The sequence below is a fragment of the Haliotis rubra genome, unplaced genomic scaffold, assembly GCF_003918875.1.
Source record: "Haliotis rubra isolate DU_JTF1 unplaced genomic scaffold, ASM391887v1 Scf313, whole genome shotgun sequence".
In the NCBI taxonomy this organism is placed as follows: Eukaryota; Metazoa; Mollusca; class Gastropoda; order Lepetellida; family Haliotidae; genus Haliotis; species Haliotis rubra.
In genome coordinates, this window is record NW_025766984.1 from 577188 (window position 1) to 649276 (window position 72089).

The 72089-nt window shown below is 40.9% G+C and overlaps 3 protein-coding genes across 3 annotated transcripts in view; 1 reads left to right on the forward strand and 2 right to left on the reverse strand.

The window, feature by feature from the left end:
* The first annotated feature begins 202 nt into the window (after nucleotides 1-202).
* Nucleotides 203-31070, forward strand: LOC124283321 (alkaline ceramidase 3-like). Its single transcript, XM_046719356.1, has 11 exons — nucleotides 203-357; nucleotides 8787-8897; nucleotides 10906-10958; nucleotides 13357-13409; nucleotides 13964-14045; nucleotides 24210-24245; nucleotides 25774-25829; nucleotides 26174-26275; nucleotides 27755-27859; nucleotides 28810-28855; nucleotides 29932-31070. The coding sequence occupies exons 1-11, from the start codon at nucleotides 264-266 to the stop codon at nucleotides 29980-29982; spliced, it is 789 nt and encodes a 262-aa protein (XP_046575312.1). The 5' UTR covers nucleotides 203-263; the 3' UTR covers nucleotides 29983-31070.
* A 10532-nt stretch (nucleotides 31071-41602) lies between these two features.
* On the reverse strand, nucleotides 41603-53009 carry LOC124283322 (uncharacterized protein C17orf98-like). The gene is made up of 3 exons (XM_046719357.1): nucleotides 52251-53009; nucleotides 43040-43139; nucleotides 41603-42612 (listed from the first exon to the last, which is right to left on the reverse strand). Exons 1-3 carry the CDS (start codon nucleotides 52521-52523, stop codon nucleotides 42455-42457), a joined length of 531 nt encoding a protein of 176 aa, XP_046575313.1. The 5' UTR covers nucleotides 52524-53009; the 3' UTR covers nucleotides 41603-42454.
* Nucleotides 53010-61779: 8770 nt separating this feature from the next.
* The window catches only part of LOC124283323, a 16972-nt gene continuing 6662 nt past the window's right edge, over nucleotides 61780-72089 (reverse strand). Inside the window, exon 3 of the mRNA XM_046719358.1 lies at nucleotides 61780-64512. Coding sequence (XP_046575314.1) covers nucleotides 64240-64512 — 273 coding nt within the window. The 3' untranslated portion in view covers nucleotides 61780-64239. The remainder of the gene's footprint in view (nucleotides 64513-72089) is intronic.

Here is a 72089-nt window from a genome sequence, read left to right on the forward strand (position 1 = left end):
CCGACAGTACGTTACAGTGGAAACAATAATTTTAATCATAAATGTGATGACATCATATATGAATGGATCAAATGTCATATCTGCAGTCCCGGAGGTAAATTTATTTATACCTCAAGCAGGTATTCGGTTATGCGCCATTCGGTGTGTAAGCGAATACAACCGCACGCAGTCCCACTGACCGTGTTCCGAGTCGAATCGTGCTAGTACGGGAAGGGTCCACTCGCAAGCTACTATCGATCGCGTTGCCATTTCCACAATCAAACATGGCCCCAACGGATGGGTATTGGGGACCTGTCACTTCGACACTGGACTGGTGTGAAGAAAATTATGTCGTGCTTCCCTTCATCGCTGAATTTTGTGAGTATCATACACATTATAATATTCCAATTTTGCCCGAGTCAGTGGTTTTCTTACAGCTGATATTTTGATTTATCCAATCCGGTAAGATTTAGTAGTTTGCAAAACGGACAAGACTAGCGGCACTATTGTTGTTTCCTAAATCAATATATGTCTGTCAACAAGTATTTGTTTGGAATATTTTCTCCATGAATACAGGTCATCATGTGTGCTTAGTCGACATGAATAATGCAGTAATAATCTAGTAATTAATAGTGATTTCATAGATTAGTATTATTGCTGCAGTATATAAGGTACATCATTGTACAACAACTACTAGGTTTGAATAGTTCCATAGATCCTGTGCCTATATCTCACTGCCCTACAGACCATATCTGACATCACTCTAGATGGGAACTGAGTGATAACACATGATAACAGGCAGCAGTTTGTGAAAATGAACCTTTCCTTTTTCATTTTCTTTATTACTTCTGTGTTTTATAGTGTTGTCAAAGGATGTAGGGATACAAAGGATGTCAGAGTGAGTGAGTTAGTTGGGTTTTGTGCTGCATAGTTTAGTACTGTGAATATGGAAGATCTATGTATCTACACTATTGTTTTCACCTCATTTCACTGAGATACGATGTAGATTTTGACTTCGCAAAATGCTCTCAATGTTTTATGCTTAGCATTGTACAATAGAGGGTTAACTTTGCTTCTATAGAATGTGGGTAAGGGGGACAATTGTTGAGATTCAGATATCCGGAAGTCCATTTATCCAGATAAGATGTGAGGAAAAACAAGTGTCCGGTTAATTGAGGTTCAGCTGTGTAGAATTACACATGACTGGGATGTTATTTTGTATGGTCTGATTTTTGCATATTCTGACAAAGGAATGTGTCGGTTTGATAGCCTTGTATTTTGGACAGATTTAAATAAATATATTCCCCTTTAGAGATGTCTTGTGTCAGTTAAATACTAAGGCCTAAATTAGATGTAATGTGGGCAGTGGGGTAGCCTAGTGGTTAAAGTGTTTGCTCGTGATGCCGACGACTCGGGTTCGATTCCCTACATGGGTTCATTGTGTGATCCCATTTCTGGTTGTCCCCGCCATGATATTGCTGGAATATTGCTAAATTGCTGCATGGAACCAAACTCACTCACTCACTCACTAGATGTACATGATCCCAACATTTGAGAAGCAGTATTTTCAAAGACTCTTAGTATTGAAAACCTAGCCTGTTTATAGTTTAAACTCCACAATGAACAGGAATGTCTTGTATTATTAAGATGCCCTGAATATGCCTGTGTAAGAAATGGAGAAATGTCTCAATTCTTTGTCAGTGAATCATTTCATGAAACATGTAATGCCCTACTGACAGTTGATGAGGTGGATATGCTGTTTAAGCTCTCTGTACTGTCGTAGCATATATTTTATATGAGAAGTGGATGTAAAACTATCCTGAAATACATAATTACAAGCCTGTTCTCATGGAGTAAATTTTCATTGTGAAAGTTGTGATGCTGCTATTGTATGCATGTTGAGCGCTGGCCTTTTGCCACATATAATAGCTAGCTGTCTGTCTAAATACCGCTGCACATGATGTTAATGTCACTAAGCATACTTACTATTCATATACATAATAACATACTTCCTACTCATTGACAGCAGTACTAGTGAGGATTTATGTTTTTGTGGTGGGTGTGGAATCTGGGATAGACCTAGTCTCCAGCAACCTATGCTAGTTGTCAGAGGTGACCAAATAGAAATCAGCTTGTTTTAAAGCATGCCATTGTAATCTGATGACTCTGCTAATTGCTCACTTTACTGATCACTGGATCGTCTGTTCCAGATTTGATTATTTGCATGCTGACAATAGTGACATCTGTATTAATGCTGAGTGCTGTGTTGAAGAACAAACACACAGAGACACTTACGAATGTATACACACAAAGACAGACAGATACACACACAGGGATATCTTTGTGTCCACACAGATCAAGCTTCAGTGTGCATAGTGATTAGAAGTTCCATGATGATGCCATGGCTCAGTATGACCTAATTTGTTTCCTAAGACTTTGAAGGGTAATTCATTTGCTTCTGAATGCCATCAACTCCTGAATAAACCTATTTAGGTTTTTAAAAACCCTGAATTTGTTAATATCAACCACAAATTTGTTAATATCAACTACTTGAATCAAAGTTGGTTATATATTACACCATATGTAAACACCATGGTAGACTTGTTCCCTGCTCTCTTTGCCTAGCCTAACAACTAGTCTCTGAAATGAACATATTTTACAGATAAAACTGTTCATAATAAAAAAATATAAAATATTATGAAAAGGAGCCCTGAGACTTTCTTCATTTTTTGTGGAAATCTAGACTTGCCACATATTCTAGACTTGCATGGACTTTCTGGATATATTTGTTTCAGGGTCTGTACGGCAGACTAATCTTTGCCCTGCAACCTGTTTTTCAAATGGAAAAGCTATTTTTAGCTGTTACCTGTACTGGGAGTACAATGCAGTAAATGGTACAGTATAATACATATGTAATTATTTTCTGTATCAAATAGAAACCTTGCAACTTATTCAACTTGAAAATGACCTTTTTAAGTCTATTTGTAAGCACTTTACATAAACAATTATTTTGTTAGAGGGGCGATGTCATGATTCAATATGCAAAAGAAAGCGGCAGGAGGACTGTAGAACCTTGAACCTCTGCACTGCAACCCACAACCTTCTACACAAATACAGAATGTTTCAACACATATCTGAATTTTCAAGAACACACATTGCTCTAAATTCTGAAGATTAAGATACAAATGCAGTGATGCTTTGTGAAACACAACATGAACTTAGAAATATTTGATGTACATGAGCCTGTGTGATTACTATGCTTCACACCACTGTGTGACATCGTACCTGACAGTGAGATTGTGCATACAATGCAGATCACATACAATATATATTCAGATGCTGCTCACTAGTTTACCTGGTTTATGTTTTTTCATTCATACTTGTATGAGTTATGTACTTGAGCATGATTGAAACCAATGGTTAAGGGCAATATATAATTTGGTATATATTTGGTATATGTATGTACATATTTGTATGTGTGTGATAGTAAGTCAATAATATGTTAATATTTTGCACATTGGATAAGGCCATAATAAAAAATACTTACATTTTCCAAAAGCTGATATTATAAGTATTGTCAGATTTTCATCCTGCCCACTTCTTTTCCAAAAACCCTCACATTATTATGTTGTTCCTCAACTTCCATCAGACCAGAATAAATGCTTTTTGTGTTGTCATTATATTTCCTGTTGAAATTAACTGTATTCATAGTGTTTTAACATACCTGCTTCATGTAGGGGCACATCTGTGCAGAACTCTGTTCCAGGGGCACGCTAGATTCTTATGATCCTGGTTTTGATCCTGGTTCTCCACGATCATGGTTTCATCAGCACCAACCTGGCCCTCATAGGTTTCACCAGCCTGGCCCAGATAGGTTTCACCAACCTGGCTCCCATAGGCTTCACTGAACTGTCCCCCATAGGTTTCACCAAGCTGGCCCCCATTGGTTTCACCAAACTGGCTGCAATTGGTTTCACCAAACTGGCCCCCATAGGTTTCACCAAACTGGCCCCCATAGGTTTCACCATAGGTTTCACCAAACTGGCCCCCATAGGTTTCTCCAACCTGGCCCCCATAGGTTTCACCAAACTGGCCCCCATAGGTTTCACCAATCTGGCCCCCATAGGTTTCACCAAACTGGCCCCATAGGTTTCACCAAACTGGCTCCCATAGGTTTCACCAAACTGGCCCCCATAGGTTTCTCCAACCTGGCCCCCATAGGTTTCACCAAACTGTCCCCCATAGGTTTCACCTAACTGGCCCCCATAGGTTTCACCAAACTGGCTCCCATAGGTTTCACCAACCTGGACCCCATAGGTTTCTTCCAACCTGGCCCGCATAGGTTTCACCAAGCTTGCCCCCATAGGTTTCCCTTAACTGGCCCCCATAGGTTTCCCTAAACTGGCCCCCAAAGGTTTCCCCAAACTGGCTCCCATAGGTTTCACCAACCTGGCCCCCATAGGTTTCTCCAACCTGGCCCCACAGGTTTCACCAAACTGGCCCCATAGGTTTCAAACTGGCCCCATAGGTTTCACCAAGCTGGCCCCCATAGGTTTCACCAAACTGGCCCCCATAGGTTTCACCAAGCTTGCCCCCATAGGTTTCACCAAGCTGGCCCCCATAGGTTTCACCAAACTGGCCCCATAGGTTTCACCAAACTGGCCGCCATAGGTTTCTCCAACCTGGCCCCCATAGGTTTCACCAAACTGGCCGCCATAGGTTTCACCAACCTTGACCCCATAGGTTTCTCCAACCTGGCCCCCATAGGTTTCCCTAAACTGGCCCCCATAGGTTTCACCAAACTGGCCGCCATAGGTTTCACCAACCTGGACCCCATAGATTTCACCAAGCTTGCCCCCATAGGTTTCCCTAAACTGGCCCCCATTGGTTTCCCCAAACTGGCTCCCATAGGTTTCACCAACCTGGCCCCCATAGGTTTCACCCTGGCCCCCATAGGTTTCCCAAACTGGCCGCCATAGGTTTCACCAACCTTGACCCCATAGGTTTCTCCAACCTGGCCCCCACAGGTTTCACCAAACTGGCCCCCATAGGTTTCACCAACCTGGCCCCCATAGGTTTCACCAAACTGGCTCCCATAGGTTTCTCCAACCTGGCCCCCATAGGTTTCTTCAACCTGGCCCCCATAGGTTTCACCAAACTGGCCCCCATAGGTTTCACCAAACTGGCCCCAATAGGTTTCACCAAACTGGCCCCAATAGGTTTCACCAAACTGGCCCCATATGGTTTCCCCAAACTGGCCCCCATAGGTTTCCCCAAACTGGCCCCCATAGGTTTCCCCAAACTGGCCCTCATATGGTTTTCCCAAACTGTCCCCCATAGGTTTCCCCAAACTGGCCCCCATAGGTTTCCCCAAACTGGCCCCCATAGGTTTCCCCAAAATGGCCCATGTCAGAGACATGCATGATGTTGGGCATTATGTTAACCTTACATGCTGTCATAACAAGAACACCGTTCTGGTACTGTATGTCTATGGACAGTTAGTTGTTACATGTGCACTGAATAGAAAATTCATTTATTATTCAAAATAAAAGATGCATCCACTCTAACTCTATTTAGATGTTAGATAAAACAGTTTATTGTGGCATATAAACTAACTTTCTGAAGCAGTTCACTCATTATTTGGTTGTGATATACCGAAATATACTTATCTTGACATAATTCAATGTTTATTCAAAAGTAAACTAAGAATTGTTCACTCTATGATAATGTTTATATTAAACTATGTAACGTCAATCAAGCTATGGAATGTGTGAAGTAGTGAGTGTGTGAATGTGGTTTTATCACATGTTTAGTTATATTTTGAGCAAAATCATAGCAGGGAACACCAGAAATAGGCTTTACACAATTTACCCATGTGTGGAGTCAAACCCAGACCTTCAATGTCATGAGCAAATGCTTAAACCTCAAGGCTAACCCATTTGAAGTTTCTACCCAAACATGAAAAACTACACAAGGAATTCACATGAAGTGTGAACTTGAAAATCTGTATACAAGAATTCCAAGTTTGTAAGGGATGCCATTCTTTGATAGGATAAACAATTGCAGCAGCCTTGTGCAAGAGTCTAATGGGTAGGAAACAAGCAGTTTCGTTCTGCAGCTGGTAACTGAACACTCCCACAGAGGCCTATATAACATTGTGATGTTAATCTGTGTTAGGAGCTCATGAATAATGACTTGATGTGAGTATCCATGCAGTACGGAAAATATTTTACAAAAAAAAGTGTTTACAAAATAGTTAGCATATGATTTTGACCATTAGTGATTCTGGGTTAAAACAGACAAGCAGCTTTTGCTTGTCTGAACATGAAACCAAAATAAAGGATATAACAACGGATATAACAGATATGAATATTTGTACCTGCTTCTTGCTGTAAGTTAAAGTTAAAATGGACATACAGAACTATGGTAACAGCGAGCTAAATTTGTTGTCCCTTTTGATTACTTTTTTGCTGTAGTTTACTGTACATATATTCCACAGCCGTGGTACAGGGCTACATGGTATTTGATCATTTACAGACCACTGTCATTTAGCCATTTGTCATCGTTACTTGACTAAGTGATAATGACATGGCTGATGATGTGTGATCTCATGACCTGGGACATTGCTCATACCTCCTGTCACAAGTATGTCTGGGTCAAACTTGATCATTTACTTCTGTCAGTGAGTTGGAATATATCCTGTTTTGAAGATAAACCAAATGTCATGATGGCCTGAATAGTGGAGTCTGGACCAGACAATCCAGTGACTGAAGACATGAGCAGTGATCTGTGGATTGTGATGAGATGCCATGTTGTCCTTATGTCAATCAGGTGTTTAGTACACATGTTTTTTATCTCCAATTTTAACACCCCACCACACCCCCGACAAAAAAATAATGAAAATATAATGTTTTTCACTAATTGTGTTACTTATTACAGGAAATTTTATAATTTAAATAGGTTTGTAATAGCTCTTGAATGAATTATTTACATATATTAGGTGGTATTTTTTGTGATTGTGAAAGGTGTAAAATTTCTTTAGTGGCTGGGAAGAGTGAGGTAAGAACAGCTTTTAATATTTCACATCAGAATAGAAAATTCAGGATGACCAGGAAATACAGAGAAAAGAAAATACATCCTACTTGTGGCTGAAACCATTTCCCAAGTATAAAACTAGACAATCGTGACCTGCGTACATGTTGACGTGGAAGACTGAGGAATAAAGATATACATCAACTCACTTTTTCGTCAGCTCACTGATCTCTAGTCATGTGTTATGGCTGTGTAATGGATATGTATATATATGTTGCTAGGAGTCAGTGAAGCAGATATAGCATCAGCTAGAACACTTTGACATGTGTACAAAGTACAAATGAAACCCAAGTATTGACCACTGAGAACAATGATAAATCTGTACATTCTAACAGTGTTGTAGTATTTCCCTTTAGTTCCTCAACTTCAGGTGATATGATACTGATGATTTTTGTTGAACACTGTATTTGTGAACTGAATTCATTAAAGTCAAATTTACTGGCTTTCAAAAGACACATGCAGTTTCTAAATACAATTTTATATGTTTGTCATTTTATGCTGAACGGGCAGCATTAAAGCTTAAACGACAACTTGTAAATAGTAGAATCTGGACCAGGTCATTCAATGACTGACAACCTGAGCATCAATCTAATCAAACCGGATACAATGACATGTATAAAGTTTAGTCAGCAATTCTGACGACCTGGTTCTATTAGTTGCCTTTTATGATAAGCCTATGATGCTAGTGACCAATTCTAATCCAGATGTTCATGGGCTACAATTTCTCTAGTTTTTGAAAAATCTTATAAGCATTTGATGCTAGAGACTGATTCTAATACGGATCTTCATGGGTTACAATTTCTCTTTGTATTTTTAAAATGTCTGAAAAGGTCTCAAAGTAACTGCAAACTTAAAGACTCAATTTCACACTTCACTTCTCTAAAAATAATAATGCATTTCTCTCAATAATACTTACTATCAGCCCACAGGGAAGCTACCATATAAAATAGTCCAAAAGAAATTATGTATTTATGCTACCATATTAAATTATAAAGTTTGTATGAATTAATGCAATGTTGCATTAAATCAACTCTCGCGCCCTCTATCAACCGAACATTATTTCAAGTGAACCCCATAGAGTTATGTCCCTTGGAGTGCTGTTTACGAATATCCTATAACTCCTTTGGAGACAGAACTCAGTACTAGACAAAACATACGCACAACTTGTGATTGAAACCAGTTCAGGGAACACTGACAACACCACGAGCAACAGTTTTCAATGTATGGAACAATTGTTTACGTTTCATATGTGGCAAGTGTTCACTGTTAAGAAGCTGTTTGCCTCCAAGTTTCAATTATCTATTCAGGCAAGTCGTAAGGGATAATAAGTCTTTTATTGCATCAATAGAAAGCTAAGGTGAGTGCATATGCCGCAGTATGTATGATATAGGCCAAAATATTGTTGTAAAAGCGTGACATTGTGCCTTTAACTGTCAGAAGTCATGATAGTCTGTTGAACTGGGCAGCTGCAATGCCAATATGTGTAGAGTATACCAGTACCATGGGCGGATCCAGGAATTTTGAAAAGAGGGGGGTTCAGGGCGTTCGAACCCCCTGAACCCCCCATTTGGCTCCACCAACGCAAAAAAAATCTTCAATGTGGTCTTTTGTCATTTTCAAAGGGGGGTGGGGGGGTGTCGAACGCCCTGAACCCCCCCTCTGGATCTGCCAATGAGTACGCTGTGACTTCATCTCCTATTGATGAAATGTTTCAGGGAACACCATCAGTAACTTGATGATGATCATACCCCCACTGTGTGGGGCGGTGATGGCCTACAGGGAGAGGCTGGAGGCTCGCATCATCTGGTGTCACCTGGGGCTCTTAGGTAAGTACATATGGAGACGATTTACTCCCCCTTTGCCAGTAGGTAATCCAACCACAGTTATCGAATATCAGATAATAATTAACACCCTAATTAGCAAGTTCATGACTGGCTGGTTATTGCCAGTTTCTGGGGCGTGGTGAGCCATGCGCTGTGTTCACCACATGCAGTACAATTTTAGTCAATAAGTGTTCACAATTTGCGGCTTCAATTATCAAATTTATATCAAAACTGACAGATGAACTCTTTTCACTCTGTACAATATATAAATATGGAACCACTGTCGTTTGTCAGATATCGCAAGATGGCAAATGTTCAAGTAGATGTTAGGTTCATGCCCAATGGTCGTGGTGGCAGAGTTTAGTGTATATAAGGATGAGGAATTAGGAAACAGCGTTCACTGGAGATGCTGTAAGACTGGTTGTCCGGCAACCATCAACACCAGCAAACTAATCCCCTTTGTTGCACCATTAACTTTGATTAATTGCTTGACAATGAAACTGGCAAAGTGGGAGGACACCCTGGAGACACTCCTCCTGGTGGGTGCAGCGTTAAACAACAGATAAACAACATGGATGTTTGACTTGGGTCATCCTGCCAGGGTGACATGGATTGCTGCGGATACTGTCGGTAACAGCTTTGCCTGACTTACTGTCATATAGCTGGAACATTGCTGACTGACTCTCACACTAAGCTGCATGTTCTCCATCATGCAACCCGTGAAGATCCGGGTTAGAATTGATCTTCAGTAACCCATGCTTGTCGTAAGAGGCGACTAACGGGATCGGGTGGTCAGGCTTGCTGACTTGGTTGACACATGTCACTGCGTAGATCGATGCTCATGCTGCTGATCACTGGATTGTCTGGTCCAGACTTGATTACTTACAGACCGCCGCCATATAGCTGGAATATTGCTGAGTGCAGCGTAAGACTAAAACTCACTCTCTCACTCACTCACTCACTCACATGAATGCATTTTCTTGCAGTTGTATGATACTGCAAATGTTATTAACAAGCATATTGATTAAATATGAAATGCACCGTCAGCTACCTGAGTATGCTGTTTATCAATATAATCATTATAGTCAACATATGCACTACATTTATCTGTTGGCAGTCAAATAAATAAATAATTTCTTTCTGCCATATCCACAGTGTTTGATTCCCTGCATGCAGATATAAATCATTGCTAGCCTTTGTATGCCAGCCAATGACTACTTCCATGTATAGCACAGAAATGTCAGACAGCTGATCTAGATATATACTGACACTGTGTTCAGTCCATTCCAATTGGTTAAACTGTTTGTATTTACTGTATTTGCCATAATAAATACCTCAGGCACATGAACATGATGAACAAATGATGAAAAATGCTAAAGTGAGTTTATATTAGATTGAGAGGTCGAGAAAAAAATGAAATGTCAGTGAATCTAAAACCTTTAATGACAGTATTAGGCTTCTATTTAGCATTCTACCCTGTTGGTTTTGTTTTACATAGCTGTAGTTTTCACCAGAAAATACACTTTAGAGAAGTACTTGCAGACCCTTCTACAAGGTGGTCAGGGGGTGCTGTGTACAGCATATACGGTAGCTGCTTTTGCAATAAAAGGTATATTCTGGGTAATTTTTATAACATTTGGATGAAAAATTATTCACAGTTAGTACAATATGTTCGACTTAATATATTGACGTCTGACATGTAGTGACTTAAGTTCTATTTGTCATTTTTGCTCATGTCGACACCACTCACTAAAGTATCAACTTTGTGTTTCCATGAGACAAGACATTGAAAATGTCACTGACATACTTGATGAATAAAACAATCATGTATTTTCTTACTGAGATCATAGTGTGAAAAGGTAAGATACCCATCAGTCTGACCTGGGTGATGTTCTGGCGAAGTGAGTCATTTCTCCCTGTGAAAATATCAACAGGTAAATATCATATTCCACATAATGACTTTCTTAATGAAAAGTGTCACCTGCTGAGAGCTGTTTTTTTTGTTTTTCAGTCGTTGGTATTGGATCTTGGTTTTTCCACATGACACTTCTATATAGCATGCAAGTAAGCCTTTATTTTGCTTCACCTATTGGTCACGTGTTCCCACACCCAACATCTAATCAGTGAATGCCTTGCTTATTACCCAACTCTGCAGGCCCGACCTACATGCTGTCTATATACGGCTGTTCATGTAATCACCGAGTCAGGAGGCTTATGGATTATATGTCCCGGCTGAAGAAAGATGTCCTCGACTGTTGCAGACATAATTCATTCACAAAGGACAGATAATCATTGCATGAACATCGCAGTTAGATTGTGTCCATCAAGTAGGGCAGCCTGCACCATTGTCAGGTGGAGTTGTAAAGATTGAGGAACTTCAAGATGTCCTTTTAGTCATTCAGTGGTTCTTCTGAAGTCATGTGGGGCTGGTGGGGTAGCCTAGTGATTAAAGTGTTTGCTCGTCACGCCAAAGACCCGGGTTCGATTCCCCACATGGGTACAGTGTGTGAAGCCAATTTCTGGTGTTCCCCGCCGTGATATTGCTGGAATATTGCTAAAAGCGGCGTAAAACCACAGTCACTCACTTATTCTGGAGTCATGTTTGGGGCATGGGTAACTCATTAGTCACAAGCACTGCAGTTTACTGTGCAGAGTTGCAACCCTTAGGCAAGTCAGAAACTTATCATTGTGGGTTTAAATCTCCGTGTGCCCTGATTTTGTTTCAAGGTTTGTAGGGTTTCGCCAAAATGGTAAATGTCTGGCGCCTCCATTACACTTGTAATATCCCTCCCCATTAAGCTGGCATATGACTGGTATACTGTTTAGAGCAGTGATCAAGCAAAAGTCACTGAAATCGTATTGATTGGAAGTAAGGATATGAAATAATATTGCTTAGGTTTACAACAACTGTTTTTGGTTGCCAGGTCTCTGTTAGTGACAGGTCATCCTGGTCTCTGTTAGTGACAGGTCATGCTGAAATGCCTGGAATGTTTTTGGTTGCCAGGTCTCTGTTAGTGACAGGTCATTCTGGTCTCTGTTAGTGACAGGTCATCCTGGTCTCTGTTAGTGACAGGTCATCCTGGTCTCTGTTAGTGACAGGTCATCCTGAAATGCCTGGAATGTTTTTGGTTGCCAGGTCTCTGTTAGTGACAGGTCATTCTGGTCTCTGTTAGTGACAGGTCATCCTGGTCTCTGTTAGTGACAGGTCATCCTGGTCTCTGTTAGTGACAGGTCATGCTGAAATGCCTGGAAAGTTTTTGGTTGCCAGGTCTCTGTTAGTGACAGGTCATCCTGGTCTCTGTTAGTGACAGGTCATCCTGAAATGCCTGGAATGTTTTTGGTTGCCAGGTCTCTGTTAGTGACAGGTCATTCTGGTCTCTGTTAGTGACAGGTCATCCTGGTCTCTGTTAGTGACAGGTCATGCTGAAATGCCTGGAATGTTTTTGGTTGCCAGGTCTCTGTTAGTGACAGGTCATTCTGGTCTCTGTTAGTGACAGGTCATCCTGGTCTCTGTTAGTGACAGGTCATCATGGTCTCTGTTAGTGACAGGTCATGCTGAAATGCCTGGAATGTTTTTGGTTGCCAGGTCTCTGTTAGTGACAGGTCATTCTGGTCTCTGTTAGTGACAGGTCATCCTGGTCTCTGTCAGTGACAGGTCATCCTGAAATGCCTGGAATGTTTTTGGTTGCCAGGTCTCTGTTAGTGACAGGTCATTCTGAAATGCCTGGAATGTTTTTGGTTGCCAGGTCTCTGTTGGTGACAGGTCATCCTGAAATGCCTGGAATGTTTTGGACTGTGGTATTAAGTGACAAAGTCCTTACCAGGTGTATGACATCACTTTATTTTAAGAGAAAACGATTTATTCTGAACTAGCCTGTCAATGCTTGAGAATCAATAAATCCATGAGTGCAATTTTTGAAAGTATTGACTATATTAATTGTACCAAAAGATTATAATTTTCATCTGAAAGGAGATTTGCAAACCTTGCATTTGTTTATTTCGTGTTTGGCATGCCTCTGGTATCCATGAAAATGATAGTGAGTATGGACATTAGATTGCAAGCAGGTCAGTATATGAGACAGTTTCTCTCATAACCCTAATATATCTTGTTACTGTGCTGTCATAAAAACTGATTTTCTCAAATGGTATCTAAATACATCATATTGTCATAAGTATCTAAAGTTCCTATAGCCTATCCTTCCACCAAATTAACAGACGTTGACTCAGACTGAAGTTAACATGGTTGAAACTTACTGAATGTATATTTTCATTCTCTGCAACCAACATAAGCATTTGGTGGGTAAATCATTATCTGGCTAGGCTACCACTCTGACCATATAACTGACCAACAGAGTGCTGCTGCCCATGTACCATGCTCCTCCCAATGTCTTGTTCATGACGATGGATGGTCGCCTTCCATTGTGAAGTATGTATGTGTTCAGCTCCTCTGTCTCTGTTACAGCTCCTGGATGAGCTGCCCATGATATGGGGGTCAGCGTTCATGGTGTACGCATAGTAAGTACAGATGATGATGATGATGATGATGATGATGATGATGATAACCTATCACTTTTGGATCTAGCTGTCATGTTGTATAGCGAGACAATTATCAGTTCAATATCATATTTTGTTCCTCTTCAGCTTTCAATTCACAAATCATTTTTTCATCAAGCTGTATCCAGTTCTTTGTGTTAGCAGGACTCAAGCAAATAATGTTGTTGGTATAAAAACAATGTTCAACATAATATGTACCATGATGCATGTCAGATTTTTTAGCACTGCTTCAAAACATGCCATTCTCTTCTGTAAACCAAATTCTTTTTGCAAAAGTCTCAGCAAACACCTTGCTGCTGACTCAAATATGAAATAGTTGGTGCCGAGTTATGTTGGTTACATTATGATCTGGGTTCTGATCCACAAGGCAATCGTAATGTTGACCTGTGGTAACTCTACAGCTTGCCATAGGCTTACGAATGTCATAGCGCTACGAATGCTTTGTGGATCGTGACCCTGGTCGTTGTTGTGTTGGTGTCAGTATATTGATATTGTAAAAAACATTATCGTTTCAGTGCCACGCTGTCCAGTCCTCCACAGAGTGATAACACAGGGCTGAAAGTGTTCGAGTTCCTCTACTGCAGTATTGTCACCATTGTAAGTGCCCTTTTCATCATACAGAAGTGTATGTGTAGGATATGGTCTGAAAAGTCATGTGGGACTGGTTTGAGACTCCGAGGACCATATCCAACTTAAAAAAATGTCCAATTCAAATTATGTGGTAAACTAATGTCCACCCAAAGTGAGTGAGTGGTAAACTAATGTCCACCAAAAGCGAGTGAGTGGTAAACTAATGTCCACCCAAAGCGAGTGAGTGGTAAACTAATGTCCACCCAAAGCGAGTGAGTGGTAAACTAATGTCCACCCAAAGCCCTAATGTCCACCCAAAGCGAGTGAGTGGTGAACTAATGTCCACCCAAAGCGAGTGAGTGGTAAACTAATGTCCACCCAAAGTGAGTAAGTGGTAAACTAATGTCCACCCACAGCGAGTGAGTGGTAAACTAATGTCCACCCAAAGCAAGTGAGTGGTAAACTAATGTCCACCCAAAGCGTGAGTGGTGAACTAATGTCCACCCAAAGCGAGTGGTGAACGTATGTCCACCCAAAGCGAGTGAGTGGTGAACTAATGTCCACCCAAAGCGAAGTGGTGAACTAATGTCCACCGAGTGGTGGTGAACTGATGTCCACCCAAAGTGAGTGAGTGGTAAACTAATGTCCACCCAAAGTGAGTGGTGAACTAATGTCCACCCAAAGTGAGTGAGTGGTAAACTAATGTCCACCCAAGTGAGTGGTGAACTGATGTCCACCCACAGCGAGTGAGTGGTAAACTAATGTCCACCCAAAGCAAGTGAGTGGTAAACTAATGTCCACCCAAAGCGAGTGAGTGGTGAACTAATGTCCACCCAAAGCGAGTGAGTGGTAAACGTATGTCCACCCAAAGCGAGTGAGTGGTGAACTAATGTCCACCCAAAGTGAGTGAGTGGTGAACTAATGTCCACCGAGAGCAAGTGAGTGGTGAACTGATGTCCACCCAAAGTGAGTGAGTGGTAAACGTATGTCCACCCAAATGAGTTAGTGGTAAACTAAAGTCCACCCAAAGTGAGTGAGTGGTGAACTAATGTCCACCCAAAGCGAGTGAGTGGTAAACTAATGTCCACCCAAAGCGAGTGAGTGGTAAACTAATGTCCACCCAAAGCGAGTGAGTGATAAACTAATGTCCACCCAAAGCGAGTGAGTGGTAAACTAATGTCCACCCAAAGCGAGTGAGTGGTAAACTAATGTCCACCCAAAGCAAGTGAGTGGTAAACTAATGTCCACCCAAAGTGAGTGAGTGGTAAACTAATGTCCACCCAAAGCGAAAGTGGTGGTAAACTAATGTCCAGTGGTGAACTAATGTCCACCCAAAGCCGAGTGAGTGGTGAACTAATGTCCACCCAAAGCGAAAGTGAGTGGTAAACTAACTAATGTCCACCCAAAGCTGAAAACTAATGTCCACCCAAAGCGCAGTGAGTGGTAAACTAATGTCCACCCAAAGTGAGTGAGTGGTAAACTAATGTCCACCCAAAGTGAGTGAGTGGTGAACTAATGTCCACCCAAAGCGAGTGAGTGGTAAACTAATGTCCACCCAAAGCGAGTGAGTGGTGAACTAATGTCCACCCAAAGCGAGTGAGTGGTGAACTAATGTCCACCCAAAGCGAGTGAGTGGTAAACTAATGTCCACCCAAAGCGAGTGAGTGGTAAACTAATGTCCACCCAAAGCGAGTGAGTGGTGAACTAATGTCCACCCAAAGCGAGTGAGTGGTAAACTAATGTCCACCCAAAGTGAGTGAGTGGTAAACTAATGTCCACCCAAAGGAGTGAGTGGTAAACCAATGTCCACCCAAAGCGAGTGAGTGGTAAACTAATGTCCACCCAAAGTGAGTGAGTGGTAAACTAATGTCCACCCAAAGCGAGTGAGTGGTAAACTAATGTCCACCCAAAGTGAGTGAGTGGTAAACTAATGTCCACCCAAAGTGAGTGAGTGGTAAACTAATGTCCACCCAAAGCGAGTGAGTGGTAAACTAATGTCCACCCAAAGCGAGTGAGTGGTAAACTAATGTCCACCCAAAGCGAGTGAGTGGTAAACTAATGTCCACCCAAAGCGAGTGAGTGGTAAACTAATGTCCACCCAAAGTGAGTGAGTGGTAAACTAATGTCCACCCAAAGTGAGTGAGTGGTAAACTAATGTCCACCCAAAGCGGTGAGTGGTGGTAACTAATGTCCACCCAAAGCCAAAGCGTGGTAAAGTGAGTGGTAAACTAATGTCCACCCAAAGCGAGTGAGTGGTAAACTAATGTCCACCCAAAGCGAGTGAGTGGTAAACTAATGTCCACCCAAAGCGAGTGAGTGGTAAACTAATGTCCACCCAAAGCGAGTGAGTGGTGAACTAATGTCCACCCAAAGCGAGTGAGTGGTAAACTAATGTCCACCCAAAGCCGGTGGTGGTAAACTAATGTCCACCCAAAGTGAGTGAGTGGTAAACTAATGTCCACCCAAAGCGAGTGAGTGGTAAACTAATGTCCACCCAAAGTGAGTGAGTGGTAAACTAATGTCCACCCAAAGCGAGTGAGTGGTAAACTAATGTCCACCCAAAGTGAGTGAGTGGTAAACTAATGTCCACCCAAAGTGAGTGAGTGGTAAACTAATGTCCACCCAAAGCGAGTGAGTGGTAAACTAATGTCCACCCAAAGCGAGTGAGTGGTAAACTAATGTCCACCCAAAGCGAGTGAGTGGTAAACTAATGTCCACCAAAAGTGAGTGAGTGGTAAACTAATGTCCACCCAAAGCGAGTGAGTGGTAAACTAATGTCCACCCAAAGTGAGTGAGTGGTAAACTAATGTCCTCCCAAAGTGAGTGAGTGGTAAACTAATGTCCACCCAAAGCGAGTGAGTGGTAAACTAATGTCCACCCACAGCGAGTGAGTGGTAAACTAATGTCCTCCCAAAGCGAAAGTGAGTGGTAAACTAATGTCCTCCCCAAAGTGAGTGAGTGGTGGTAATGTCCACCCAAAGCGAAAGTGATGGTAAACTAATGTCCTCCCAAAGCGAAGTGAGTGGTAAACTAATGTCCTCCCAAAGTGAGTGAGTGGTAAACTAATGTCCACCCAAAGTGAGTGAGTGGTGAACTAATGTCCACCCAAAGCGAAGTGAGTGGTAAACTAATGTCCACCCAAAGCGAAGTGAGTGGTAAACTAATGTCCTCCCAAAGTGGTGAGTGGTAAACTAATGTCCACCCAAAGTGAGTGAGTGGTAAACTAATGTCCACCCAAAGCGGTGGTGAGTGGTAAACTAATGTCCACCCAAAGCGAGTGAGTGGTAAACTAATGTCCACCCAAAGCGAGTGAGTGGTAAACTAATGTCCACCCACAGCGAGTGAGTGGTAAACTAATGTCCACCCAAAGCGAGTGAGTGGTAAACTAATGTCCACCCACAGCGAGTGAGTGGTAAACTAATGTCCACCCAAAGTGAGTGAGTGGTAAACTAATGTCCACCCAAAGTGAGTGAGTGGTAAACTAATGTCCACCCAAAGCGAGTGAGTGGTAAACTAATGTCCACCCAAAGCGAGTGAGTGGTAAACTAATGTCCACCCAAAGTGAGTTAGTGGTGAACTAATGTCCTCCCAAAGCGAGTGAGTGGTAAACTAATGTCCACCCAAAGCGAGTGAGTGGTAAACTAATGTGGTGGTGGTAACTAATGTCCACCCAAAGCGAGTGTAAGTGGTAAACTAATGTCCACAAAGCGAGTGTGTGGTGAACTAATGTCCACCCAAAGCGAGGTGAGTAGTAATTTAATGTCCACCCAAAGTGAAGTGTAAGTAATGTCCAAACTGAGTGAGTGGTAAACTAATGTCCACCCAAAGTGAGTAAGTGGTGAACTAATGTCCACCCAAAGCGAGTGAGTGATAAACTAATGTCCACCCAAAGCGAGTGAGTAAATATTGCTTAACGCTGCTTCAGCTTTGTTGCAGCTATTCGCAGCGGACATGCTCAGAAACTGCATTCTGTTTACAAATGAAAAAGAGTCACAAGAGCTTGTTTCTTTGCAATCTTGTGCATTGAAAATTACATTCTCAAATAGAATATGCACATCATTGTGCCGTTTCTCTAAACTATGCTTCCTGCATACAACTGCAAACTGTTGGAGTATGGACTATAGTTGAAAACTGTTGGTTGGCTTCTGTCCAACATTCATTTTTATGTACGTTATGTGAATCTGTAAATAAACATGTGAAACAGTTTGATTTGAAACAATATTGCCAACTGCCATGGTCAGTGTATTTGTGAAATATGTATTTGTGACATGTTCAGATTTTGCTGCAATGGTATTTCAGGGTGCCCTTCAGTAATGTTGAGGTGTGACATAGCTATATATAGCTGTAACATTGCTGACTAGACATCATCAATAACTTGCACTCTTTTGTTATTTCATCCTATAATTGTTTGATCTGTGGGCCAAACTGGATTTCCAGTTAGGTACGGCATTATAAAGTCAAATGTCAAATAGCTAAGTTTAACCAGGAATCATGTTTGGTTATTTAAGCATTGCACATGCTACTAGTAGTTAACAAAATGAAATGTTGTGCCTGATTTTCAATGTAGGTTTTCCCAAGAAATCCAGTAATTTTTTGTTTCAACTTGGCAAGAAACAAGAGAGTAAAGGTATTATGTGCATGGTTCCTCATTTAATCTCTGATTAAAATCTTGGGATTTTTTTGTAAAACAGCGGAAGCTCAAAATGTTTTTTTGTTTTTCCCCCTTTTAATATCAGACCTTTTTTGATCAGTCATACTAATAAACCATATGAAGCCATACGTAGAGAGATATGTACAATGTCAAGGTAACCTACAGCTTTGTCTGCCCAGCACCTGTTTGCCTGGCGAGATATATGAAACAGCTCCGCGGGGTTGAAGCAAGCATGAGTCCACAGTGAAATATCACTCACAGGATCATATCCCAGTAGTCTTTGACAGTCACTGATAGCCACTTTAGTTCATACATAATTTCAACTGTCAAATTTGACATTTTGGCATGACATCAGTCAAACTTGACATTTGGAATGTAATTACTGTCCCTATATCCTTGTTATCACAGATTTGTGTACCTTGACTGAAGCTATTGAGGACACTGTGGTATTCTGTAGTACCTGTCATTACAGTGGGTGGCAATCCCACTGTCTAGGCATCCCTACTGTCTAGGCAACCCCACTGTCTAGGCAACCACAATGTCTAGGCAACCCTACTGTCTAGGCATCCCTACTGTCTAGGCATCCCTACTGTCTAGGCATCCCTACTGTCTAGGCATCCCTACTGTCTAGGCATCCCTACTGTCTAGGCATCCCTACTGTCTAGGCATCCCTACTGTCTAGGCATCCCTTCTGTCTAGGCAACCCCACTGTCTAGGCATCCATACTTTCTAGGCATCCCTACTGTCTAGGCATCCCTACTGTCTAGGCATCCAAACTGTCTAGGCATCCCTACTGTCTAGGCATCCCTACTGTCTGGGCAACCCCACTGTCTCGACAACCCCACTGTCTAGGCATCCCTACTGTCTAGGCATCCCCACTGTCTAGGCATCCCTACTGTCTAGGCATCCCCCTACTACTGTCTAGTCTAGGCATCCCTACTGTCTAGGCATCCCAACTCCATCCTACTGTCTAGGCATCCCAACTGTCTAGGCATCCCTACTGTCTAGGCATCCCTACTGTTTAGGCATCCCAACTGTCTGGGCAACTCCACTGTCTAGGCATCCCTACTGTCTAGGCATCCCTACTGTTTAGGTATCTAATCTCTACTGTCTAGGCATCCCTACTGTTTAGGTATCTAATCTCTACTGTCTAGGCAACTCCACTGTCTAGGCATCCCTACTGTCTAGGCATCCCTACTGTCTAGGCATCCCCACTGTCTAGGCATCCCTACTGTCTAGGCATCCCTACTGTTTAGGTATCTTATCTCTACTGTCTAGGCAACTCCACTTTCTAGGCAATCCTACTGGCTAGGCAATCTCACTGTCTAGGCATCCCTACTATCTAGGGATCCCTACTGTCTAGGTATCCCCACTGTCTAGGCAACTCCACTGTCTAGGCATCCCTACTGTCTAGGCATCCCTACTGTCTAGGCAACTCCACTGTCTAGGCATCCCTACTGTCTAGGCATCCCTACTGTCTAGGCAACCCCACTGTCTAGGCATCCCTACTGTCTAGGCATCCCTACTGTTTAGGTATCTAATCTCTGCTGTCTAGGCATCCCTACTGTTTAGGTATCTAATCTCTACTGTCTAGGCAACTCCACTGTCTAGGCATCTCTACTGTCTAGGCATCCCTACTGTCTAGGCATCCCCACTGTCTAGGCATCCCTACTGTCTAGGCATCCCTACTGTTTAGGTATCTTATCTCTACTGTCTAGGCAACTCCACTTTCTAGGCAATCCTACTGGCTAGGCAATCTCACTGTGTAGGCATCCAGACTTTCTAGGCAACCCCACTGTCTCTAGGCGACTCCACTGTGCATCCCCACTGTCTAGGCAGCACCACTGTCTAGGCAGGCAACCCCACTGTCTAGGCAACCCCTCTTTCTAAGCATCCAGACTGTCTGGGCAAGCAACACTGTCTAGGCAACCCCACCCACTGTCTAGGCAAACCCACTACCTATTCATCCCCACTGTCTAGGCAGCACCACTGTCTAGGCAGGCAACCCCACTGTCTAGGCAACCCCTCTTTCTAAGCATCCAGACTGTCTGGGCAAGCAACCCCACTGTCTAGGCAACCCCACTTTCTAAGCATTCAGACTGTCTGGGCAGGCAGCCCCCACTGTCTAGGCATCCCCCACTACTGCATCCAGACTGTCTGGGCAGGCAACCCCACTGTCTAGGCAACCCCACTTTCTAAGCATGTCTAGGGCAACCCCACTGTCTAGGCAACCCCACTGTCTAAGCATCCAGACTGTCTGGGCAGGCAACCCCACTGTCTAGGCAACCCCACTTTCTAAGCATCCAGACTGTCTGGGCAAACCCCACTGTCTAGGCAACCCCCCCACTTTCTAAGCATCCACTGTCTAAGCAGAACAGACTGTCTGGGCAAGGCCCCCCAGCATCCAGACAAGGCAACCCACTGTCTAGGCATCCCCACTTTCTAAGGCATCCAGACTGTCTGGGCAGGCAACCCCACTGTCTAGGCAACCCCACTTTCTAAGCATCCAGACTGTCTGGGCAGGCAACCCCACTGTCTAGGCAACCCCACTTTCTAAGCATCCAGACTGTCTGGGCAGGCAACCCCACTGTCACTAGGCAACCCCACTTTCTAAGCATCCAGACTGTCTGGGGCAACTCCCCAGTCAGGCAACCCCACTGTCTAAGCATAGGCAGGCAACCCCTGTCTTTCTAAGCATCCAGACTGTCTGGGCAGGCAACCCCCCCCACTGTCTAGGCAACCCCACTTTCTAAGCATCCAGACTGTCTGGGCAGGCAACCCCACTGTCTAGGCAACCCCACTTTCTAAGCATCCAGACTGTCTGGGCAGGCAACCCCACTGTCTAGGCAACCCCACTTTCTAAGCATCCAGACTGTCTGGGCAGGCAAACCCCACTTTCTAGGCACCCCACTTTCTAAGCATCCTGGACTGTCTGGGCAACAACCCCACTGTCTAGGCAACCCCACTTTCTAAGCATCCAGACTGTCTGGGCAGGCAACCCCACTGTCTAGGCAACCCCACTTTCTAAGCATCCAGACTGTCTGGGCAGGCAGCCCCCACTGTCTAGGCAACCCCACTTTCTAAGCATCCAGACTGTCTGGGCAGGCAACCCCACTGTCTAGGCAACCCCACTGTCTAGGCATCCCCACTTTCTAAGCATCCAGACTGTCTGGGCAGGCAACCCCACTGTCTAGGCAACCCCACTTTCTAAGCATCCAGACTGTCTGGGCAGGCAACCCCACTGTCTAGGCAACCCCACTTTCTAAGCATCCAGACTGTCTGGGCAGGCAACCCCACTGTCTAGGCAACCCCACTTTCTAAGCATCCAGACTGTCTGGGCAGGCAACCCCACTGTCTAGGCAGGCCCCACTTTCTAAGCATCCAGACTGTCTGGGCAGGCAACCCCACTGTCTAGGCAACCCCACTTTCTAAGCATCCAGACTGTCTGGGCAGGCAACCCCACTGTCTAGGCAACCCCACTTTCTAAGCATCCAGACTGTCTGGGCAGGCAACCCCACTGTCTAGGCAACCCCACTTTCTAAGCATCCAGACTGTCTGGGCAGGCAACCCCACTGGCAGGGCAACCCCACTCCCACTGTCTAAGCATCCACTTTCTAAGCATCCAGACTGTCTGGGCAACCCCACTGTCTAGGCAACCCCACTTTCTAAGCATCCAGACTGTCTGGGCAGGCATCCCAGACTGTCTGTCTAGGCAACCCCACTTTCTAAGCATCCAGACTGTCTGGGCAGGCAACCCCACTGTCTAGGCAACCCCACTTTCTAAGCATCCAGACTGTCTGGGCAGGCAACCCCACTGTCTAGGCAACCCCACTTTCTAAGCATCCAGACTGTCTGGGCAGGCAACCCCACTGTCTAGGCAACCCCACTTTCTAAGCATCCAGACTGTCTGGGCAGGCAACCCCTTTCTACTGTCAGAGGCAAACCCCACTTTCTAAGCATCCAGACTGTCAACCCCACTTTCTAAGCATCCAGACTGTCTAGGCAACCCCACTGTCTAGGCAACCCCACTTTCTAAGCATCCAGACTGTCTGGGCAGGCAACCCCACTGTCTAGGCAACCCCACTTTCTAAGCATCCAGACTGTCTGGGCAGGCAACCCCACTGTCTAGGCAACCCCACTTTCTAAGCATCCAGACTGTCTGGGCAACCCCACTGTTCAACCCCACTGTCTAGCATCCAGACTGTCTGGGCAGGCAACCCCACTGTCTAGGCAACCCCACTTTCTAAGCATCCAGACTGTCTAGGCAACCCCACTTTCTAAGCATCCAGACTGTCTGGGCAACCCCACTGTCTAGGCAACTCCACTTTCTAAGTATTCAGACTGTCTGGGCAGGCAACCCCACTGTCTAGGCAACCCCACTTTCTAAGCATCCAGACTGTCTGGGCAGGCAACCCCACTGTCTAGGCAACCCCACTTTCTAAGCATCCAGACTGTCTGGGCAGGCAACCCCACTGTCTAGGCAACCCCACTTTCTAAGCATCCAGACTGTCTGGGCAGGCAATCCCACTGTCTAGGTATCCCGCATACCACATAGATGTCTCGACATCCTGTACAGAAAGTTTTGAATCATGTCAGCGTACACAGCTGGTACAAGTTAACTGGACATTGATTGAACCGAGAATGCATTTTCGTGTGTGCTGATAAGTTTAGCGCTCAACAGATTATTGATTTTTCTTGCTGTGAAAGAAAAAAGATGAAAGGTATATTTGAAAATAACCACATTTAGTACACAGGTTGAGCAGCCCTGTTAAGAGATACTGCAGATACTGAAGTGCAATACACTGGGTGATATTAAATGTTTATCTGGTATACAAATACCAATATGTCAATTATTCAGTGCCTTATGTCAGAGGATACTCAGGTTTAGAGAGAGCAGTGTTATCCAAACTTTTATCATGGTTTATTGATTTAGTAACTATTTCTTTTTCTTTTGAAAAAATAGTAAATCTTTGAATCTTACATCTGTCCTAATGTATGATATATTTGGGATTACACTTTGTTTATAAAGTACAGATTCTAGTACTTTTGCTGAGTTGAATCCCATCCGGGATTCGAACCCTCAGAGTCAGGCACCCAATCGCCAGCACACAAAGTCAGCCGCCTAACTCGCTCAGCCACTGCGGCTGTCGGATGGGACTAAACCCAACAAAAGTGCTAGAATCTGTACTTTACTAAGAAAGTGTAATCCAAAATATAACATACGTTACATTTGACCACTTTCTAAATGGCAGTGTGTATTCATTACTTCTGTCCTATTTGTCATAGAACTGGGTCCTTAATCAGATTAGGGTTGAGGGAAAGATTCTAAATTCGATGTTAATATCTTGATAATGAAAGCGTTTCTTTTGGTCAGAGAATAACTTTGGTATTTATTTGAATATACCTTAAACTCATGAACAATGCTAATAATGAATTGCAATGAACTGTTTTTATTATCTTTGTCACGTATATTTTAGTCAAATTTGTATTTTGAACATGTAAACAAAAATATTTAAACTTGACGTTTTCTTCCCTTGTAGGTGTACCTGGTCAACAAGAATCCTGTGTTCCATGAGGTGAGTGTGTATGTGGGTATGTGTTATTATACTTGTCTACTGGGCATTTATTCCCCAAGTAACAACTATTTGTATTTTTGGTGTTTATGTTGCCTTGTACTTACTTTCATCATGGAACTTTTAAGGTATTTAGAGATTGTGTATCCATTCAGTCACTTCAGGGTTGTACAACTGTTTCAACATTGTACTACTTGTATAACAGTTCCATCACTTTAGGGTTGTATAACTGTTTCAGCATTGTACTACAGTAGAACACGGATATAACGAACTCCATAACATGCCCGTGCCTTTTTCTTTTATATTTTCATTTTTATGTAATCAGGCTTTCCGTTCGTTAACATGACACAACAACGGGAAATACTTCCGTTTTCGAAGCTTCGTATGAATTACATGCGAGGCGAATCGTGTGGTGTCTGGTAATGGTTCGACAGCTCTGGAACATCAACAATATCACTGTACCCTCGCCGAGAGTATTTTCACAGTTGTAAAAAGTGATTTTATTGGATAAAGATTGGTTTCTAATGACGCTTTTTCGCCACAGTCTGCTATAAGGATCGTGATTGGTCAAAATCAGACACGTGACCTAAGGCAGCCAATCATACTACGGCAATGGATACCGTCCTCGTCAACGAAAACGGTTGTTGAATGGGTTAAACACGATATGTTTGTTTTGTTAATTAATTAATGACCATCAATCAATGTTGATTCACCGCCAACAAGATTGATGTATACTGTACTGCTAAGTGGCTGAGCTGACACTGAGTGAGTTCGCTAATCACGTCGTTAATTGGGTCTTGGGGTAGTAAATCAGTTCGCTATAGCCGTTAATTCGCTACTCAGGAGTTCGTTATTCACGTATAATTTTAATGATATTATAAAGGACTGTTGACGGGACTTTTAAATTTGTTCGCTATATCCGTTTGTACGCTATATCCGTGTTCGCTATAACCATGTTCTACTGTACTTGTATAACAGTTCCATCACTTTAGGGTTGTATAACTGTTTCAACATTGTACTACTTGTATAACAGTTCCATCACTTTAGGGTTGTATAACTGTTTCAGCATTGTACTACTTGTACAGTTCGATCACTTTAGGGTTGTGTAACTGTTTCAGCATTGTAGTGTTGTATAAGAGTTCCATCACTTTAGGGTTGTATAACTGTTTCAGCATTGTAGTGTTGTATAAGAGTTCCATCACTTTAGGGTTGTATAACTGTTTCAGCATTGTAGTGTTGTATAACAGTTCCATCACTTTAGGGTTGTATAACTGTTTCAGCATTGTAGTGTTGTATAAGAGTTCCATCACTTTAGGGTTGTATAACTGTTTCAGCATTGTAGTGTTGTATAACAGTTCCATCACTTTAGGGTTGTATAAGTGTTTCAGCATTGTAGTGTTGTATAACAGTTCCATCACTGTGAAGATGTTAAATGGATATGCATTCAGAAGGACTTTCCAAATCTCACTGATAATTGCAATTTGAAAGACTATTTTCCCAAAGACTATTTTAGTTTCTATGACTATTTCAGGTTGCTTACGGGTTGATGGTATTCTCCATCCTTGCATGTGCCGTCAGAACCATGTTGTAAGTACAGAGTTTAATACCCCGACATTATCTAACTAGTAGTTCAAGCATTCTCTTGTCACATGTTTTAATGCCTACATGGGTGCAAGGTGTTCAGTCCACTGCTGGTGTCTCCTGCTGTGAGGATGAAATATTGCTGAAAGCAGTGTAAGAATTGTAATTCCTTACTTTCTCATGACGTCATTATTGTGTCAAGGAAATGTGTCTCATTATATACAGGACAGTGATCATACACATCATGCCATGTTATAAAAACAATTACAATTTGTAATTGAGTCAGAGTTAACGAAATTTCAGTGTACATGCACAAGAGCAACATGTCATCATATCCATGTGTGTTTCAGGAAGTATGAACATTCCCTGACGCTGTTCCTGACGTCTACGGTGTCCTATGGCATTGGCTTCCTGTTGTGGAATGTGGACAACACTTTCTGTGGACATTTAAGGTAACAGTCAGGGGCTGCATGTTGTGACAGAACTCTTGGGATGACGAGATTCAATATATTTTTGTATGTTAATATGTACCCCACACACTACGACATTTATCTGATATGTGCCCCCTGCATACATGGTACTGGACAATTCAATGGCTATCTACAAGCAGGATTGCTGGGCTATACAAGCTATATACCAGTACATTATGACCTCTCAGCACCCCAATCTGGTCAAATGTACTGGTGTCTTAAATGAAAATTGATATGAATTGAATAAGTGTGATAACTTTCAGAATGCTGTCAACCAATGGCATCAGTTCCAAAGTAATCACAACTCAGTTCTGGATTCTGGACAGATCACTGAATTGTCTGGTTCAGATTATGAATTGTAAATCACTGTCTTGGAGCACAGGAAAATACATCCATCCCTAGGTAGTCGATACTTTGGTCAATTTGGGAACATTTCAGTGCAGATAAAGCACTGTAAAGTATACAGTCTATATAGGCATCAAAACTTGTACTTCATAACACTTTGCAGCATGACATCTCTTAAACAGTAAACACTTACCAGCATAGACTGTACAGTAGGGCTGCGCAATATAACCGGTTTACCGGTATTTACCGGTTCAGACATGAAAACGATACGTATTGCGATGCGCTGATCGAAAACCGGTATTTTGACTTGCATTCGGAAAACTTCGTAACACTCGGAAATCTTCGGATATTTCCTTCTTTCATTTGTGCCAAATATTATTCACATTTTTATTTTTAATCATGAATAAAAGTTGTTATTAAAGCTTAATGAAGCATAGTGATTTTGCTGTGTATTTGCTCTATTAATCAAGCATTACCTCGATTATAAGTAGTTTTTACTTACGCAATATATTGCAATACATATCGCAATACATGCTTTTGCATTGCAATATGAAAATTCTCTGCAATACCCAACCCTACTGTACAGTTTATGAAATCGTGCAATCTGCTTCGAATGTCAGTGGGGAGTTAATCCGCAGGGTGTAGTTCATGGAACTTGTATTTGCATCTGTTCTATGGTTTATTTAGCTCTTGTGCCTGTACCTTATCAGAATTTTAACATACAGTACTGAGCAACTGAGGGCGCAGTTGTCTCCCCTTTGCTCTCATTACAATGTGTTTGTAGCCTGTATTAAAAGTACATATAGCATGAATACTGATGCATGTTTTTTTTAATTATAGTAACAAATAGTTTATCTTGGTATTAGTAAGACCAATAGTAATGTTTGGCTTAACTACATCACTGGTCTTCCTTGTTGTGTACATCAGCAGCGCAGCATGTTTACTGATGGTACCTAGCACAACAGACAAAATATTTGAGTAAATGTTTCAAAAGACTATGATTTTGTTACATATAGTCTGCTTTTTTGCTTTTAATAACGTGACCCCTTGATGGCTCGTTGACATTGAGCAGACTTGGGCCATGAGAATGTTCTAGGTGTCTTTTGCTCATTGCAGGTATGCCAGGAAGAATGTCCTAGGTGTAGCTGGGCCAGTGACTGAGCTACATGCGTGGTGGCACGTACTGGCTGGTTTTGGAACCTATCTCTCCTTTCTCTTTGTGTAAGTATTTCCACATCAAGAAAATATCAGTAACATACAGACCATGCTTATATCAAGAATTAGAAACTGTAAATATTCAAATATTCTACTGTGATATAATTCAGTGTATATAACAGCTCCATCACTGTAGATTCTGTAGGGACAACTGTTGTATGACTTTACAGACAAGTTGTTAATGTATTTATTCCAAACAATCCTTCTTTCTTAAAACTGTTACCGATATCTTTCTGGAATACTTTGATTCAAAAGTCAGTCAGTTTGATTGTCAACTTTAGTAAGACTAATTGTGAACCACTGTAAGTCTCATTGTCAACTTTAGTAAGACTAATTGTGAACTGCTGTAAGTCTCATTGTCAACTTTAGTAAGACTAATTGTGAACCACTGTAAGTCTCATTGTCAACTTTAGTAAGACTAATTGTGAACCACTGTAAGTCTCATTGTCAACTTTAGTAAGACTAATTGTGAACCACTGTAAGTCTCATTGTCAACTTTAGTAAGACTAATTGTGAACCACTGTAAGTCTCATTGTCAACTTTAGTAAGACTAATTGTGAACCACTGTAAGTCTCATTGTCAACTTTAGTAAGACTAATTGTGAGTAAGTCTCATTGTCAACTTTAGTAAGACTAATAGTGAACCACTGTAAGTCTCATTGTCAACTTTAGTAAGACTAATTGTGAACCACTGTAAGTCTCATTGTCAACTTTAGTAAGACTAATTGTGAACCACTGTAAGTCTCATTGTCAACTTTAGTAAGACTAATTGTGAACCACTGTAAGTCTCATTGTCAACTTTAGTAAGACTAATTGTGAACCACTGTAAGTCTCATTGTCAACTTTAGTAGCACTAATTGTGAACCACTGTAAGTCTCATTGTCAACTTTAGTAAGACTAATTGTGAACCACTGTATGTGTAGTTGGTTTCATGCTGGCAGTGTTGTTATCTTCCAGAACTCATACTCGCTATCTGTACTTGAAGAAACACCCCAAGATTAAGGTGAGTAATATGAAGATAGTCTGATCCTTGTGAACATGACCCCCAGGGTCAGGGGCTATATTATCTGATCATTGTACATAAACATCAGTCTCTTTGTAGTGAGTGACTTCAAGAGAGCTTTGAGCTGGAAACTTTTATTGTGATAGAATTTGTAATGCATTTCTGTCTGTGATGCGTTTTGCCTCAAATCTGTTTGTGTTTTCAACTTTCATAGAATTATGAGTGCAAGAGCTTCTGGTGAAATCATGTGATCTCATGTGGATCATGCATCAGTACTTCCGTCTTTACTAATCAATGAATTAATGAAATGTTATGTGCTTATAAGAGATGTATCATCCACAATACCTTGTGCAATTCAGTATGTGTTCAGGCTGCTGTATTCAGCAGGATTGATGACTGTAGTTATCTCCCTTTGTATATTAGGCTACTGCTTCACATTTCTGCTTCTATGGAGACATTTGAATTTCCCAATACATCTGCAGTACTGTAAAAATGTTTCACTGGTTTTATTGGCAGATAGTTTGGCTGCCACAGCTGAAAGATTTCACTGATTACTGCAATAGCTGTGTAGCGGTTCCCAGGTCTCAGTGCTGGCTGATTAGTATGGGAAAAAACATTTGATTTTCTCAGTCAGATGAGAGTCAAAGGGAGGCTGGCACATTTTATGCAAAAAAATATTGATTTTTTTCAAAGAAATAAGTTGTCCTTTTCATTTACCACCCAGATAAATCATGTGATGGACACATGTTCGGAATAAAATGTAATCTTTTTCTAACTGTCCAGCTTTTATTTTCCCTGATATTTTCATATGTTTTAAAGCATTAGTTGAAAAAAACCCTATCCTGTCTCTAAAATACACCCTCCCAAAATAAATAAATGTCAAATCTTCACTGTCCCCAACCCAGCCAGAAGTTATACGTTGTCGGTCCTATGTGGTTAATTACCCTGAGCACAAAAGATAAGTGTGCATATGATAACATTATCATGATTATATGCACAGTTTCTTTTGGTTCCTTTTGGTGACTATACGTAGTCAGTGTTATAAATCTCTAGCTTGATGATGGTCTGTGTTTCAGTTTCTGTACGGCATTGCACCCTATGTGACTGTGAATCACGTCAGAAGATGACACCGCAGTTGACCACGCCCCTCCGACCTACAGCCCCCCAATCACCTGCGACACACATGCAGGAATATCCTCAACTCACAGTTCATTTCATTCCATCTACATCCAGCAGTTGTTCTCACAACGGCATTTACATAGCTACCTGTTATTTTGAGGCCAAATCTCTATGATATTTTAATGCCTTGTGAAAACAGGCAATTGATTTTCTTCATCACAAAGGTATTTTTATGATTTTCATATGTCTGGATGGTATTATTGACCATTGTGTTAGTGAAAATAATGCCTTGTGGCTTGAGCATAACACAAAGTCCCATGGGCTCATGTCAGATTCCTGGTTGCTAGGATACAAATGTACAGTTGGTGACAGCAGTATATGGCTGAAGTCTGACTGATAGTTGCTAGGATACAGCTATATTGTCATTGACAGCAGTATATGGCTGAAGTCTGACTGTTGGTTTAGGATACAGCTGTACTATTGGTAACTGCAGTATGAAGCTCTGTCGGACTGCCGGTTGCTAGGATACAGCTGTATTGTCATTGACAGTAGTATATGGCTCAAGTATGACTGTGATTTGCTGGGATACAGCTGTACTTGTGGTCACAGCAATATATGGCTCAAATCTGACTGTTGGTTGCTAGGATACAGACATATTATCATTGACAGCAGTATATGGTTCAAGTCTGACTGTTGGTTGCTAGGATACAGTTGTATTGTTGGTGACACCAGTATATGGCTCAAGTCTAACTGTTGGTTGCTAGGATACAGCTGTATTGCTGGTGACAGCAGTATATGGCTCATGTCTGACTGTTGGTTGCTAGGATACAGCTGTATTGTTGGTGACAGCAGTAAACTGACTGCAGTATGTAGCTCAAATCTGAGGGATTGTTGCTCAGATATGACTGTGATGTTGCTGACCAGTGCAATTTAATGAGATATTTCACTTGTTAATATTGTCCAATTATCTTGGACTAAAACTTTTAAAGTGTTGTTACTGTATGTGTTATGTCAGGACATATTAACTGTTGTCATATGGAAATAATCATGTGTTCCTTAACATCTTTTGAATAGTATAACATAACTAGTGATTGTAAAGCTTTGAGTAGTATAACATAACTAGTGATTGTAAAGCTTTGAGTAGTATAACATAACTAGTGATTGTAAAGCTTGAAAGACATAAGAAATAGATTTGAACCATGTAGTCGCAGGATTTGCAATACATTTGAAACCTGTTTTCACAATGACATTGTTGCCAGATACTGTTGATGTCTTTTTAATGAAGGATTCCTGAGATCTATTTTTCTACATTTTCTCTTTAAATATTGGCCATTGATTGGTTTAAATTGCGGATTCTTCAGCTCTTCTATCAGCTTGACTCTCCAACACACTTGGAACAATTTAAAGGCAGCACCTTTTTGATGAAATTTCATGAGAAAACATACATGTTCCCCTTGATTATAAAGGACAGTTGTAATACATAAGTAAACTGTCACCAGCATTTGTTTTAATCTTCAGACATCCAATAATATTTTTCAAGTTCATAAATTGGGACCTGTGAAGATCCAGGTTAGAATTGATCATACTTGTTGTAAAAGGCGACTGACGGGGGCGTTTGGTCAGGCTCGCTGACTTGGTTGACACATGTCATCATATCCACATGTCTTTACGTTGATAGATGCTCATGCTGTTGATCACTGGATTGTCTGGTCCAGACTCAATTTATTTACAGACTGTCGCCATATAGCTGGAATATTGCTGTGTGCAGCGTAAAACTAAACTCACTCATTAATTGGGGTCACCATGTTATTGAGGAGTAATCAGGCCAGACAGCAAAGGTTTTACAACGTATCATGTTAGTCAGTGTTAACACCGCTCTACAGTTTGTCTGCTAGGCCATGAAGATATTCTGGATTGTTGCATTATTGCCAAAAACTTCATCTTCCAGAGGCAGATGTGTCCACTAACCAATATCTGCAGATCTAGTTTAAACCCTGTCCTTTTCATGCCTCATAGTTGACTATCATACACATTGCCTGTCCAGTCAGAGAGTGTTCTCAAAATCAACATTTGTGTTCTGAAAATGCATTCGATGCAATTACCACAACCATCATTTTTTGACTTGCTATGGAATTATTTAAAAAATTAAGCTAAGACAAATATTTTCAAGGTGGTCCAAAGCAATTAGACAAACTGCACTGTTTTTTTTTAATTTAAACAAGTGGTTGTTTGTTTCCGTGACTGAGATACAGTGCTTTTTTCAGACTACTCCCTGCTGAGAGTTTCCTGTAACTGTGTCGTCTTGCCTCATCTGTATGCCTCTGTTGTTGAAGGAGTAAAATATGGCAGTAATAAGCATCTTTACTGTACTGACATTTTGTATGTCTGTCACAGATGAAATCTCAAATTGTTTTGTTTTGCTAATTGACCAGGTTGTCTTGCTGTGATAATCATCTTTGTTTTGTCACTCGAATTAATGGCATCGGTGAAAATGAAAAGTAAGACTCATTGAAATGGCAGCTGTAGAGTCAAGGGTTTTGAACTAAAAATGGTTGTATTGTATTGTTGATAGTGGTAATCATCTCTATGATGCCATTCGAGATAAAAACAGTGATCTGATTGGATGTCATGTTTTTATGACAGGGGACACAACTTGCATGCTATAAGGTGTGGCGCCAGGAAAGAAAAGTTGGCATGAAATGGCAAGGGTAGAGACAAAGCTTATGAAAAACTGACTAGTTTCTATCATATCTTTGATCATTTTAGATCTGTTGTTAATTAGAAATGACCTGTTGAACTAGTTCTGAGACAGTATTAATTATTTCTCCAGTTAATGTGCATGATAGTTTTATTAGCATTGCATATTTCAACGAATCCTATAACCTGCTACTTTGTGAGTCTGTTGTTGTTTAACATCTATGTCAGCTTTAACCCTATATTTTGTCAATGTGAAATTTCGATCTCTCTGTTCTCCACTGCCTTTTGTTCTCATAATGCCCAGTACATTACTGAAGGTCCGGGTTAGAATATTGGCCTTCAGTAACCCATGCTTGTCGTACGAGGCGACTAACGGCATCGGGTGGTCAGGCTCGCTGACTTGGTTGACACATGTCATCTGTTCCCAATCGCGCAGATCGATGCTCATGCTGTTGATCACTGGATTGTCTGGTCCAGACTCGATTATTTACAGACCACTGCCATATAGCTGGAATAAAACTCAACTCACTCACTCACTCACTCACTCAGTACATTACTTCCACAGGTAGTGCCTAGTGGTTGAAGCAAAGTCACACAGGACACGTTCCATCTCTCATAATGTACATGTCATCTATATGGTCTTGTCAGTGATTACATGCCTCCCAGAGACACTTACAAACTACATGAAATAATTTGAAAAATCAATACATTTTTAATGAAGATTTTAAGTATTTTCTTTCCTTCATCTATGTCTATGTACTGAAACTCACTTGACCTGTGTTGTGACCCCATTAACAAGAATGAGTCCAATATTTTGCAAGGGGTGATAGGTATGTGATGGCCGGTGTATATGTTGAACTGCTCCTGTTGCTTGACAGTGCTATAGGTGCACGACATAGTAGATAATCATAACACTATGGTTACCTATAAAGTTTATTTACTTGAGCAGCTACCAGTTTATGGGTTACCTCCATGTCCAGTGGTTAGAGCATCTGTTTGGATAACAGGAGGTCAGTGGTTTAGTCCTTCATACCAAAACACTTAGAGAGGTGGTACTTTATATTATTACCCACGCGGTCAACGTATGGGTAGTTGCATACTAATCTCGTACGTCACACGAGTGTCGTATCGCGTTGACCTGTGTCGTAACGACTTGACCTGAGATTCTAACGATTTGATTGGATAACCGATGACCTCTCAATTAGGTCACATTATGACGTAACTATTTTTTCTTTCATAACAAACACGTGAATTCATTCATTCTACAACTTAAATGCATTGTGGAATGTCATCATGCCGTGTGTCGCTGTTTAATTGTGGTCGAACTGAGACATTATATCCGTCGGCGTAAGCGCAATGTTTCCACCAGTAATGTTAGCCGAATGTAGCAACTGCAAACCAAGAAACGGGGTGCTACGGAGTAGTTTACTGTAGGAGGGCTGTACGATTGACATGAATTGTGATTTACCAAGGCAGTGACGCCATTACAGTGTGACATCATGCAAATATTGTACTACAGTACAAAACTCTGCCGCAACCTCTTTATGAAACCGGTTTCGGTTTGAAACCAAAATATTAACAAAACTACGCTATTTTGTCAGTTTAATGCATGTAAGACGTGGGTAATAAATAAAATACCACACTCGGTCTCATTACATACGAATTATACGAAACTCGGACCTTCCTATGTTATCTGACCTCGCTTTCGCTTGGTCAGATACCATAGGAAGGACACGAGTTTCGTATAATTCGTATGTAATGAGACCTCGTGTAGTATTCTCTATTTACCCTGCCTTGTCATTAAGGGGATAAAACAAGGACTTGACCAAGTCTGTATACTATTTATAAGTGGGATGTCCATGTGAAAGTGGGACACCTCGGTTGGCTAGAACTATAAAGCTTGCATTAGTCCAGATTAGTACAAAAATAAGTGCAATAATATCTAAACAGGATGTTTAACCCATGCCAATGTCTTCTGTGTATGTCAGCAGTGGCTGTGGCCTGAGACAGATGTCGTGTTTGTGTTTAACCCATGCCAATGTCTTCTGAGTATGTCAGCAGTGACTGTGGCCTGAGACCGATGTCGTGTTTGTGCAGGAGTTGCTCAGTCGTCTATCATAATGTCAGGTACACAGCTTGCAGCTCCACACATGCCCAAATGACAAACTACCTGTTACATTGGATTAGCCGCAGCTTGTTGTGCACCTGCTTTTGACAAATGTGTCTTGGAGCAACACATCTCTCTACCTGTACTGACCCATACCTGTTAACGATTGTTACCTACATCAGGTATTTTGATGACACCTTGCCATGGTGTAGCACACTTTGTTTGAACAAACATTTCTTAAAAATGATGTTTATGTCTATTTTTTTAGTTTTTTTTAGATTATTACAAACTTGCCTCATTACACATGGTTAGAGAGACTGACTGTGTTATCGACTCTGTAACTTGATATCAAGACAGCCATTTCAAAAAGCTATCTCAGGCCTTAGTATTTTACAACACTGACCTTCAGAGCAAGCTTGAAAATAGACAAAAATGGAAAGACTTTTAACAATCCTTTCTAATAGAAAAAGATTAAATCACTGCTTTTTGTAAGAATGGTGAATATTACATGTAAAATATTTATTCTAACAAACCAATATCAGTTATCGATATCTTTGGTAGCATGTCACATTCATACAGCTGTGATGTTGTCAGTTTCTTTGTAGTTCATTAGCAGCTTTATTAACCTGGGAGTTGAAATTTAATATATTTGTCAAATACCTATGTTAAATATTGGGCAAAATGTTGTGTAAAACAACTACAAATATTAATGTCCTTAGCAGAACCACTGTTGTCACTCCCAGTCTTTAACATAGGACCATGGCAATTATGGAGCTAAAGTCACAGAGTGCAGACGTATAACAGTTTTGATACAATTACTAGGGGTTGTTGTCCTTGGCAAAATGTCAGTATGAGTGATTCCCCCTTGAAGTCCTAATGTTTCAGTTTGATCAACCACCACCCATTGTTAACATGTCAGTATAGCAAGGTGTGTTGTATGTATGACTTTAACCCTAAGCAGTCTCATGAGTGTGTATGTAATGGTATAGCTGATTATAAGCATAATGTGGGATTGTCTGACCCTATTCAGTTATTCACCATGTGTACTTCTAGTCACATATTTCACTATGGTTGCTGCCCTCATAACTTTCAGTACAAATATTGACACATACATGAAGTCAAATGATACCACAGTTGTCACCTAGCCAAGAATTTATCCCAATTCCTCCAAATATTTTTATACATCGTTTTATATATTTTAAGGTTGTAATTATTTACAGTTTTATGGTGGTAGTAGAAATATCCACAGCATAAACATCAGAAGATTTGATCTTAGTTGTTACTGTTATATTTGTATGTGAATGCTCTTGGTGCTTTACATGTACCGGTATGTAAACGAAATGAATAACTTCGATATGGCATCATTCCTATTTCATTCATTTCTTTAGTATTGTTCATTTTAGGTGTATTAGTATTATAGTACTTCTGTCCCGGTTCTGCAGAATGCAGATTTGGTTTTTGTGGAAAGAGTTTTGAAGACAAGGTTCTTGGGACAAGAGATCTACAAACTGAGACTTGAAGTTTTGGTTCTGCAGACTGGATTCTGCAGACTGTGTTCTGCAGACTGGATTCTGCAGACTGTGTTCTGCAGCCTGGATTCTGCAGACTGTGTTCTGCAGACTGGATTCTCCTGACTGTGTCATGCTCACAGGATTCAGGGACATGGCCTGTTGAGATGCAGGATTGTTGAATATTTACCGGAACACTATGAAAACACAACGTCCTTCGAGTCTTTGAATGACATTTCCAATTGATACACATAAAGGCGAGAAGTTATGGATGTCAACTTCTTTATGTTGGGGGACGCAACGTTTCAAAGTGATGAAGGAATAATGAAGGAGTAAGAATATACTCTGAAACGTTGTGTCCCTCAAAGTAATCAACTTCTTTGTTAGTTTGACTATTGATAAAATATTCATTTAATTAATTATTTCAGTGTCAACAGAAAATAAATCTGTTATAAGTTTAATAGGCATTATAAGAATGATATATATGGTACATTCAAACACTGGAACTACTTTCAAAGTTTGTGTAAGGTTAAATACCTGGACCTTTCCAGGTTGGACCATAGGCCATAGGCCTTTCCAGTGAGGTCCCTGGACATTCCCAGGTTGGACCTTAGGCCTTTCCAGTAGGGTCCTTGCACTTTCCCAGGCATGAGCCTAAACCTACTGAGGTGGACCCTGAAGCTACACAGTTGAGATCTGCTAAGTTAATGGTGTATTGAGGTTCCAGCAGGCAGATTCATTGGAAATCCAAGGTTTGAAAACCTGTGTGGCATCATTATACAGGATGAGTAATATCAGTGGTATTTCTCATAAGACTCTTAAGTAAAAAGAAATAACAATGCTATCTTATTCCACCCTAGTTTCCTTTGGAAACTACATGAGGTATTTTCCGTTTCAGATGTTGTATATCTTATAATGTGTACATTGTGACTATTTGACAATAATAAGGTCAAAATAAATTAAGTTTTAGATTTTCATCCACAAGAATTCATATAAAAGATTGTTTTTGTTTCTTTTCAGTGTATTTCAAGTAAATTTAAAAGATGACACACATACCCATTTTTTGTGTGTGTTGTAGTGCATGGCAAATAGTAATGAGATGCTAAGGTTGAAATCAATGTAAAATTTAATTCATTTTGGCCTAATGGTGGTGGTGCTTAGATTAGCATTACTTCATTCTACGATATATGATATTTACCCTAACACTTACCTCACAATACAGCCAGTGTCATGCCACAGACACAAGGTATAGCTTGGATTTACGTTACTGAATGTATTGCTTGAATTTAAGTTACTTTCCATTCAATGGCTATTTAATAAATTGAAATGTACTCTGAACTAGTGTGTTTAGCTTAATGAATGTATTGCTTAAATTTTACTTACCATTTGAGTATTCTAAAAGCAAAAGGAACTTTGACTAAGTATAAAAACAAAAATTATTATAAATTATTATATGATCAACTGGGGAATACTTTATAATTATGCTAACACATTACATCAGAGACACTGATAAATATGCATGTCTTTATCCATACTGTTTCAGGTATTCATTTGTACCTGGAACCCTGTCCAGTAGCCATATGCTTTGGTTAGAAATATATGTTTGGGTATCAAACACATGGCATGTGTGGCTGTCCCTTTGTTTGACTAGATACTGAATGTGTGTCTAGTTCATCTGTGGATGTCTGAGGGCCGTGTCACCTGGCAGTCTTTCCTTAGTAGTGATGTGCATTGTAGTAGGGAGAGAGACCACATTTGGATTCTGGCCATGTGATATGAACTACTCGTTTCCCTTCATTTCCTTCCACACTTCGTCAGGATATGGCTGAGATATTGCCGCTGTGATGTTAAATATTTCCTCACTCACTCCTTCCACAATTCGTCACGATATGGCTGAGATATTGCCGCTGTGATGTTAAATATTTCCTCACTCACTCACTCCTTCCACAATTCGTCACGATATGGCTGAGATATTGCCGCTGTGATGTTAAATACTTCCTCACTCACTCACTCCTTCAACAATTCGTCACGATATGGCTGAGATATTGCCGCTGTGATGTTAAATATTTCCTCACTCACTCACTCCTTCCACAAATGTTTATTGTTTCAGTCTACATTTGTATTTATCTTGATTTATTTTTATTATAAATCAAAATGAGTGATGGAAAAGAGATAATCTAAAAGCGTAAAGAACACTTCAGTTGAACTTGAACCAAAGTGTATAGTCTACAGTATATTCTAGTTGAATTCACAAACCTTCCGTGAAGGTATTTATTTTCTCAATCTATACCACCAAAATCAAAACTAATGTGATCCTTATAAGCATTTGCAAGTCGTTTTACATTTGTGTACGTGTTATATTTTATCAACTGGGCTGTTTTATGTTTTATGTACAAAACATTATTACTTGTTAACGTTGTGCGTCTTATGTGTATAAGTAAACTTTTGTCGCTTCTATCAAAAAATGATTTTCTGCTTTTTGAAGAGACGATCATTATTACGTTGCTGAATGTAAACTAGTTTGTACCTATCACCTTTTAGATAAAATGTTTACTTATTTGATTAGAGTTTTGTGGTTATTAGTTCACAAAAATATGAGCTTCCTCCTTCGTCCATTGTCCGTCCATCTTTAGTAAATATATTCTATTCCTTGGTCTTCATCCATTCTCGGTCTGTCATCCAACTACGAATGTTCAAAAGTGTCCGTCACGTAGTTCTTGAACAGATTGTTATCTATCCCTTTCATGAAGTAAACTTTGTAAATGACCATTTGGCACTGAACGAATATGGCCTCTGCAACATGGAACAATTGTGATAAATGATATTACTCATGTAATAAGAACCATCTGTACTGTGCTATAAACAGATGATCAGACCCCTTACGCTTTGTCGAAAAAGGTCAATTTTAATTTTGAAATGCGGTCGAGGCTGTTGTGCAAAATGTGTGTGTATGAAATTTAGCGAATGTAAAAATACTTTTACATATGAAGCATAAAATGTGTTCCCTGAACTGTAGCATGTCTCTATCCCACAACAGATCGCTGGGTATTGAGACCGTAAGATGATGAATCAACGGCAACAGGGAACTCGGATGTATGTTTAAAATTCAGAATTCCACATCATTAACAGTGGGTCTTTTGAAGAATGATTACGTTCTGGTGATGATATCTGAAGATATATTTGAAATACCGTTCAAAGCAGTGTTAAATCGAAGTCACTCGACCATTAATGACTTAGACTTCTCCCATCCATCTCTCCAAGGCCAATGCTGTTGAAACTCTTTCTGACCTGTGCGCTGTAGGCAAGAACACGTGACATGTAGAAAGAACATATCAAAGTTGGTAGGTAGGTAGGTGGGTGGAACATGCAACTGGTACCCGTGGGGATGCTTACACCTTACCTAAAGATCCAATCCGCAAATTTCACCCAGGTGTCACCTATGAAGATGTCCAGCATTTCATACCTTGTTTTCTCATTAACCTTCAGATGATATTTGCATTCAGGTTGGATACTTTGTACAAATTAACCTTATGTATATAAAGATGATACCAGGCCTATGGCCTCCGCACGTAGTCTCTCATGCTCCGTGGATAAAGAAACAAAGATGTTCCATAAGTGTTTCGAGAGGGAAATGGTGTGTTAAGTTGAAATATCAAAAGTTTGGACATTTGACACATTTGAACTTCTTTTCTGAGATTGCCAAAATTTAAGCCAATTATTTGAGTTTTTTGAGAATCCATGTGCTATTAATTCATTTTCTCTCAAACATCTGTGAATAAAATGTCCTTCCATGATGTAGTAAGGGTGATACTTTCAGACAGGGCAAATCATAGGCATCCATCTACATGATTACGTCACGACCCCCCTCAGCCAGCTACGTAGTAGAGCCTGACAACCACATCCCCTTCAGTGGTAACTCGACATCCTCACGGGTATGTCTTCTTTGTATGATTGTTATATCAAGTGGACAACGAACATAAAAACATAAAATGTCACTATTATATTTACCATGGTTTCCACGAAAGCTGCTTGCCTAACACAGTCAATGACTAAAATCGATTACTTAAAAAGAATCCGTCCACACGCATGCAATTGTGTCAGTGTACATGGATGTGGTGAACTGTTGTAGCAGATTCCCGGCTCCGTAGTTTGCCATATAAAAGCCGCCCCGAATTAGTACACTACTCTTCAAAAGAAGGATTGTAGGATCCTTTAGCTCCTCTGTAGCCATAACATCACGCTTATTAGTGATGTGCAAGTGGAGTCTATTATACCCTTAGAAGGCTCCTCTGCAGGGCCCCGTTCCTCAAAGCGATCGTAGCGCAACGACAGTCGTAAGTCTATGTTAAAGTATGGGATTTACGACCATCTAAAGCTGCTTTACATTCTGTATACGGAGAGTCGGGTGACATGTCTGTATGGAGTTAAGGGCTTCGGTGCACTCATAAACTGTCGTGCAAAAGAAAGCATATTCTTGCAAATTGATTTGACCCCAAAATTACAGGCGTCGCTAAGATGAAATATATCGATTGTGAGACCAGCATGAACTATACTGAAAGGCAAAAGAAAGGTCGTAATATGGGAAATGCCATTTAAGTATCAATGGCGTATTTGAACCTACTTTTTTTAAATATACACCGGAAGTAAAGTTTGAGGAAAACATGAATCGTGCTTGTATAGCCTGTATTGCCCCCAAAAGTATTGTTTGAGATTGAAGTTTTTGTTTGTGGAAAGGGAAGAGTTCGCACAAACACAACATTGAAATCGAGATTCCGGTGTATATTTAAATATAGTAGGTTCAAATACCCCATTGATATTAAATGTCATTTCCAATATAACGACGTTTCTTTTGTCCTTCAGTATACATCGTCACCCACAAATGGTTCATTATTTGTTTCAGCATGTGTATATGTTTTGCCTGGGTTACAATATTGATCTTCAGTAACCCATGCTTGTCGTAACAGGCAACTAACGGGACCGGGTGGTCAGGCTCGCTGACTTGGTTGACACATGTCATCGTATCCCAGTTGCGCAGATCGATGCTGATGTTGTTGATCACTGGATTGTCTAGTCCAGACTTGATTATTTACAGACCGCTGCCATTTAGCTGGAATATTGCTTAGTGCGGCGTAAAACTAAACTCACACACTAGTTTTGCCTGGGAGTATATAACTGTAATGTGGGGTTACGTTGCGCCAATTCCGTATGCCAAAAGGGTATAATGGTAATTTAACCGAATACAAATCTGTCAATGCCTGGCCTACCGTAAATGATCAAAAGTAAAAAGTTGAGTCCAATCTGACAACACTTCACCCATCACATGTCTACAGTTTAATGACAAATAACAAAGGGTACATGGATTTACAGTTGAAAACATATAAATATACAACACTGTATCATCTAGCGACCCACAGCTCCATATGTGGTGGCATATAAGTAAACACGTAATTAATCCTAGATACAAACACAATAGAATAGTACGCAGTATTTACTGCAGAGGGAAAGGAATGGCTGTAGACACTGAAAGACAACAGTTCTGTGGTTCAACATGTACATAGAAGCCTCCGATTGGCATGCAAGCCTCTTTTTGAATTAACCAATAGCCTGCACCTTTGAATATTTGTGATTGTAACACTTGTCACAGAAGCAATAGGCGGGCTTGACCAATTTTCAACAGGGAGACTCCCACTTAAGGTCAATTAAGTATGCTATATCTCTGTTGTCTGCAAAGACGATTACAGAAGATTCAGATGTGGTTTGAAATGACAAGGAAAAACGTGGCACTATCCCCAATGCCCCGATCCGTATTTTGATTATTGTGTTCAGCCTCGCATATGTGACTGTTTTACACCCCTGTGGGATAATACTGGTTGTAGTATACACTTTATATAGCCCTCGGAAAGACACAAGATGTTCTTTCCCAAACCTCACGAAGTGTCAGACTGCGAGATGGGCATCCGTGAAATCAACATTAACTAAAACGTCTAATCGAAAATATCTGATATTTGAGCAACTGTTTCATATCACATCAGCTTAGACACTTGGAATCACCTCCTGGGACTTAAGTCGGCAGGTATTGCTCAAAATGTCAAAGAGAGTAGGCTCCCTTGGCGTTCATGGAAATATCTGATGAAGTCATCACAGAAGACGCGTGGTCAGTCTGTTCCTCTACTGTGTCGGGGATCGGGAGGCTGTTCCGAAAGGTGACGGATATTGCCGAAGCCAAGGTGTATTCCTACGGAAACCGTATTTCCCATTGTATCCGACTACAGGTTTCACCCCTTGCATGAACTGCGCATGCCCGTTAACTACATCTGGTGAATGACCTGGAAAGAAGGAATATGTCATCAGTTTATTATGGGTGAATACTTTCTTTTGACCGACAGTGTATGATGTGTTCAAATCAAACACGAGTGAATACGTTTTGACCGGCAGTGAATTATGTGTTTAAATGGGTGAATACTTTCTTCTGTCCGGCAGTGTTTTATGTGTTCAAATCAAACATGAGTGAATACTTTCTTTTGTCCGGCAGTGTATTATGTGTTCAAATCAAACATGAGTGAATACGTTCTTTTGTCCGGCAGTGTATTATGTGTTCAAATCAAACATGAGTGAATACTTTCTTTTGTCTGGCAGTGTATTATGTATTCAAAGAAACATGAAGTTAGAAGATTATTAATGGTACGTTATCTTGTGTATTACATGTAACTCATGTACATGTAGATGTAAGGTGATAAATGATTATATACTGACCAGCGCCAGACTGGTTCCTCATGGACAGGTATTGGTAGCCAGCTCCCTTCTCGTGGAAATAATCCATGACCTGACCGTCAATGGAAGTCCCAGGTGTTTCCTGGAAGATAGTAGACACCAATAGTGATACACGAAAAACACGATGAAATTGTTTCTATATACGAATCCGTGATTTGATAAACACTTTCATGATTTTTCTTAATTTGTAGTCTATAATACCCATCCCTATTACACGCTAAAGCGGGTATTTGTAGTTTCCCTGTTTAATCAATATTTAACAGATTCCAAACAATATATCAAAACATTTATGCTTGATAACCTTTCTTCGTCGTGTATTAACGGAGGACGATGGACGGAAGGACAGTCGACGGTCAACAATATACTGGAGGTTCATTTTGGCGTTAGCAAGGCGAGTTAATATAGAACTGAATTCATACGTCTCTTGTCTCATTTCAGCAGTATCACAAAACTCTCTACATTAATCAGGGGTGATGAGATAGCCTAGTGGTTATGCGTTCGCTCGTCATGCCGAAGACCCGGGTTCGATTATCCACATGATACATTGTGTGAGGCCCGTTTCTAGTGTCCCCCCGCCGTGATAGTGCTGGAATATTTTTAAAAGCGGCGTAAAATCATACTAACTCTAGATTAATTACGAAACTTCCCAGTGAAGATTGTTAGAATAGGCCCTAAAACTCAACTGTATGTTGTAGAGAGGTCCGTCGTTGACTCGACTGATTGTCATCGTGTCCCTATAGCAGGGAACGGTGTTCTTAATATCAATCGCCTGTTTGTCTGGTCAAGACTTGACAATTTACAAACCGCCGTGAGAAGGCTGTAGTATCGCCGCGTGCTCGGTAAACAACAAAGACGCACACTATTGAAAACTCAACAGCGATTCCTAGTTACAATTGTCCCCTAGCAACCGATATTGGTTGTTGTTGTTGTGTTGTTTAATGTCGCACTCAGCAATATTCCAGCTGTACGGCACCCGTGAAGGCCCGGGTTAGAATATTGATCTTCAGTAACCCATGTTTGTCGTAAGAGGCGACTAACGGGATCGGGTGGTCAGCCCTTGCTGACTTGGTTGACACATGTCGTCGATTCCCAATTGCGATGCTCATGCTTTTGATCACTGGATTGTCTGGTCCAGACTCGATTATTTACAGACCGCCGCCATATAGCTGGAATATTGCTGAGTGCAGCGTAAAACTAAACTCACTCACTCCAGCTGCATGGCGGTGGTCTGTAAATAATCGAGTCTGGACCAGACATTCCTGTGATCAAAAGCATGAGCATCGATCTACACAAATAGCTTACGATGACATGCGTCAACCGAGTCAGCGAGCCTGACCACCTGATCCAGTTAGTCGCACTTCTTACGACAAGCATGGGTTACTGATGACCACTTCTAACCCGGATGTTGGATATATGCCATGTCTAAATGGTTGTCTAGCTCTATGACTTTGCTGCTTGTACGCTGTCATACCCGGATGGCGTTAAACTTTGTTCATAATATCAGTCACTGGGATGTCTGGCCCACATCCGTACCGTGTTATTTACATACATAGATGGCATATTGCAGACTGCGTCATCAAACAACATACATTTCCTCACTATTTAACTATATTATGATCTGGACACAACGTCTCGACTGTCATTTGTGACCTAGGTGTTGTCTGAACTCAAGTGTGTCAAGTCGAGTAGTCTGTCGTACAGACCCTGAAGCAAATATATCCAAGAAAGGCCACGCAAGTCTAGAAAATGTGGCAAGTCTAGATTTCCTCAGCTTCAGCAGAGACCATATAATAGATGGTCTCTGGCTTCAGGCATGAAGAAAGTATCAGGGGTCCTTTTCATTTTTTTAATATTTGTTTTACTATGAACTTTTTTTCAGTACAATATGTTCATTTCAGAGACTAGTTGTTAATCTACAAGTCGAGCTGACACAGATGCACTGTCTCACCTGGGTTGACAGACGAGGACTGTATGTCGCACTGACCTGAGATAAGTGGCGGGCCACTGCCTCACTTAACAAGGACTCAGAAGGATCTCGCTCTAGGGGCGGTCTCATTTTCTGACTAGCAACAGTCAAGTACCAATTACTGAGTTTCACATTAACATTGCGTGCTGGTTTCATACGAATATTTCCGGGTTTGTATCTGCGTACAGTTATCACACACCAGACACTTGCATGGGGAAAAAACAAAACAACCGACCTATATCGTACACAGCCTCATGGACAGAGTTAAATCATTGTCTAGGACAAACAGATGGAAGCTTTTTGAATATTTATGGCAGCAGATTGCGTTAACGCTCAACGAGATAAGCTACGAGACCAGAATTAGTGTTTTTCTTAACATGTAGATCCAGTGTTAGGTCAGTAACCAGTTAGGGAAATATCGCAGTGTCGGATACGATAACTGGTTAGAACGGATTGGTATTTGTTAGGTTAATTTTAAGCCTATTTTGTTAACAGCCAATGTGTTTAAATGCCTTTCTAAAACTATTGACGGTGTGTATTACATGATCCATTAAATGAGCACTAATATACTTACTAGCTAGTCTAGTGTACGTGTTTATATCTACAAAGAACAGGTCCCTTGTGTCCAATGCCTGTGAGGGCACGATCGAGAGTTCACTCTTGGCCATGCGTGTATGACCTACAGCTGACCATGAACTCAACCACTGGCTCGTCTTTTCCGTTATTCTAACATGCACTCACACACTCTTACAGTCACTGCTTGTAATACCCGAGAATCAAGTACACACCCTTACATATGTTCATGTGATTGCCTAGCATAGATGTGCCACTCCAGACTCTGACCATGTGTAACTCCAGACCTCCTCCATGACCTTGTGGACAGATCGTCCATCTCGAGACCGGAAGTCCGGGGTTTGATACTGGGTCAAACCAAAGACGCGTAAGGTGGTATTTATTGCTACCCTGCCTGGCGTTCACTCGGTAGGCGTTCATGTTTATCTCTTAGTGAGGCATCCTTGATAAACTGTGCGATGATATCTCAGTGGACTAGCACTGTACAGCCTGTGTAAGTCCGGACTAGTACACACAGCCCCACACCAAAGTACATACACAATTCATGCACGCCGCTATGTGAGTGCAATTGTCGTCAGTGCGTTCAATCCCATTCTTGCCTAATTAACGCCAGCTCTGAGTATATAGTATCTCTTAAATAATGTGTTTGCTCTATATCCTGACATCAAGAGGCTGAATCGATATTCAGTGTCCTGTTGTATGAACACTGATGATTGGATATGATCATGTATCATGTTTATCCAGACATTCACAATACACAGTAACATATAGTTTCAGAAACGTACGTTGACAAATTCTTGACCCAAATGTTTCCAGTTGAACATTTATGACGTATGTTCCGTAAGCACTATGTACTTAGTTACAGGCATACCACTCAAAAGAAGTCAAAGATCACCCAATCTGTTTGTAAAGTTATCGTCAGTATTCCAAATATCAACAGCACAAGTCAGATCCAAAATATTTTCATATCAATAATGATCCCAATAAAATGTTTTGCTCACCCCATCGACATGATCACCTGGAAACATGATTGCATTTTCAGTTTCTTCAACCTATCGTTGCCATCATCCCAGGGGATTAAGGACTTCAAAGCGGTGTAATTTTTTCATAAAGTCATAAATCTGTATACATGCAAGTTGGTTATGTTTCTTAATTTAAAGCAGAAAATGTCTTTTGTTATTGTTTTCCTCATATAACTTGCAATTGTGGCACTATGTATAAACACCGAATGTACTGACAATAATAGTGAAAGGAGATCTTCAAAGATAACTGAACATATTTGTTTACGTACCTGCCACTCATATAATTAAACAGACAAAATGAGACGTCCCCTTAATTTATCACGTTACTGCCGTCAAAATTGCCCTCATCACGCACGACGTTCCAGCGTCCACCTGCAATATCCGCAATCTAATCTCTCAAGTCGATTTTTTCTCTCGTCTCACCATGGCGGCAGCTCAGTGGGGGAGGTAATCCCGTGTCTTCAAGTGACTTGGTGTCAATACAATACCCGGGGTCGACACCTGGGTCTACCTCAACATGGGACTGTAGCCCCGTTTGTCTGCCTAACACAGTTGTGGATTTGAAAGGATCGATAAGCTAAGAACAGATCGAATGTGCTTAGGATTAGAGTCATTTAAAGTATTTCGATTTGTAGTGTCGATGATATTGGTTTAAACGTCTTGATGTGATAAATCTCCATTAAAGCCTGTGTAAAGTTTTTAAAGGTTCCTAAACATAATGAATATCTGTCTGATCGGACTCAGCTTCATTGTTTTTATGGAATGTGTATTGTTCTAAACCACTCATATTCTATATATAGACAGTTATAGTTCATGGTACGGTTCTGATCGTACATGATTTTGGTTACCGATTCGCCAGATTTGGAAATGTCATATTTACCATGCATGTTTTGAAAGCCTTACTGGGGAATTAAATGTACACACATAAAACATTAAACAACGTTTGAGCAAATGTCGTATGACGTTCTTTGAAATCATGGTAGAAAGAACATGCCCGATTGTACCACAAAAGAGCTGATTATTTGAAAGTTGAAGTTACCCGTCTTGTCATATTGTCTTGTGTACATTTATCTCCCGAATATGAAATTGCCGTTGACCAATAGGATGGGAGGCTGGTCGTACAGTGCCACCTAGCTGGGTTTGGGTCACCGTGACCCAACGGCTGAGGCCCTTTGATCATAGTGTCAGTCATCACTTTATCTGGTCTGTAGGCCTGTCGGTCCTTACCCGGATTGTAACCCCGTGAACAAAACTAAATTCTAACGTATATCGCCAACAAAATAGATTTTTCTTAAACTTTGCAGTTTTTGTTGTAACAGAAAATAACATTCCTTATTGACGGAATATATGGATCATTTTCACTTTCTCCGAGTGGGAGAAGGAAGGTTGATGTCTTTAATTTCCCATGCACACTGTCACCATGACAACTCTATGGCTTCTCGGTGGAACTGTAGGTCGGATACTGTTTCTGCCTATTCACCGACTCACTCACTGAATCACTGACTCCTCATGAACCGCCAACAGTAAACAGGCTACTTGTTTTATTGATGTTTTCCTGTGTTGATGCTGAAACATTTGCACTTATACAACTGAGAACAAAGGTTACAAAAACTGTCTACTGCTTGAAGTTGCCGAACATGTTGCTCAGATCGATGTCATGGTCTAAATCTTGTCCTGAATACAACAAAATAGATTACCTTCGTTTACCTTTGTTTTGTAAAAAGGTTTTAGTCTCGTGAACGCTTATCTCTTACACAGATCAACCCTAACTGTAGGCTATAACCTGTTCGCCAGGAATGCATGTACTTTCTTATAGCTACAGTTCGCTGTGTCTGTAGCTGACGGCAGTGTATATGTGCATACATAACATATGTTCCTGGCACTATATATCAGGGAGAGCTGTAAATATACAACCGTGAACCTTTACGTTTAGATATATCGGTATATAACATGTCATGACTGTTTGCATGTATATTGCATTATTCTCTGCTAAACGACATTGCTTGCTTAATCCAGTACGGGAATTACACTCACCCACTTATACAAAAAGGCAGTTTTCAAATGCTGAGCCACTGTTCACGTATCTTATTACATGTATTAATATACTGAAGGAAGAAAAATAAGGGATCACATGAAAACAAGTTTTCCTTTATTTTTGTCCCGGTTTCTTCAAAAGCTTTGTATCGCATAGCTTGTGAAGAAACCTGGAAACAAATAAAGAAACACTTGTGCTTTCATGTGATCCCTTATTTTCTTCCTTCAGTATATATACGTGTCAACCCTTTTTTTCTTGATTACACTTGATGTTCTTTCTCTCTTAAAGATTTCTATTCCATTTTCGTCACATATGTTGCAAGGGGTACACACTTTACGAATTCATAGGATGTTTGATGTTGTTTGTTAGCTATGTTCTATTATTGATACCAGTAAATTTGTTTCTGTGAAAATCGATGGAGCCCCCTTTGACTTTCTGCCGTGTCTGACACGATCAATGCCAGAGCATGTCTGGTTGCGTGTCTGTGTTCCTGTCAGCTTCAGTGTCTGTCTCCCACTGACACAGTTGTACACAGTCAATAAAACAATAAAATCAGGAGAAGGTGGCGAGTATTATGACAGGGACGTAGGGTTAACTGTGTTGGGATTCATTCTGAATTTGATTGTTTCAGTTTGTCACTGAGAATGTAGCTTGAAAAATACAAAAAATACTCAACAATACTCAAGTGCCCAAAGGTGCAATTGTATGGTTATTCTTCTCTCTTTTCGTGCCTTGGGGTAGGGTAGTGGTTAACGTGACCGATCGTTGAACAAAAAGAGTTTAGTTCCTACATGAGCATTCACGTGAAGCCAATTAACAATTAATAAAGTGATGAAGAAAAGTCTGCCTACCTGAGTGCCCTCTATATTCACATATTTATTGTTTGTTTCAACATCTAGACTCAGGTCATCGGCCCATGGTACAGGAATTTACAGACACCTCATTACTTGTGCATGTATAGCTTTATGACAAGCTGTTTTCACAGGCTGCCCAACCTTACACACGCATATTGACAGAAGCACCACTGGACACCAATAAACTACGTTTATGTACAGTAGGAAATCTCGTGAATTGCATGAGACAGAGAGGTCACTTTTCCCTTCCAGGTTTCGTGTTCAGGCGTGCTGTCATTGGAAGTCATCGAGCCGTGTAAGTTCAAGAACCTTGTTGACATCTGAAGATATTTGATCACATACAGAGTCTTAAATACACGTTAATCCGTGCCCTTTCACTCCCCAAACACGGACTGAATGCCGCCATTGACGTGTACCCGTCTAAAGACCATACATCTGGAACTGAACTGAATAGACTGTTGAGGCAGCACCAACCCAGGGCATGGATAGGGGACGACACCTGATAGTCTGCTACAAGAGGAACCATTATACGATGTACATATGTATACAACAGGCACCAAGAGGCACCACCATATGATATACATATGTATACAACAGCCAAGGTCACGCTTAACGGGTGATCGAACAGGACTGGCATTTAACAGACTGCTTTCAGTATTGTCGACGCACTTTCTTACGATTTAAATCTGAAACCAATTAAAGTATGACCTTTCATGGACACCGGATAATAATAATAATAATAAATGGATATTTCTTGTGCGCCATCGCTCATCCAGAGCATGCTCAAAGTGCTACATATAAAAGAGTCACTCGAGTTGATGAGGAAGATATGACAGTTCGTCAAAACGAACATCAGAATATTTGGCAGTTATAGGTTGTAGGCTTTTTTGAAGAGGTAGGTTTTGAGTCCCGATTTGAATGCTTCTAAAGATGAAGCATGTTTGATGGGTGAAGGAAGACTGTTTCCACAGGGTTGGTGCTGCACATTTGAATGATCTATGTCCAAAGTTTTTGAGATGATGCCTTCCAAACGGTTGATATCAGAATCACAGCTTGTTGTTTTTAACAGTATTATATATTTACAAATCACATCGAAGATAGTGAGAATCAAAGTGCATGAGTTCATTCTTTCAGAATTGATTTCAATAATTTCAAGCTGGGCAGTTTGACTTGTATAACCATTCATCCATCAATGTCAATGTTATCAACATACCTTCTCGGCTCACAAAGTATATGCTGTAAGACTGTCGACAACAAGGTCAATAACGGAACACAATTGTTATTCGAAGGTTTTATCTTCTAAAAGACAAACCATTGAACAGGTCAGACGTACACTGCAACTCAAGTCCTTGAAGCCGGTTGCAATAACACAGGGTCGAGGTATGCTAAACTACTGTTGACCCCTGCATTATATCTGAGCCCTATGTTTGTAAAGAACCCGTCAATCATATGAAATAACACTACTGATGATAATCACGTCTTGCACAGTCTTATTACAGCACAACATGGTCAACATAGCGTTGTAAGGTCTCCAACATTGACTGTGTACATTTGTAGAACAGGTTGTTGTGTCATGGACGACCAGAGTCAGATGTGATTCAGTGGTTTTGGACCTACTTGAACTGTGGTAGTCATGCAATGGCATGATGGTCATGTGGAAGCCAGGGCCTAGATTTTCGAAGCTCTCTTAGCGCTAAGATAGTCGTAAGTTAATGCTAGTGTATGGCAGTTACGCCTATCTTAGAGCTAAGAGAGCTTCGACAATCTAGGCCCAGGTGGCTGATCTTACTTACACGGGTTGATTAATGGTTGAAACTAAATATCCTATCACGTACACGGCGTCGTTGTCACAAGCGGGCTAAACCGCACATATACACAAACACATGTTCGACTCGCTGGCTTGGCTGTAATGGAATGTTGGACTGACAATGAACTAATCTCATCTCTGTACGGGCAGTCAGTAACACACTAAAGTGAAATAATGGAAGAATAATAAATTTAAACTTATATTAATTCAGAAGGTATTAAATTGTTCCTGTGATGTTTCTATTCCCCATTTGAGATTTAAGGTTCAAGTGATCATATAAAACATCGAGGCCAGTCTATAATTAGTGTACATTTTCCTCCAAAACAGATTTCATTGGGTGTAAAACTATGTAAATGCACAGGGGCTTGTAACGCTAAAAACTGCCATCAAGGTATGTGGTGTCACTAGCGGGGTCTTATCACTATATATACACGCACAGGGGCTTATAACGCTAAAAACTGCCATCAAGGTATGTAGTGTCACTGCGGGGTCTTATCACTATATAGGGCCCTGTGCAAGAATGTCATGACACCAGGGGTACGAAAGGGGTAACGCCCTCTACCAGTAGCACCTGTATACAAATACGAATTGGGATGTGACTTTCCCTATTTATTGCGTTAGACGACAACACAGCAGTTGATCATTTTGCAAATCCGTATAGTTCATACAATCATTGTCGTTGGTGATATTCAGTCACAATACATTCATAGGATTGCGGTTTGTTTTGCCTGTTGCTAAATCAAATTTCCTCTTTCTACAAACTTAAGAAAACCTCGGAGTCCATAAAAAAAGAAAAGAGAAAAGACGGCATGGGTAGGCATAGATAAATACCTGACATATATATGTAGTACATGGTCATTTTAAACATTATTTAACAATACACAGCAAGAGAGATGCTATGTAACGCTGGTCAGTATTTGTGATGACATAGCTCACCTGGCCGGTCCTCCGTAGCGTCCTCTCAACTCCATGGAACTTGAAGTAAGGTGCGACGTGGCCGTCCTTCTGGGAGTTGTACGGGGGAACCACGGGCCCTAGTTTAGGGTTGGCTTTAGAATAGTCACTGGATATACTGCTGACTGCATTACAGTCCAGAACAAACGTATGTTCCTTTCCCAGCAGCTCCTGGGGTGGCGGAGTAGGCGGGGTGCGGTAGAGCTTGTTCATCCGAGACTTGGATCGGCGGGGGGAGGATGGGGAGGCAGACATGTTTGAACAAATCTGAAAATCGGATACACTCCGATGTATTTTCCGCACTCAAAATCTCCAGAAACCTCGAAAGTTTCTTCAGTTACACTTTTTGTGTGGGTCTGATTAACGCGAAAGATTTTGTTGTGTGTCTCGACCAAGTTCTCCAAGATATCTGGTTCCGAATGTTCACGTGCTGCACTAAACTCTCTGATTCCTTCCACTATACAAGTCGATAAAATCCACCCAAGGCGATTTAGTCGAGTGACTGGCTTACAACCAGTCGTGAATAGCGCTGTGAAATATACCACAGTTGTACATAGCAGGCTGGTTGTCAGTCAAGCTAACGGTGGTTGCTATGCAAAGGCCGACCGGTAAATCTTGTATTATTCATACGCAACTCTGGTTACTCGGACCTCCTAGCTTTGTTTGCACTTGTCCTGTTCCCTTTTGATATTTTAATCTTTCCTAAATTGGTTCGTGTTTCGTTAGACCATTAGAGACTTCGTTGCTATCACGTGACAAGCTACCCGAGACAAGGGTCTAGATTAGACAGGCCTTAAAGTAGCACGCTCGACTTGGCGCCTTAATCCTGGTCAGGTGTAATGGACCCTGTAATCTGTTGACAGGTAATATTTGTAAGCGTTATGTAATCGACATATTAAAAGGGAGGGAACGCTTGAATACTAAATCACTGTCGTTACCTTTAAACACAAGCATGCGGGCTTCAAGTAAACTGCTTTAATGTACGGTTTTGTATGAGTATTGAAATATAAATACTTCATGTAATTGAAACTCTCTTTATGAGCGGCCTGTGTGACTGTATAAGAGTCACAAGGATACCATGACATACACAGGTATTCATTTTGTTCAGCGTTTATGGAACGGGGTAAAAAATACGAGTTGAGAAGCATAGGTTGTTCAATATTTGTTAACACAGAAAGGACCCCGAGAGTTATTATAGTTAGGTTCTTTGAAGTGAATATTGATTATGTCAATGCTACCGACCCGACAAACTATTACATTCACCTTGCATGTAACACAGCGCAATACACAGGCAACAGGCCTCAGAGGAAATATACCATGGATGTTGAACAACCGGATGCCACATCAGTGCATCAATACAATACTTCAGTTTCGCAATATCAATAACGTTGATCAACGCTCAATATCACCATGGTACGAACATCCTAGAAATGTTAGTGTTTTTTTCCTTTCACAATTGTGTTGGCTGATGGAGTGAGTGAGTTTAGTTTAACGTCAATTTAGACAGAATACCATCTGTATTACGCTGTGTTAGTTTAATGCTAGAATGTATTTTTTACGCCGCTTTGAGTAATAGTCCAGCAATGTCACGGCGGGGTACAAGAGAAATATGCTTCACACATTGTATCCATGTGCGGAAACGAACCCGGGCCTTCGGCATGGCGAGCGAACGCTTTAACCACTGGGCTACCCCACCGAGAAAGGCTCTAAGCGATGCAGGTCTTAGGCCGTTATTACTCTGGTGCAGCCCATGGGAACTGCTATGGTACTGACATATCCAGATAACTTGAAACGTAATCAGGGCGAATTTGGGATTCGAACCCTCCACAACAATTTCCTGGTACGCCTAAGGGAATTTTGGCCCCACTTTTTAGTCTGACTTTTCATAAGAGTGAAAGGAACATTATATCCGACTAGACCACGAAGGCAGAGGATGGAACGTCGGCTAGGACAGCAGAACGTTTATGGTTCGATCCCAAACAAGTCGCGTAAAACCAAAATGTGTTATAGATAATACTTGTTGTTGCCCTGACTGGCGCTCGGCACAGCAACAAGGATAGGGCGCACGGTTACTAAGACGATCTGTCAGGTCTCAGCAGTTCTGACTGGAAACTTTCACATATACTCATGCCAATAATGGTTGTCACCCTCTCCCCACCCCAACCCCACACAAACCTCACACCCCCACCCCACACCCCCTCTCCAATTAAAGAAATTGAAGGGGGTGACAACCATTATTGGCATGAGTATATAAACTCATAATGTTAAAATATACAATAATATCTTCTTATTACTGTTACGTTATAGAACAAGAGAGAATGAATGAGGTCTTAGGCCTCTGATAAGATAACAATGATGGCACTGCCACAGGGGACTCGAACCTTTAACAACTGATCTGTCTCCCCTTGACATATGATAATGTCAGGTTTTGACTCCTTGACAGGTCATACCTTACTGGATGCACATAAGCAGATTAGCTGTATAACGCCGTGTTAATTTCCCAGCGGGCTACTATAAAAGGATAAAGATTAATCCACACGCTAATCTATCATGCTCTGGTAGAACTCATCAAACTTGCATGTTGGAATATTGAATAATGGCTACTTTGGAAACTATGGCAACTAAAGACAGGTTGATCAGGAAAGAGAAATAATACTTCAGATGTGCACCACAGACGTGTAACAGTGTCATTGTGTAACACGGTCATTCAAACCCATGTACATACATACATCACACTGTGTAATATGCATTGACACACGCACATATCATACCACAAGAGACCTATGCTGTCACACGTTGTGTTGACACAAAAGTACAGATTCCATTGGTATTGTCATTCCTGTTCATCCACGGTATATTTCGACCGCCTCCGTGGTGTAGTGGTTAGAGCGTCCGACCGGAGTGCGGAAGGTCGCGGGTTCGATCCCCGACTGCGTCATACCAAAAGACGTTAAAATGTGGTACTTGTTGGTCCCTGCCTGGCGCTCGGCATTAATGGGTACAACAAGGACTGGTCAGCTGGGAGTCAGTATAATGTGTATTCATGCTTCACTGCGGCATGGTATCTCAGTGGGCTAGCACTATAAAACCAGCTTCAGCCTGGGCTAGTACAAGCAGCCGCAGCTACACATACACACGCATGCACGTCGTCATATGAGCGAAATATTCTCAAGCACGACGTTAAACCCAATTCCACCACACCACAGTATATTTCCATCTTAGTGTCATGAATAGGGGCTTAGTGGTTGATGCGGTCACTCGTCTCGCCGAGGACCCTGGTTCGATTTTACAATGTGAGCCACTTGGTGTAGCCAATTTCTGGTGTCTTACACATTGTTATTGTTGGAATATTGCTAACATTATATTGGAACCATACTGTAAGTAATAAACATACCCATAGTCCCCTTTTCGTTTTAGCCATTTAATCAAATTCTAAGGCACTTGAGATTCAGAGTTGCGCCCCTTTGACATGCCGTAAAACCTATGATCTAATCCCTGTTAGCCCCTATGACATGCCGTAAAACCTATGATCTAATCCCTGTTAGCCCCTATGACATGCCGTAAAACCTATGATCTAATCCCTGTTAGCCCCTATGACATGCCGTAAAACCTATGACATGCCGTCAAACCTATGATCCCTGTTAGCCCCTACCTATGATCTAATCCCTGTTAGCCCCTATGACATGCCGTAAAACCTATGATCTAACCCCCTGTTAGCCCCTGTTAGCCCCTATGACATGCCGTAAAACCTATGATCTAATCCCTGTTAGCCCTATATGACATGCCGTAAAACCTATGATCTAATCCCTGTTAGCCCATGCCATATGACATGCCGTAAAACCTATGATCTAATCCTGTTAGCCCCTATGACATGCCGTCTAAACCATGCCGTCAAACCTATGATCTAATCCCTGTTAGCCCCTATGACATGCCGTAAAACCTGTTAGCCCCTGATGCCTAAACCTATGATCCCCCTGTTAGCCCCTATGACATGCCCGTAAAACCTATGATCCGTAAAACCTATGATCTAATCCCTGTTAGCCGTGGAAACTATGATCTAATCCCTGTTAGCCCCTATGACATGCCGTCAAACCTATGATCTAATCCCTGTTAGCCCCTATGACATGCCGTAAAACCTATGATCTAATCCCTGTTAGCCCCTATGACATGCCGTCAAACCTATGATCTAATCCCTGTTAGCCCCTATGACATGCCGTCAAACCTATGATCTAATCCCTGTTAGCCCCATATATGATCATCCCTGCCCCTATGACATGCCGTAAAACCTATGATCTAATCCCTGTTAACATGCCGTAAAACCTATGATCTAATCCTATGTTAGCCCCTATGACATGCCGTAAAACCTATGATCTAATCCCTGTTAGCCCCTATGACATGCCGTCAAACCTATGATCTAATCCCTGTTAGCCCCTATGACATGCCGTAAAACCTATGATCTAATCCCTGTTAGCCCCTATGACATGCCGTAAAACCTATGATCTAATCCTGTTAGCCCCTATGACATGCCGTGCCGTCAAACCTATGATCTAAACCCCTATGATCCGTAAAACCTATGATCTAATCCCTGTTAGCCCCTATGACATGCCCCTATGTGCCCTATGACATGCCGTAAAACCTATGATCTAAATGACATGCCGTAAAACCTATGATCCCCTGTTAGCCCCTATGACATGCCGTCAAAACCTATGATCTAATCCCTGTTAGCCCCTATGACATGCCGTAAACCTATGATCTAACCCTGTTAGCCCCTATGACATGCCGTCAAACCTATGATCTAACCCTGTTAGCCCCTATGACATGCCGTCAAACCTATGATCTAATCCCTGTTAGCCCCTATGACATGCCGTCAAACCTATGCTAACCCTGTTCTAGGTTTGCTAGCACCATACCCGTGCCCTATGACATGCCGTCAAACCTATGATCTAACCCTGTTAGCCCCCTACAGCTTCCACCCCTGTTAGCTCCTCCAAAGTGGTAAACATCTAGGACATGTATCTTCTCGGACTTTCTTCCATCATTAAGCTGACGCTTTGTGATATAACTAGAATACGGCGTTAACATCATTTACTCAGTATCCATTGGTGGAATTCTTTATTCCTTCATGATTATTATCGTTTGTAAAGATGCAGAAGGTCTTGGAAACTGGTACAACACATCCTTTGTGAAAATAGCTGTTGCCAGGCCACCCGCTTTCATTGCAAAATGCTTATAGACTTCTTTTTCATATTTGCTGAAAGTACGATTCATACCGTTGGAGATCTGTACTTTTCCATCTCTGTATTTTACATATCAAAAGAGAATTTTGAATATTTTTCATCGCCTAATTAACATCTGTATCAAGAAACAAATCGGAATGTATTCATCAAGACTACAGTTCTTTGAATTATTGATAATTTTACTATTTCCATCTTCGTGAGTCTAGGGCTGTTGTACTTCCTCTGTCTGGCTGACGGACAATGCTGGATGAAGGGGTATATTTGACGAACCACCAGACATTTTAGGATTGGTTGGTCATAATACATGACTGAGCTGATTTTATGTCATATCCTGACGTTGTGCATCGTGCTATCAACCACTGTTGCCAGGTCCAGACTTGTACTTTACAGGACGCCATGCTGTAGTTGGAATATCCCTGACTGCTAACCTTCACTCACGGACAGAAAGAAGGTATGTTCTTGAAGCTACACAATTAGGCCATTTGGTCAGGTCATGTACGACGTCAAATACATTTGAAAATCTGTCCGCACAAATGAACCACACGAAACTGATTGTTTCAACAACATGTCCACATGTTTGTTAATATTAACTGCGAAGAACGACCCTGGGAGATTATTTAAAAATATTAGCGGTATACCAGCAGGTCCAGCCTTTAGTGTGTACAGAATCAAGGACGCATGCTCCTTCTGAGAAGTTTCAGTTATGGCTAATGCAACAAAGCTGTGGGTGTTGTTAGACCATTCACTTCCTCAGCAAAACCTGCAAAAAAAGCTTTTCATTTCCAAATCTGACGTATTACAGACCAAATAGATGTCCTATGTAATTAATTTTCTGACTTGCGCCATAAGTTACAATTGTTTTCAGGTAAACGCTTGCCCTGCCTTTTGCGTGTGTTTGTGACGGCTGCCTGGTGGGACAGGATCTGCTCACCTTTTCCTGACTACTTGGCGTCACCACTATTTGATAGTGATTCACAAACACCTGCTCATGATATAGTAGGAACCGTACGATATTTATTATGATAATAGAAATGGTTTTGTCGCTTGTATGTAACAGAATTTGATGACAATTGCCACCCAACGTATTTAACTTTATTAAGGCATGTGAAGAAAGACAAGATCATTTTTTCCCTTTTTAAAAATATCATAAAATTATCTCAACCCCTAACTTTTACAAAGTGTACACCACGCTTTAGCCTTTATTACAGAGAGAAACACACATACAACCGTCGCTATACTCGTTAAAGAACGAGGTCGTGCGTTAGAGCCACTGATAGTCCCCTGTGTTTACCTGAACGTGCTGTTTTAACAATAAAGGACCTCGCACATTGTGTACTATGACATGCCAATTATAAACGGTTAGTGTCTCATCGTATGTAGACTCGGGTCGGTGATATGTCATGCGATATTCTACACAACGACTCTGTATTTACCCACCCACCAAGAGACCCATCTCATGTCCACTCCGCGGTGTACACTAGCTCGGTGTTTGAACTCAGTGTTGTGTGGTAATACTACCTGTTTGTTAGACGTGTGGTGTGAATACATTCATGTATTTGATATATCGCCTTTATGTATTTGATATACATCGTACCAATTACCTGGCTCGTGAATACGTCTGTGATTCATGCCGGTTTCAGGGATTAAATGCATTTAATGTGCTCTAACTGATTCAATGTGTGAATAGTTTTCTCCAACTTTCCCATTGTAAGGGTTTTTATTGCTTCCAACCTATCCTCTATACACTGATAAGCCACGTTTTCTGCTATGCTCGCATGGTTAGCGTTTCAGATTCAAGTTACACTACGCAAAATGCGTTTAGGGCCACCCCATTCTTCAACATTAACATTGTAAATCAGGTTATGCCTGTATGCGTGCTATGACAGATTAACTATTGACATATGAAAGAATCGGGATTTTTGCCTTTTTTTGGTGTAAATTAAAACAGCGACTTGTGTTGAAGAAATAGGCATATGTTTGCCATAGGAGCCGAGTGTTGAGGAGCGTGACCTGCCTCATAGCTTGACATCATTTAATGATGTAATTCACTTATACAATAATTGCCCAATGTGCTCTATTCCCGGTTGTTTCCAGTCCCGGCAAACTCTATGTTCTTATTTTATTATTCTAACTCTGACGTGTCTAACTAGATTTAATACCCAGGTGACCTGACGTCACTTTATAACCCCAATAGTTACAAATAGAAAATCAAACGAACACAAAACACAACCCAACATATGCGTACGTATAATTTACATTAAGATGCATAAATGTAGATATGACAAATGCTTCTGCTTCCAGTTCCTATTACATACAGATTGTTTCACCATATCATATAATAATAATAATAATAAGGGTACTTATACTGCGCAATACTCCATACCACAAAGGGGCATGCTCAAAGCGCGCACAAATGATTAAAAAACAAACACATCAAAAAGTCACATGAATCAGTATTGTAGTAAATATGAGCTTGGAGAGAGTTACTGTTTATATCGACTGAAAAGGTATGTTTTGAGGTTACGCTTGAACACTTGAAGGGATGGAGCTGTACGTAATTTAAGTGGAAGTGAGTTCCATAGTGCGGTTGCAACTGAAGCAAAAGAACGGGCACCAAATGTCTTGAGGTTGAATGATGGAGGATCCAGCAGGTGTTGGTTACTGGATCTGAGGGCACGAGCAGGAGTGTATGGTGTGAGAAGATCACACAAGTATGAGGGAGCCGTGGAGTTAACACATATACTGCTAGCCGCGGTAGAACGGAATGGATCTATATGCGCATATGCACTGACTATGACACAGATTACTTGCCCTGTAAAATCTATACTTTTCAATTTCTCAGATAATATGTATTGTGAAATGTGGATCACATCAAGGCCCGTCTAGCCGTGGGCATGTCTGCTGCTGAATCTCTTCCAGGCATTCCCCGTATACATGCTACGTTCTACAGGAAGAATTGTTCAATAACATGCAACGAGTGTCTATCACGGTAGTACAGCAATCAATAAAGAAAACAATCAGGATTTATGCTACATATATTCTCATCCATTTCTTTAGCCTGCAGCCCTGAAGTATGGGATCAGATAAATATAAGTGAGTGAGTGAGTCTATTTTAACGCCGCTTTGAACAATATTCCAGCAATATCACGACGGGGGGACACCAGAAATGGGCTTCACACATTGTACACATTTGGGGAATCGAACCCAGGTCTTCGGCGTCACAAGCGAACGCTTTAACTACTAGACCTCCCCCACCGCCCCTAGAAAAGTAGTCGATTACAAGTTATTTGTCAGTTACTTGTAAATATATGTTTGTATTCAATATTCCGTGTGTTATGAAATGTTCTTTAGTCATCGTGTAAACTGCTTGCCAACAAGTCGGGTTCCAAGAGCACTAGCTTGTGTGTATTGTGTGGCTCGTAGGTTCCTCCATAATTAGTAAACACTTTCCTCTGAAATTAAACTGACACACCATGGTATAACTGAAATACAGCTTAAAGAGGCATTAAAACCTTCTCACGCACCAATTCCAAGTTATCCAGCTCGACTCGCTCCCTCCCTCAGTGCCGTATCCATAAAACAATCAATCTGAAGAAATCACTGTGTATTTACTTTTTGACATGGAATTCAACATGCGTGGAAGTTGAATCAGATCAATTATAACAGAAGCAAGAATGTGATATCGAATTTATTATACAAAAGTAGAAGTTCATCGACATTAATAAAACCATTGGTGAGTCTGATATATTGATATATTAAACCCTTTTCTTGTGACGAACTACTGTCACAGAATATCACAGATGTCCAAGGAGCTATGGATCCTCTTAATATGGTATTACACGGCAAGTATGTGAATGTTATAGATATACATCGGGAGGCAAGTATGTGAATGTTATAGATATACATCGGGAGGCAAGTATGTGAATGTTATAGATATACATCGGGAGGCAAGTATGTGAATGTTATAGATATACATCGGGAGGCAAGTATGTGAATGTTATAGATATACATCGGGAGGCAAGTATGTGAATGTTATAGATATACATCGGGAGGCAAGTATGTGAATGTTATAGATATACATCGGGAGGCAAGTATGTGAATGTTATAGATATACATCGGGAGGCAAGTATGTGAATGTTATAGATATACATCGGGAGGCAAGTATGTGAATGTTATAGATATACATCGGGAGGCAAGTATGTGAATGTTATAGATATACATCGGGAGGCAAGTATGTGAATGTTATAGATATACATCGGGAGGCAAGCATGTGAATGTTATAGATATACATCGGGAGGCAAGTATGTGAATGTTATAGATATACATCGGGAGGCAAGTATGTGAATGTTATAGATATACATCGGGAGGCAAGTATGTGAATGTTATAGATATACATCGGGGAGGCAAGTATGTGAATGTTATAGATATACATCGGGAGGCAAGTATGTGAATGTTATAGATATACATCGGGAGGCAAGTATGTGAATGTTATAGATATACATCGGGAGGCAAGTATGTGAATGTTATAGATATACATCGGGAGGCAAGTATGTGAATGTTATAGATATACATCGGGAGGCAAGTATGTGAATGTTATAGATATACATCGGGAGGCAAGTATGTGAATGTTATAGATATACATCGGGAGGCAAGTATGTGAGTTATAGATATACATCGGGAGGCAAGTATGTGAATGTTATAGATATACATCGGGAGGCAAGTATGTGAATGTTATAGATATACATCGGGGAGGCAAGTATGTGAATGTTATAGATATACATCGGGAGGCAAGTATGTGAATGTTATAGATATACATCGGGAGGCAAGTATGTGAATGTTATAGATATACATCGGGAGGCAAGTATGTGAATGTTATAGATATACATCGGGAGGCAAGTATGTGAATGTTATAGATATACATCGGGAGGCAAGTATGTGAATGTTATAGATATACATCGGGAGGCAAGTATGTGAATGTTATAGATATACATCGGGAGGCAAGTAACATCGGGAGGCAACTACAGTCGGATCCCATCATCTTGAATGGACCGATATCTCGATCCCAGTCTCGATTGTCTATGTTTAGAAATTGTAACATGGCCAAGTTTGTTTCAAGTATGATATTTTTAATATGAGAAGCTTACACAATACAGATAATGAATAAACAGTTTGACAAAAATGGAAGTCGTGAAATCAATATGACATTTGAATAGCAAAAATGGGCAAAAGAAATGGGCTTCACACAGGAAATGTTTTGTGTTAGAGAGTGAAATGAAATGGAAAGAGACATGTTTAACTTGATATGTATGATATCGGATACATAGCCAGACAAGACACAACAGGGAGGGAAATAATGAACTTTATCCGCCTCAAATTCTGTTTGGGACCAAACGTCTTCAGAAAAAAGCCTAAATCTAAACAGCAAAACACAATACACAATTGAAGAATAATCTTCACAAACTGAAAAATCTTAGAGAAAACAATCCATTACAGCCAAGCATCGTGGTATTTTCATCCAAATATTAAATGGGCTGACAACCATTATGACAACCATTCAAACCATTATAATGTTTAAAATTATGAGAAGGAATCTACTGTTAATAACTGTTTTCCTTTCGCTGAAACGTATTTGACAACTGCAGTGAGCTGTTGATACAGGCTAACGAAGATGTTCATTGCGAAGGAACACGGTGTGACGCATCCATTAGCCAGTCGTCAAAGACACCGCAGTTAAATCTGCAGCTGATTTGGCATGTTCAAAGCCTGTGATCATGGGTACAAGTATCGGTTCACCCTGATCATGCTTCTAGGTAAGCGCCATAGCCGTACTCAAGGGTTTCGCTAATGAAGTACACGTCTGAAAAAAGCATTACTTCAGGCACTCGTCCAACATGTAGCCAACACGACTCGGTATAACTGACATACTGCTCAAAGGGGCCTTAACTCGAATTCACTCACTCACTCTCTCTATATAGCGATATTGAATTCATTGATTCACATAACTCGATACACACTGGAAGACACCTTCATACAAGCCATACAACACCTTGAGTTGTACTACTAGTCTGCCGAAAATATTCATGTAGTTCTGAAGCCTTGCCCTACCCGGAAGCGTATTGGTGCCACAGACTCAAAAACAATTATTTATCATTTACGTAGATGATTGGTAGATCTATCATCGTCTAGCAATCAAATGATTTCAGTTAGTTGTGAAAACACAGAAAAGACCAAATGGGAAAAAGCCCATCCAAAATGCTGTCAAATGTTTACACGCTTCTATAAACTATATTCATTCTGGAGTGTGAAAGTAATGGCAAGCACTATTATACTAGAAACTGACTAAACTTACACCTGTTTGGGGGTTATTTTCCGAAAAGCAACGTAAATATTTTGTGCTTTGACTGTGACTACAATTGTGATTGTAGGTATCATCTAAGTGGATGATAGATTTGGCAGATAGACTGTGGAACCATTACGCTTCCGTACACACCGGCCTATACGTTCATGTGTATCGAAAACATTGAGAAAACCCACTCTGTAGCCCATGTGTTTGCTTCAAATCCTTCACACATCAGCTATGTCGCATGTTCTTTGCCAGGATTATGGTACATCTCTCCAGAAAGTAAAAATAATTTTAGATGGGGAGATCCGATTTTAAGTCCGAGTGAAAAATCGGCTCCTCCGGAAGCGCTCGTTAAATCATCAGTGACCCTCTGATCTGATCTGATTGGTTATCAGTTGACCCTGGGACTTCGCGGTGAGCACGTGAGGGTTACAAGACGTTTTATATCCGGGCGTTTAAAGTATCCTCTAGAATGTTGATCTTCTGTAGCGTCGTATGGAGGAATAATGTCCTTGTACTTCGTCCGGCGTCTCTCGGTGATGATGCCGTCGTTGACAAATTGTAACTCACGTGACTTCATCTCGTCAGCATTAGGTGTCCTGCGACATTTCCGGCGGAAACTCAGTTTGTTGAGGCTCCGGCTTGAGTTCTGTGCCTGGGATTCCTGTAAACAAACAAAATGGTGGTTACTGATCCATGTTGAAGGCAGCCATTAAGCGATACCCACTGACTTGGTGACTTAACGCAGCACGTGATCCAAATACACCACTACCCTTCTGTACGGAGCACCTGTGTCACACCTACCAGTTTTGGTGTTAGGTGTATCAAAACCCAGTCACGCTGAAATAGCACGATAATATAAGCCTCGGTTTGGATTAAGCACCAGTTTGAGCGAGCGCTCGATGTACATCTGTCATAATTATCAGGCAATGTTTGTTTAAAGATCACATATACTCTAGGGGTGTGCAAATACATAAATCATTTATTGGCATCGTTACAAATTAAACCCCGTCATTAAAACTACTCATTTCGACCTTTAATTAACTTAAATCGACCTTTTTGACAACAGTGCACAATTCTCTCTCGCGAACGAAATTTCAACCAATCAGAGGGGCGCGTCTCCGTGACGTAATGTGAGGTATACATACGAGGGGTGCTTTAGAATTCATGTACATTTCCGGGGGTAAATTATCTTGTTTACAGGTTTGTCTAAACCTGAAATCGTGACAATTGTTGTGAAAAGTGAAAGCTTTATGTTTTCACAATCTACTGGCATTTAATCTTGTCACCTGCTTTGCATAGCTTCCGAGTTATAACTTGTTTTCATAGACGATTCTGTCAAAATTGCTTGTCGCTAGGCCTTATTTGTTCGAGCCAGACGCTAGTGATAGTGAAAACGAGGATCGGCCTCGCTCATCACGGTAACAGGAAGAAGATCGTCTAGTATCTATACATACTCATGAGTGGACGTTAACCACGTGAATGTAGCAAGAAATTTATCGTGCAATATTGTCACTTCAACCCTCACCTCGCTTCCCTGGAAGAAATCGATATGTTACAAGTTGTGTCATGCCAAATCCTTTTAGTCATGATTTAAAAACAAATTTAACTACGAGTAGAAAGTAGTTTTGATTTTCTAACTTGATGAAATCAAACCATAATCTCATTGATTCTCGAACAGACTTTAGACCGTGACGTCACGATTTTTAAAAATGGCGGCCCCCTGTCGCGAACATCCGCCAGTCTGAGAAAAATGCTATTTAGGTTTGTTTTGAGTTACAAAATCAAAACTACTTTCTACTGGTAGTAAACTTTGTATTTGATTGATGGCCAATAGGATTTTGCATGACATAGCTTATAACATAACAATTTCTCTCTTAGAAGCGAGGTGGGCGTCAATATAATACTACTTACAATATTATTGTCACAACCTTCCGAGGAAGAAATCGTTATGTTACAAGTTGTGTCATGCAAAATCCTTTTGGTCATCAATCCTATACATATTTGACAACAACTAATAAGTAGATTTGATTTTTTTAACTCCCGTGAAGTGATCAGAACACAAGTAAGATATGTTCCAGGCTTCCACAACGCTCGCTTCGCACTCACAAACATAAACCATTTAGCACGAACTGCAGGATTTCGGTGGAAATCTGTGCATGGTGACACCATCACCCGGCCCCTGGGAGCAATTGACGGCAACGCAACGATTCGGCATGTCTTCGTTGACATCGAGAAATCAGCAAAATGACAAGCTTGTTACACATTCTATGTACAACTAACTGAAAATCCTTCCTCACATAACGTCACTTCCGGTTCGCTGCAGTGTTCGCTACGTAACCTCTCTGTGGTTTCGTTGGCGGGCGAGAGAGAAGCAGACGACTTTTTGGCAACTTTAAAATCGCTTGGTATTAATTAACCACAAGCTTTTTAAGAATGAATTTGGTGTCCCGTTTGAGAGTAACCACACGTCTTTCATATGTAATGGTTAAAAGAGTAGAAAGAACCAAAAGTTTATTCGTTCTTTAAACATGCATATTTTTTCTAGCTTTGTTGAAAACAGTCTTCTAAAGTGCAATGAAGGACAACTGTCTAAATTGACGATACTGTACTGGAACTGCGCTTACTAATATCGTGTATCAGTGCACGGGAGGACTAGTTCAAGCAGTTAACTGTGTAAGAGTTGCGTTCCTTAGTCCTACCAGGATCTGTTAATCATGGATTTAAATCCATTATGACCCGTGGTCTGTCAGCAATTAAAACACTGGTTTCACCTTTACCTCACTTACAGGAGGTACGATGTCATATAATATCACCCAATACACCCATAATATTGGCGAAATCCATGTTGGGAAAGTTTCACCACTCTTCCCGGAAATGTTAATCCACCATAGAATGTTTTATGAGAAATGTTTTAACAAAGTAAGTGCCCCTTTTAAAACCCCTTCCTCACACTGTACGTTATACTATCGACCTGTAACAGATGCCTGCTATGTAGCATTCATTAGGTTTGTAACGAGGACATGTTGATTTGTATAAAGTTGATAATCCTACATGGTATACCGACCAAAAATGATAAACCAGTTACATGCATAATCCTCCATTTCATTATTTGTATACTTTTTTCGGAAGTAAACACATTACATTTGCAGATGACGCGGCTCCGTCTACAGAGTAATTACAGAAGAATAGAAATAACACACGTAAAGGTATATATAGCAGTAAATGATACAATCAGGTTTACGCAAAGAATATTTTTGTTTTTGTTTATAAAAATATAATCTTACTTAAAACTTTAAAAATATTAAAAAAGAAATATAAATTGCAGATGCATACCTTAGATATCTCATCTTTGAAAATCAATACATTTCGTTTGTGAATATACAACATGACATGGTAGTGGTCATGTAGCTGGAAATGTATTTGTTACGAAGGTCTTCACGTTGAACGAATGTCTTCTGACACGAAAATACCCAACCACAGATCACATATTATAAATTGTTGCAGGAATAAGTGGTGGTCAACTGGACATAATTTAACAACGGTTCCTGCAATTGTTAGTTAGATAAAAAATGACTTGATTCTCTTTCTGTTGCCCCTAAGTTTGGATTGTCCAGGCGTTTCTATCAATTTGTAACGTCAAGGCGGGTTCCATTACAGAACAAAGTATTTCCATTTGGTGAAGCGCACGTATAATGTCTGAACCTATCTGCACCCACGTTGTGGCCTGCAGATATAAACCAAATTACATTAAATAAAGTGTACGTAAAATGTCTGTAATCAAACTTAACAACAAGAAGCGTTCTTTCAGGTGAACATTTATAATTTTGTTTCAGATCACCACAAGATTCCATCACCACATTTATAATTATGTTTCAGATCACCACAAGTTTCCATCACCACATTTATAATTTTGTTTCAGATCACCACAAGTTTCCAGCACCACATTTATAATTTTGTTTCAGATCACCACAAGTTTCCAGTTTCCAGCACCACAAGTTTCCATCACCACATTTATAATGTTGTTTCAGATCACCACAAGTTTCCATCACCACATTTATAATGTTTTTCAGATCACACCACAAGTTTCCACCACAAGTTTCACACACATTTATAATTTTGTTTCAGATCACCACAAGTTTCCAGCACCACATTTATAATTTGTTTCAGATCACCACAAGTTTCCAGCACCACATTTATAATGTTGAGATCACCACAAGTTTCCAGCACCACATTTATAATTTTGTTTCAGATCACCACAAGTTTCCAGCACCACATTTATAATTTTTTCAAGTTTCAGATCACCACAAGTTTCCAGCACCACATTTATAATTTTGTTTCAGATCACCACAAGTTTCCAGCACCACATTTATAATTTTGTTTCAGATCACCACAAGTTTCCAGCACCACATTTATAATTTTGTTTCAGATCACCACAAGTTTCCAGCACCACATTTATAATGTTGTTTCAGATCACCACAAGTTTCCAGCACCACATTTATAATGTTGATTCAGATCACCACAAGTTTCCAGCACCACATTTATAATTTTGTTTCAGATCACCACAAGTTTCCAGCACCACATTTATAATTTTGTTTCAGATCACCACAAGTTTCCAGCACCACATTTATAATTTTGTTTCAGATCACCACAAGTTTCCAGCACCACATTTATAATTTTGTTTCAGATCACCACAAGTTTCCAGCACCACATTTATAATTTTGCATCAGATCACCACAAGTTTCCAGCACCACATTTAGCAATGACTATAATACCAGAAGGAAACCATTATCATGAATCAAAGATACAGGAATTCCAATCAATCAAGTGTCCTGAACACGTGGTCTCAATAGTCAATACGGTTACCGAACATATGTCAGCATAAGGCCTTTGGATCTTTCACGGAAGTACTTTTTGACATATATGTGTATTTTGACTGAGTGAAAGCATATATTAAATTGTTTGAATGTCCAATTGGAATAATTCATTACTGAGTGGAAAATGACAAAATCGCGACTGTATTTATCTAATAATCCTCGAAGATTTCACCGCGATGTCACGAAAGCATCTGCCAAATAGGAAGCTAAAGTTGTGCTTGTACAAAACAAACAAAACATTTTAAAGGCAACTAAATTTATCTAAAATGAATAAATATAGGCCATAAATGCATAGTTTTGTCAACTTTGATATTATGTTCTTATAAGTATATAAGTATAAGTATATACATAGTTATGAGTTTACTAATGAAACATTTATCAGAAATATTACTTCCTAATAACTTTTATATGAAGAACATAATATCATAATAAGTTGACAAAAACTCAATCATTATAAATAAATTTGAACAAATTAGAATGAATGACCAAATTTGCTGGGGCATTTTGTAGCTGGGGCTGTTCGACTGGGATCTTGTATCGAGACTTGATACGTTATTAATGAGAACTAGGATCCTAACTTTTTTCCACAAAATAATTCCAGTGTAATTTTTGAAGCAGATAATTTTTATTTTCCCTCGTCTGAAGCATAATTATTTTGTTTTTAAATCCCAGACACTCTACAGTCACCCATTTGACACAAAATGAACTGTAATCACATTTTTAAACATATAATTCTTAGTGACTGGTCATACTGAGTAAAAAAAGAAACTTCACAAAATGTAATTTGAAACATAATGAATATTTTTTCTCTGATGATACATCTATGTATCCGAAATGGGATCCCTATCTTTCGACTCTAGAAAAACGTTAGCAAAACCCACTCAAACCCATCCATTCGTCGTTCAAATGACGTTAGTGCCAAATCAGGTTTTGCACGTGAAGTCGATCACGTGATCTTCGCATCGAAGTTTTCTTCATATGCACGTGTTTGCATTGGCTTCAAGAATTGAAAAAACACTTTTAAACCACAGTTCTAACGGTACTTGAAATGCCTCGACTGTCAAATGTGCAACGTGAACGTGCCGTTGGCATGTTGCAAGCGGGAAGATCAGTTATTGATGTCGCAAGAGCAATGGGATGCAGCCGTCGTACTGTGTATGACTTGCGAGGTCTTCTACAACAAACTGGCACCACTTCTGATCGCCCAAGGTCGGGTCGTCCACGTGTGACGTCACGAGCAGAAGACCGTCAAATCGTCCTACGTCACCTACGTGACAGATTTCTGCCGGCTACACGAACCAGGGCTGATATGTTTAGAGGTCGACTGTCCTCACAGACCATTCGAAATCGGTTGCGGGCTGCCAATCTCCATTCTCGACGTCCATATCGTGGGCCAATATTGACGCCGTTTCATCAACGTCAACGTCTGCTGTGGGCCCAACGTCACCTCCGATGGACCCAGAGAGACTGGAATCGAGTCGTCTTTAGCGATGAATCCAGGTTTACCCTCAGATTCGCGGACGGCAGGCATAGAGTCTGGAGACGACGTCGTGAACGGTATGCCCAATGTTGTGTACAGGAAGTCGACAGATTCGGGGGCGGAAGTTGCATGGTGTGGGGTGCTTTCTGTGGGAACAACCGTTCCCGACTTCTGGTAATCCGTGGAAACCTCACAGCTGCTACTTACCGAGACCAGATGCTCAGCCCTGAACTCGTTCCTTTCATGGCGGCTCATGGCCCAGGTCTACAGTTCCAGCATGATAATGCTCGGCCGCATACCGCGATGTTGACACGAAATTTCCTTCAAAACGCTGGAATCAACGTCATGGACTGGCCATCGAGGTCCCATGGCCTCAATCCAATAGAGCACGTTTGGGATGCACTTGGGAGAAGGCTTCGTGGTCTTAGGAACCAACCTCAGAATTTGCAGGAACTTGGCGCTGCCTTGCAAGAGCAATGGCGCAGAATCCCCAACCACGTGTTCACAAGCATCAGGCAGTCGATGAGGAGACGGTGTTTGGCAGTGGTGAATGCGCGGGGCGGCCATACACGATATTGAACTGAGAAATTTCGCATTTTTATTCTTGTGACTTGACATTCTGTATACCCATGTTTTGGAACGGCGGTGTAGCCTAATGGAACTGATTATGGCACTGTCAGTGTATCGAGTACATCACACAGATCTCAGCAATGAAATAATAACAATTTAACCATCTTACCACCTCTTGTTCTTTTATAGTGCCCTGAAGAAAGAATGTGAAGTTTCTTTTTTGACTCAGTATATTTATAGGGGTGAGTTTGCTGGCTGGAAATGTATGACATTTTGTTGACAAATAGTAATCTTGTTAAATGATATGGTCTATTTTTAAATTTATTTTGACCTCAAGCGGTGCCTCCTTTTCGCTTGATTCTTCTTCTTCATCTTCAGAGGAAGATTGTTTTGCAAGATGTAAAATCGGATCGTATTGATACGGTCTAACATCCATTTCAGAAATGACATCAGGAACATCTTTTACTGCTTCAGAATCCACGGACACTGTTAAGTTGTGAGGTAAAATCAAAGAGAAATCCATCAGCAACAGGCACATATGACGTCATGTCACGTGATACCCCCTCTGCTCATTAGCTGTCGGGTGTTTCCGTAATAGGCGGAAATACGAGTACGTTTTTGTGTTTTTATTGCTATTTTACAAACTTTTGTTCACTTTTAATCACGGAATGTGACTTTTAGAATATCCTTTACAATATATCAAAAGTTTTGTTTTCGTTCGCATCCTCTTTAAGGGTTATGTGTGATCAGATTTATGCAGACAACTGAACGTGGTGTGACCATGGAGACGGGTGTGATGCAGAATTATACAAACAACTGAACGGGGTGTGACCGTGGAGACGGGTGTGATGCAGGATTATACAAACAACTGAACGGGGTGTGACCATGGGGACGGGTGTGATGCAGGATTATACAAACAACTGAACGGGGTGTGACCATGGAGACGGGTGTGATGCAGGATTATACAAACAACTGAACGGGGTGTGACCATGGGGACGGGTGTGATGCAGGATTATACAAACAACTGAACGGGGTGTGACCATGGGGACGGGTGTGATGCAGGATTATACAAACAACTGAACGGGGTGTGACCATGGAGACGGGTGTGATGCAGGATTATACAGTGGTTTGTGTGATTCAGAATTATGCAGACAGATGAACGTGGTGTGACCATGGAGACGGGTGTGAGTCAGACACCTGAACATGGCATGGGCACCAAACATTCTTCTAAGAACATTATATATCTATATTGACCCGCATGATTTTGCCACTGAACATACCAGCTTAATCGATTTGTCACCTGTGTGTCCCTAT

Excerpts from the sequence above, each read along its gene's own strand:
- LOC124283321 (XM_046719356.1), top strand. The coding sequence starts at position 264 with ATGGCCCCAACGGATGGGTATTGGGGACCTGTCACTTCGACACTGGAC. Across the intron at positions 13,410-13,963 it reads GCGTTCATGGTGTACGCATA|TGCCACGCTGTCCAGTCCTC; the intron begins GTAAGTACAGAT and ends TTATCGTTTCAG. Across the intron at positions 24,246-25,773 it reads AGAATCCTGTGTTCCATGAG|GTTGCTTACGGGTTGATGGT; the intron begins GTGAGTGTGTAT and ends TGACTATTTCAG.
- LOC124283322 (XM_046719357.1), bottom strand. The coding sequence starts at position 52,523 with ATGTCTGCCTCCCCATCCTCCCCCCGCCGATCCAAGTCTCGGATGAAC. Across the intron at positions 43,140-52,250 it reads CGCTACGGAGGACCGGCCAG|GAAACACCTGGGACTTCCAT; the intron begins GTGAGCTATGTC and ends ACTATCTTCCAG. Across the intron at positions 42,613-43,039 it reads GAGGAACCAGTCTGGCGCTG|GTCATTCACCAGATGTAGTT; the intron begins GTCAGTATATAA and ends CCTTCTTTCCAG.